General features: G+C 38.6%; 2 protein-coding genes and 1 pseudogene across 2 annotated transcripts; 2 read left to right on the forward strand and 1 right to left on the reverse strand.

Annotated features, from left to right (window-relative positions):
• The first annotated feature begins 33,398 nt into the window (after positions 1-33,398).
• On the forward strand, positions 33,399-37,267 carry LOC141633714 (nucleosome assembly protein 1;4-like). Its single transcript, XM_074446143.1, has 10 exons — positions 33,399-33,544; positions 33,636-33,679; positions 33,790-33,888; positions 35,609-35,701; positions 35,831-35,918; positions 36,053-36,114; positions 36,211-36,395; positions 36,475-36,652; positions 36,727-36,770; positions 36,863-37,267. Exons 1-10 carry the CDS (start codon positions 33,520-33,522, stop codon positions 37,071-37,073), a joined length of 1,029 nt encoding a protein of 342 aa, XP_074302244.1. The 5' UTR covers positions 33,399-33,519; the 3' UTR covers positions 37,074-37,267.
• Positions 37,268-37,680: 413 nt separating this feature from the next.
• LOC141627470 (beta-fructofuranosidase, insoluble isoenzyme CWINV1-like) lies at positions 37,681-46,870 on the reverse strand (annotated as a pseudogene).
• Positions 46,871-48,938: 2,068 nt separating this feature from the next.
• LOC141631224 (uncharacterized) lies at positions 48,939-59,812 on the forward strand. Its single transcript, XM_074443924.1, has 5 exons — positions 48,939-49,042; positions 49,134-49,232; positions 49,318-49,549; positions 50,576-50,788; positions 59,779-59,812. The coding sequence occupies exons 1-5, from the start codon at positions 48,979-48,981 to the stop codon at positions 59,810-59,812; spliced, it is 642 nt and encodes a 213-aa protein (XP_074300025.1). The 5' UTR covers positions 48,939-48,978.
• Positions 59,813-72,089: the final 12,277 nt, after the last annotated feature.

Raw genomic sequence — 72,089 nt, forward strand, 5'->3', positions numbered from 1 at the left:
TTTTGTTTTGTTGATGATGGTGTTTTTGTTTTTTTTTCCTTTTTTTTTTCTGTGTTTTGTTTTTAGTTTCAAATATCGTCTTTTTTTTTTTTAAATCCCGTCTTGTTTAGATTCTTTATGTTCTCGATTTTTTTTAGATCTCGTTTTTATGTATAGTATTATTTTTTTTCAGATTTTCTTTACAAATTTCGTTTTTTTAAAAGGTACTTTTATTTTAATGTTAGATCTATAAGTTACACTTTTTATCTATTATTAAAATTATACTTTTTACCATTAAAATTACACTTTTCGCTATTAAAGTTACACTTTTTCTCTATTATTAAAATTACACTTTTTTCCATTAAAATTACACTTTTTTCTATTAAAATTACACTTTTTTTCAGTTAAAATTACACTTATTTCCATTAAAATTACACTTTTTTCTGTTAAAATTACACTTTTTGTTGTTGTTAGAATTACACTTTTTTCTGTTAAAATTACACTTTTCTCCATTAAAATTACACTTTTTTCTGTTAAAATTACACTTTTTGTTGTTGTTAGAATTACACTTTTTTCTGTTAAAATTACACTTTTTTCTGTTAAAATTACACTTTTTTCAGTTAAAATTACACTTTTCTCCATTAAAATTACAATTTTTCTATTAAAATTATACTTTTTTCTGCTAGAATAACACTTTTTTCGGCTAAAATTACACTTTTTCTGCTAAAATTACACTTTTTTGTTAAAATTACACTTTTCTCCGCTAGAATAACACTTTTTTCGGCTAAAATTACATTTTTTCTGCTAGAATTACACTTACTTCTATTTGACTAATGTTACACTCTCAATGGACTTGGCCATATTCTCATATTCTCATTGGATTAATGTTACACTCTCAATTGACTAAAATTACATTCTCAATGGACTGAAATTATACTTTTCTGGACTAAAATTACACTTTTTTGGACTAAAATTACATTCTCCTCGACTAAAAATAACAATCTCATTGGACTGAAATTACACTTACCTGGACTAAAATAACACTTTTTGTCATTAAAATAACACTCGTAAAATGCTAAAATTACAAAAATTCAAAATATTATTTGTCATAACTTGTGATAAAATTACAAAAATTTAAAATATTATTCGTTAAAATCACTCGGAAAATATTGAAGTTAAACTTGTAAAACGCAAAATTCTCGAAAATATTCCTTAAAATTACACTTTTTGTTGTTAGAATTACACTCGTAAAATCCTAAAATGTCGAAAACTTGTCTCGAAAAAAAAATGAAAAAACCGAACCAGGAAAAATGTTAACAAAATTTTCACAAACTTTGAAGTATAAGACAAAAGATGGTGTTAATTGTGTATGATAATGAATTAGTGAATGTATTACTAAAACTAGAGAGAGAAGTAAATTAATTAGTGTTAAGTGTGTTTCTTGCTTTCAATCTCAACCTTCCACCATGCATGATCCAAGGGTTGTGGGAGGGGCTTATGGATTCAAAAGATATAAGGGACTCATTTGAACTTGACACTATATATATATATATATATATATATATATATATATATATATATATATATATATATATATATATATATATATATATATAGAATTGGGATCCTATGAGAACCACCAACATAATGAGAACCGTGAGAACTCCACCTTACGGATTTTTTTTTCTTAAAAATAACGACATATTTGGATTTGGCATAGAATTTTATGCATAGATAACATAACTCTTGGTCCAAAAGTATAAATTATTGACCGGAATCGATACGAGAAACATTTTATTAATTTTCATGCGCCTACTAGTCATTTTTCATGTATTTAACAATTTTCACGCACCTAGAACTCGTTTTCGTGCACCTAGAGCTTGATATTTTCATGCACCTAGTAATCATTTTCATGCACGTAACAATTTTCATGCACCTAGTATTCGTTTCAGTGCAACAATAGCCATTTTAGTATACCTAATTGTATTTTTGTACATTAAGTTTATATTTTGTTAATAAAATCAAAAAATTTTGTTTAGCTATACTAAAAATGTGTTGGAATAAACTAAACTAAGGGTAAATGATCCATCAAAACTTTCGGAATAAGATTTGAGGATGATTTAGTAAGGGTTCTCACGGTTCTCATTATATTAGTGGTTCTCACCGGATCCCGACCCTATATATATATATATATATATATATATATATATATATATATATATATATATATATATATATATATATATATATATATATATATATATATATATATATATATATATATATATATATATATATATATATATATATATATATATATATAGTATTGGGTTCACCTAAGTCCACCCACAAACCTTGAGTCCATAAGTCCTCATCCAAGCCCTTGGATGAGGAAGATGGGTGGCTTAGATGAAACCTCCTAAATGAAGATTAATTAGCTAATCTAACTCTCTCTCTCTACTCTTTTTAATTAATCACTAACTCATCTCAATTAACCACTAATTAAATATATATACCTTTTCACTCATCCATTTCTCTCACCTCTCACACAATTTCATTCCTCCAATCTCTCTAAAATCTAAATAAATCAAAAACTTCCAAAAATCACCCAAAAAAAAACTCAATAAAATCACCCCAAATAATTCACCCTCTCTCCCACTAATCACCACCCCAACCCATTACACCCCACCCCACCCAACACCCCACCCGCACACCCACCACAATCGTCACCAACCATCCCGCCACCGCGCCGCCGCCACCTTCCTCCTTTCTTCTTTTTTTTTTTTTTTTTTCCGGTCAGATCTGAAGTTCCTGTTTTTTTTTTTCGAGTAAATTTGTGTGTGGTGTTGTTGTGATGGTGGAGATGCGAGTTTTTTCTAACAACCGTCACCAACCACACGCCGTCACCTTCCTTTTCGTTTTTTTTTTTTTTTCCGGTCAGATCTGAAATTTCTGGGTTTTTTTTTTTTCGTAAAGTTGTGTATGGTGTTATTGTGATGGTGAAGATGTGAGTCTTTTTTAAAAACAAATACCAAATGTGGTTTTTTTTATAAAACAATTACTATATTTTAGTCATATAGTATGTGACTTTTTTTTTGGAAATCTTTTTTAGTGTTATTGTGTATATTATTTACATTAGCATATTTTAGATCTATTTTTTTTAAAAGAAATTGTGATTTTTGTTATAGATTTAGTTTTTGAAAGAAAATTATGATTTGTTTAATTTTAGATCTAAAAAAGATCTCAATAAGTTGTTTAATTTTAGATGTTGTTTAATTTTGTGAGATCTTTGTATTAAAATTACATTTTTCTCTATTAGAATTACACTTATTAAAATTACACTTTTCTCTATTAAAATTACACTTTTTTCTATTAAAGTTACATTTTTCTCTATTATTAAAGTTACACTTTCCTCCATTAAAATTACACTTTTGTTGCTTAAAATTACACTTTTGTCTGTTAAAATTACACTTTTTCCGGTGAAAATTACACTTATTAAAATTTCACTTTTCTCCATTAAAATTACACTTTTTTCTATTAAAGTTACATTTTTCTCTATTATTAAAGTTACACTTTTCTCCATTAAAATTACACTTTTGTTGCTTAAAATTACACTTTTGTCTGTTAAAATTACACTTTTTTCGGTTAAAATTACATTTTTTTTCTGTTAGAATTACACTTCTTCTGCTAAAATTATACTTTTTATCCTTGGAATTACACTTTTTTCTGCTAGAATTACACATTTTTCGATTAAAATTACACTTATATCTATTAAAGTTAAAGTTACACTTATTTCTATTAGAATTACACTTATTTCTATTAGAATTACACATTTTTCGATTAAAGTTAAAGTTACACTTATTTCTATTAGAATTACACTTTTTTCTACTAAAATTACAGATTTCTCTATTAAAGTTACAACTATCTCTATTAAAGTTATATTTTTCTCTACTAAAGTTACACTTATATCTATTAAAGTTACACTCTTAAGGACTACAGTTTTACTCTCAATGGACTCATGTTATATGTTTAATATGGACAAAAGTTACACTCTCAATGGACTAAAGTTACACTCTCAATGAACTGAAATTATACTTTAATGGACTAAAGTTACACTTTCAATATGGACTAAAGATACACTCTCAATGGACTAAAAATACACTTTAATGGACTAAAATTACACTTTAATGGATTAAAATTACACTTTAATGGACTAAAATTACACTTTTAAAAGACTAAAGTTACACTTATAAGTCACTCAATTCACAATGAGTTGTGTTAAAATTGGAAAAATTCAAAATAATATTTGTCGAAAAACTGAGTTACACTCGTAAAACGCAAAATATATTGTAAATTTGCTCCAAATTTTCAAATTTCAAAATAAAATCCGTCAAACCGCAATTTTTTCCGTTGAAATTACACTTTTTTCCGTTGAAATTACACTTTTAAAACAGTGAAAGTGTAGTAACATTTGTATAAAAGTTTCAGTCCAAAAAAAAAAATTATGCTCAAATTTTTTTTTTTTTTGTATAATTAATCCATTAGTGAATGTATAATTAAAGCTAGAGAGATAAAGTGGATTAATTAGTGTATAGGAAACTCATTAGTGTTAAGTATGTTTTTTTACTTTCAATCTCAACCATCCTTAGTGGGATATCTAAGGGATGTAGTGAGGACTTAGGGACTCAAAATATATGGTGGACTCATTAGAACTTTTCTCTCTCTCTCTCTCTCTCTCTCTATATATATATATATATATATATATATATATATATATATATATATATATATATATATATATATATATATATATACATATATATATATATATACATATATATATATATACATGTATATATATATACATGTATATATATATATATATATAGAGAGAGAGAGAGAGAGAGAGAAAAAAGTTCTAATGAGTCCACCATATATATATATATATATATATATATATATATATATATATATATATATATATATATATATATATATATATATGTATATAGAGTCGGGATCCGGTGAGAACTCCTAAATATTTGAGGATTGAGGATTAGTGAATACAATATCACATGTTCTTCAATACAATATCACGAAAAATTTGACCTTTGCCAAAAAAAAAAGTTTTTTTTTTTAAAAAAAAATTATAATTTTTTTTTTTTTTGCACAGGTGTTTTTTTTAGTGTGATATTGTATTGAATAACCTGTGATATTGTATTGAACAACCTGTGATATTGTAACAAAATCCTCAATCCTCAAAAATATAGTCTATCCTCACATGATCCCATTCCTATGTATATATATATATATATATATATATATATATATATATATATATATATATATATATATATATATATATATATATATATATATATATATATATAGAGTCGGGATCCTGTGAGAACTCCTAAATATTTGAGGATTGAGTAACGAATGAAATATCACTTGTTCTTCTAAACAATATCAGTCGCTGTTAAAGGTAAAAAAACAAACACTCAGCCTTGATAAATAAAAACGCGTAAGATTATATTTTAAATCTACACTTTCTCTCTCTAAAACTGAATAAAAAACGAAGGGAACGAGGGATTAGATTGGCGAATCAATCAAAGTTACGAAGCAATACCGATCATTCTTCATGATAATTGCGTTTTGAGCGGAATTCAGGTACAATTTTTGCCTTAATGCTCTTAGATTTTTGAATTTAGGTATATTTTAGTGAAATAATTGTTAAAATAGAGTAATTATTCAATAAATGTTGTATTATTGTTTTGAATTTGTGATATAATCAAAAACTAGGTATAATTATGGGAAATTGTGCAATTATTTTCAGATTTTGATTCGTTTTTGCTGAAATTAGGTACACAAATTATTACTAAAATTTATTGATTTTCATTTATTTTCATATAATTGAACCAAGTACTATCATCAATTGCAGTTATAGTTGTTAATTAGATGTTTTTTGTTTCAATCCCGAAAATTAGGGTTTAATATTGTTCGATTATGAAATTTAAGGTTCAACAGTGAATCTACTTTGTGCAAACTTAAGTGTACTTATCTTATCTTTGTTTCTGGATTTCTATTCAAATTCGCCTCGAGTTATAGATGATTATGAATAATTTACTTAGAGTTTTTGTTTTATATTATTGGATTAAGATTTTTGAAGTGCAACAAGGTGAACGGTTTTGTTATATCGATGGAATATACGGATGTAAACAGCGATTCAACATATCATGTGAGATGATTGTGTGCATACAGCCAAACCATTAGTCTTGATATCATGTGCATACAGGCCAAACAATTAGTTTGACTATGTTGATTGAGTATATGGATTCAAATTATTGTAGTGATTGTGGTAGTGAACTAGTGATGGTTTAGCAAGTTATGGATTCTATTGATTTAGCTTGAAAGTTTTACTGAAAGAAAGTTCAATTTCGCTTATAAATGGAATGGCGTAAACTGAAGCAACTTTTGATCATTTATGGCTAGCGTTGTCTCTACAAGTGTAATAATACTAGTAATTACGCAGCATCACAATAACTTTGCTTTTGGTGAAATAATGATGCCTTATGGGAGTCTTTGTAGGTTTGTTTTTGTTTTTGTTTCTGGATTTCGTTTACAGGATGACTCAGGATGAGAGTGATTCCCAGTTCAGGTCTCCACCAATCTCCGCCTTTCACTTTAAGCTTACTACTGTTATTAGGCCCCTTTTTTTCAAGTTCACAAATTCTTGTAAAAGACAGACGGACATATTTGTTACTTATATTTTACTTTTGTGATATTGTGAAACAATATCACACCTTATACAAAACAATATCACTATTTCACAAGTTCTTTAAATGACTCTCCAATTTTTTAATACTGTAAAACAGTATCAGAACCATTAAAATAAAATACCACAAGTCTTTAGAAACAATATCACAGATTTGTTATTAATGTGTTAAACTTATTCCCGACATTATGTTTTTGTTATTTTTTTTTTTTTTTATTTTCTTTTTTTTTTTTTGCAGATTTCTTCACTTGCAGATGCTGATTAAGAGCTTGTCTGCATGCCGAGAAAGTCTATATTACATCATCAACTTAGCAAAATCGTCTTTTTTTACTAATTTTTACTCACATGTACAAATTCTTTTATGCTTAGATGTAATTCCAAATGACAGAAATTTTGTATTCTTTCTCCATTTTTGGTTAACAATATCATAAAACCTCAGAATCAATAATATAGTGTTACCAAGATTTGCCTTTTGTATTTTACAATATCACAAGTTATTGTAAATAATATCACACTTCATTTGAAACAATATCACCATTCTTCTGAAATAATATCATCACATCGCACTTAATTGTAGACAATACCCTTTGATTGATATTGTTATACAATATCACATGTACTTATAAACAATATCATTTTGTATACAAAACAATATCACGCTTAAAAGTATTTTAAAAGGATTCTCCAATTTTATGCTACTGTGAAACAATATCACAACCAGTAAAATAAAATACCACACTGTATCTAAAACAATATCACACTATATACAAAACAATATTGAAGTAAAAAGGATTTTTAAATCTCTATCCGCTTTTGCTACATGAGAAACAATATCACAACCATTAAAGTAAAATATCACATGATATTTGAAACAATATCACACTTTACCAAGAATTATATCAGAGGCAAAAGAAATTGTTTAGCCATAAGTACTTTTGTAATCTTGAGATACATTAATATTCACCTACACCGAAAATAATTGAGGATTGAGAAACGAATGAAATAAGTTCTACCATAATTACATCCATGTACTTCTGATTACATTTATGGCCAACATATCTAGTTGTCTTTCTAACCGCTTCTTCTACCTCTACCTCTATTCTTATGATTTGCAACGGTCTTGTATCGTCTTTGGTCTTATTTCGATCTGTTGTCCATGATCTTGACATCTTCTCTATAATTAGGTCCTCTGTACATTAAATGCATAATCAAATAACCACAACAGGCGTGACATTCACCAAAGATAAATGAATTCCAATCACATGTTGATTCATTAGTAATTACCAGCCTTTGCAAAGACACAATGAAGTACACAAGTCAAAATTGTTAACAGATCAAGATCAACAACTATCCCAAAACTATTTGTAAAGAAGGTCCTCTATCCAAAAACATTAGGACTTTCATGATGGAAAGAAAATGAAGGCATATTCCTTAGAGGATGGCCAAGAATCAATACCAACATCTTGTTTATTGTCAAGAACCTTGATCAACAAGGCTTTATGAGCACATTCAGCCACCATTCTATAACCTGGACAACAAAAGAAATAGGTAGTCAGTGAGAAAGAAGACATGTAAGTAGTGCATCATATAACAAAGCCTTGGGCACAATGACATTTGTAGCACAATACCATTTGTATACAACTTCCAACTAATCAAAACATTGTAACATGCGAGATCAAGATACTACACATGTAAAAGAATGCCAACAATGTAAAACATATGTAAATCAATCTGACACAAATTTAAAAAGTTTTGAAACAAAATACTACACATGTAAATTAGGTTTGCATGACAACAAAACTCGAACAAAGCGCAATAAATTAAAATCATAATCAAATAACAAGACAGTATGAATCAATCTCATCAAAATTACGAATCGAGAACAAAAAGTTAGAACACAAGGTGAATTGAACATAGATCGGGAAAAATTACTAAATATATAATAAATTGTCAATATCATTGAAAAATAACATGTATTTGAACCAATATATTCATTGAAAACTCAAATCCACAAAATTGTTAATATCACACAGTCTGTAAAACAATATCACACAGTCTGTAAAACAATATCACCTAGTCTTTAAAACAATATCACACAGTCTGTATATATATATATCAGAACCATCTTCTGCTGCTATATTTGATAATTCATATCACAACAATCATCTTTTGTAAAAAAATCGGAAAACATCAAATAAAGCTGAAATAACAATAAAAGTAGATGAAAATAAGAATAAAAATACAAATAAATTAAAATTAGGGCAAACAAAATCGTAAAAGATCAAATAAAGCTGAAATAACAATAAAACTAGATGAAATTGAAAATCTAGACAGAAAATTACTACAAACGCAGTAAGATGACTACGGATTCGAAATATATGTACGAAAAAACAAAAATAACATGTGATTTAAAGCTGAAATTACAAATTAAAGAGATAATAAATCTGAAATTAACAACAATAACGTACCTCACATCGCGATTATGATTGAAATAGTATGATAATTGATCAGAAATAGAAGAATGGGTTGAGATTGACTGAAAACCTAGAAATAATGAAAGAAAGCGCATAAAATTTGGGGAATCCAAGGAAGAAAGAGTAAGAGAAGAGAGAAGGTAGAGGGAGAAGTGATTTCTGCAAGAATGAAAGGAGTTTACTGAGGAAAGGAGTATATATATATGCATGCGCGAAATGACAATTTTGCCCTTAATGATCCGCGCACAGTAATGGACGTTGGATCTCTTAGATCTGACGGCTTGTATTAATCCTCAATCCTCAAATATATGAGCCATACTTACATGATCTCATTCCTATATATATATATATATATATATATATATATATATATATATATATATATATATATATATATATATATATATATATATATATATATATATATATATATGTATATATATATATATACATACATACATATATATATATATATACATACATACATATATATATATATATATATATATATATATATATATATATATATATAACATTCATTATGATTAAGAATTCAAGAGTAAGATTAAAGGTTGAAATTAGGTTACGAACTTACAATGAATGGGAGAAGAGGAAAAATAAAAGTGGAGTAAATGCATAATAAAACATATTGAACGTGTTATTATTATTATTATTATTATTATTATTTTTTTTTTTTTTTTTTTTTATAGAAGGATGCGCGCAACTTTCATTAAAAGAAAAATAAAAGTTTACAATGAAATTGGTGGGGAGCCGAGAGACAATCTGGGCTCTCACACCCTTAGCAATAGCAAAGCTAAGTCTAGTAAAAATGTAAGCGGCCGCCCGAGCCCCCGCATCCTGAGATACCGAGAATTTCTGGATCCGCTTGAGCAAGGCAACAACATCCGAACCCAGCTCCCCAAATGAAAAGAAGGAGAAAGCAAGGAAACCATAACCCGCTACCGCGCACAAATCCCCATACTTAGCACATTTTCGCTGAGCAGCATCAGAGACAACCCGGCTAGGCACAAAATCCGTCATCTCAGTCTGACTCAAAGGAGAAGAACTTGTCAAGTCAACGCACACATCACGCCCTTTGTCCCAAGAATAAAGCAATAAATCCGCAGGACGAAGAGAGCCACCATGTCCATCAACCAAACCGATATCAACCTCCTTTCCCGCAGTAATACCATATCTATAGCAGATGTCGAAAAGAGTGTCCCGGACAAGGTTATGCCGATGTTTAACGCCCACAGTACCAGTACAAGAAACTGCATGGTCCCCAAAAACATCCTCAGCAAAAACCCGAGAGCAAGCCGGACAGGGCCTAGATACCGTGAATAACGGAACACCCAGACGATACCCCAGCACACTACGATAAGTCCTCCCGTTCATAGTCTGACCCAACCCCGAGATAGAGACCGCACGTAACCAATCAGATGAGTGAAAACCTTGCTGAAACTGCCATAAAGCAAGTTGGCGTGGTGTCAAAGAGAAAACAGACTCTGAGGCAGCAGCAACCATCGCGAAATAAATATCTGCCAATTTCTTCATAAGTTTGGGGGCAGCAATTTCACTAGGGTTACCTAAAATACCAGATCCTGTAGTCGCAGTAAACACCTGCGCGGCATCATCAAAAGCAGGGCTGCGGCTACAATACCGTAAGGGCCGAGGAGCTTAGCCTCGCAAAACCAAGAGATCTAAAACGGACGCAATAAAGCATAAAATAAAACATCTCCCGCCGCATAGACACCAAGACCACCAAGCTGAAAAGGGAATTTAGCAAGGCGCCACTGCCAATCCCCAAAACCCGGCCCTGACGCGGTGGCAATACGTTCCAAGCTAGAACGAAGAGCGACATCAAAAGGAAGATGGACAGACCCAAAAACACTAGGGGAGCAAGTACGAAGTGAAAAGTAGAGCTTGGAAATACCAGTACAAGCTCGAAGAAGAAGCAACTCACATTGCGGGTCCTCAATCCTCGCAACCAAATCCATTAGCTCAATGGTCTTGGTTACTCTCTTCGCCACAATCCCACTGCTAAAATCAGAACAAGCACTGACAGGTCCACCCAAAACTGTAACACCACGCAATGGCCGAGAAATAGAAGGGGGGGAAACCCCAGGAAGTCGACTCCGAGGATCCTCAACAGGCCAAAAGACCTCCGTCTTGGTGACATTAAGATGCAATCCAAAACGAGGGTCATCCACCATAATCAAATCCAAGACCTTCCCCACCTCCAAAGTATCACCCACGATGGTGCCATCATCTAAGTACCACGCCTGCAAAGTGAGGTCAAAAGTGTCCCGGATCTTGCAAACTAATGGATGCAAAACCAAAGCGAAAAGCAAAGGGCCCAACGGATCACCCTGCTGAACACCCTGACAAGACCATAAGCAGTGCTCCCCATAAAAAAGGTGGGCCGGGCTGGAATAACAAAACTCCACCCAACGGGAGAGAGCCGGGCAACGATGGCAGACCTCCTGAAGCATGGTCGAACGATCAACAAGGTTGAACGCATTCTGGAAATCAACCGGCAACATAGAAAGCCCCACCTGAGCCCCTCGAGCCTCAAGGAGCCGGTTCAAGGCATGCAAGATAGCCTCTCCTCCACCGGACACACCCACCCCGAACTGAAGCCCATCAAAATAACATAGAAGCACCAACCTTAGAGACAAGCCGTCTCCAGACCGTACCAACAGCAATAGGACGAACCCCACCACCCGGTTTAACGAGTGGCGTGAGAGGGGCGCTGGTAATGTACTCACCCAGAGGAAGAGGACACCGGCCCTCAAGAAAAAGATTAACCACCCTAGTAATAGAAGTGATCAAATCATCGGAGATAACCACAACAGCGCCACTCAAACAATCCATAAGGTGCTGGGCACGAAAACCATCCCTCCCACAGGAAGTACCACGTGGGAAGCTCTGAATCATATCCAAGACCACAGTCGAAGAAGCGACCAGAGGATGATGATCCCCAGACAGAGAAGGCAATGAAGGAGGCGGGGCGACAGGATGCTTCTCACGCAGGGCCACAAGAGTGGCATCGGAGTAGAGGGCGACCCCAAAGGAAGAAAGCACCCGGACAGCAGCAGTATAATGGCCATCAGAAATCTTCCACCGACATTGGCGGAGGTTAAGCTCACTCAAATCCAGATCCTCATCCACAGTAAATGTAGAAGGATCCTCATCAAAACTGTAACACCCCGATTTATGAAGGAGCCTTTAGCAAGACATTCCCTAATAAACCGGACTGTTACCATCTCGGTTTCCCGAGGTAGTGAATAACAAATTAAACTCCAAGGCAAAATATATAATTACTTTAACTTAATTATTACAAAACCTCTTTTACATCAAATTAAAGGGAACTAACATAAATGAAAGTGAAAGTCTTCTAAATGATGATCTAGCTACTAAGTCTTCTGATCCAGTGTCTCACGCCCATCAAGCTCCCACCTATCTCATAAACCCTGTCAAGCTGCTCCCCAATATTTGGATCGTCACAGGTGTTCACGAATACACAGGTCAACCACGAGGTTGAGTAGGGAATACAATGAAACAACAAAATATGATATGCATGCTCCTCCGTCACCTCCATCTCCATCTCAACTCATATCTCATAACCCGAACACCCACCATACCGATCCCCCTAGACTATATATCGACCGTAGCCGATCCGCCACTCGTTGAGGACACCAGGGCAAGTCTGCAGAACCCGCCCTGGGCCTTATCACAACATCATCTTCACCACACCACATCACCACAACATCCTCCATCTCCAATGCATATGAATGCTCAAAAGAAATTAATGCAACACAATATATATCTTTGAACTGATCAATCATAAAATCATCATGCTTGCAAATGTTGTGATAACATACTCAATACGATCAATTCAAATCAATCACCTTCCAAAGATATGAATCATAACGTAAATCAACAGCCACGAAGCAAGTCAACGTTCACCGTTTGGTCATACGAAACACAAACAAGTCAACACAATTCAACATCAACGATAATAAGTCAAGTGTATTTCCCTACCTTTTCGCAATCCAAGCACACACAAGCAATCACTTATGATCCTTCACTTATCCATCACCTACATAACATAATTATGTATAATTACCATCTACTCAGTCAATTAATCATGCACATAACCTAGACTCATCATAACTTAATAGGAATATCAATTTAAAGAACAAACACGACTTTTCTTGATTTTCCTGCTCATGGCAGACTCGGTATAAAATGAATAACTAATTCCAGAAAATTCGAATTGATGCAAGGCCAATTGAATTGGAACCCCATGAGTCTTAGCTACAATTTATATCTAACGTGTTTTTCTCAAATTCCAAACTTATCAAGAGTTTTCAGACTGATTTCCAAAAACTGACAGAAACCGTCGCATAAAAAGTATTGATTCATAAAACGAGTTTGACAAATGATTCTTAAGTAAAACCAACGCTTAACTCATCTAAACTCTTTAAATTAAATATATGAAAAAGACCCAGCACCAATTCAATATCTAAATTATGTTTTGCGGACTGATTTGCGGACTTTTTAGATAGACGTTCACAAATAATTTCTTCAGGAAAAACTACACGGTGAAATACTACTAATTTTTACAGGCATAAACTAGGCTTGGAATAAACATGAGTCTCTTTTTTAACTTTTTGCATCCCACGGCTTTAAGATAGGTAAAACACTCAAATAACACAGACAACGAATCAGAAATTGCTTTGTAACTATTCCATTCATTTATCTCATACAATTTATAATCAAAAACCCCCAAACCAATTCTAGGGTTACGAAAATTATCCCAATACTACTATAATTATGCTAATAATTGAATAAAGAGGTAATAGGATAGTCTACTTACGAAATAGGATGAGAATAGGCTGAGAAATCGCCTCGCAATTCCTCACGCGGCTCCCTTCACACACGGCTCCCTCTTCTCTCTTTTCTCTCTTTTCTCATGGTTAAAATGAATATGGTGATAGGGAGATTAGGGTTTGGTTAGATGGGTTATACATATAGGATAGGTGCTATTAAGACGATACGGGCCTAGCCTAGTTAGATTAATTAAAACCCGAGTCACATAATTACCCGAGTCACAAATACACTACACGACCCAAATAACTCGGCCTAATATAATATCATATTAAAATACCGGGTATTACAGTCTACCCTCCTTAAAAGAAACTTCGTCTCGAAGTTTAACCATAACAAACACATCATGTAACACTCCAACATAACCCACACAACGCATAACCAATATAGCCAAACTGAGAAATCACACATGAAAGTATAAAGATTTTACAATCCTACCCTCCTTAAACATGGTTACGTCCCCGTAACCTTCATTATTATAACAAAATTTCTCAAACTACTGCTAACAACTGAAAGAGGATAAAAGATTCACAACTCACGTTCAAGTTAACTAATCCCTACTAAAGACAATCAATATACAAGCTCTCTCAAGGAAGCTACGATTCTTTTGCTTTGCTACAAAGACATCGCCACGGATCGGAGCAAAAGCCACGTTGAATAACTTAAGACATTTCAAAGATTAATCTAAACACTCTTCATATCAATCAATACATGCAATAACATTCACAGGATTCGCTTGTCAATCTAATTTATACATTACTACTCAGGTTACAAAGATGAAGATGCTTAGGTGCTCACATATGGTTCATGTCAAATAGCATATTTTCCAAGAAATATTGGTCGAATGACGAATGACGAATGCACATTGATTGGCAAATTTTACAAGCTTATTGGTCGAGTCAGTCAAGCGAGTAAACAACGATATTGGAAAGTTAACATACAATACTATCATACATAAAATTTCATTCTTGGTGCTAAATATATTTAAACCGCACCCAACACCATGACATAAAAGATTAAATGTATTTAACTACACCAATTTTACAAATATTCATTATATATCATGCTAATATCAAAATACCATGTTAACACACAACTCACTTAAATCACCACATTACATTTCCCGTTTTGACATTCGTAACTAACCACAACCCACTAATTCACTACATGAACGAACAACATGACTAAATTAACCCACTATTTGTGACTCCGTTCTAGCTTCATTCCCCAGGACTAGCAAATATCATGAAACCATACAACTGATTAATCGGCCGGAAATCTCATTCCGAATTTATACTCACACGACAAAATTTAACTTCATTTCCAAAACTTTTACTTTCATACTTTGACGGTGAATAACTTTCTTAACATAAATCTTATAACAGAGTCGTCCATAGAATCCATTTAACTCAAAATCAGATAAACTTAACTCAATTCCTTCAAACAATACAAGCTTAGATGTCGACTCATATTTCGTAATTTACGGGTTCATCTTATTCATTTCAGTCCTATCTTTACTAATGAACGACTATTACCTCAACATCGGGATTTTAGTTGCACTTCTTTACTCGATTATATTCACGGCTAACACGACTACAGACATTTAATCGAGACCTTTTAGATAGTACACATTCCCTGGTGACGTCTCATCAAAGCATACGATTCGTACCATGATGTAAAGCAAGTAACTACAAATTAACTGTGTTCAATCAAAATTTTACCTCTTTATTACAGATCTATTTATCACGGGTTGCATGGTCACACAAAAGTATAAGTACCAACTCAATCACATGTTAAATTTTAAAACGATTTATCACGTCATAAGAACTAGACAAGAGTCTAACCATATAGTCAATATAAGAAGATTATTAGTTTAGATCGGAGGCACATTATAAAATTCCCTGTTAAACTCCTTACAGAACAATCGACTGTGCGTCATGAGTAATTAACTTAATAATGTAGAAGTCAAACGACTGAAATTACAATTGAGTATTAATGGTTATATGATTCACAATAACAACAAAATTACGTCCATATCACACATATGTTTAACATTTTAGCAACCATACCATTCAATTGTATCCATCAACTCAGTATAATTCATTTTCAGCAAAATAAAAGATATCGCATAAACAACTTAAACATGTACATATACCATCATATAACTTGTAAAACATTATCTATGACAAAAGATTAGCAAGGTGAACAAGTTCTCTGGTTTGCACGGTTTGAACAAATAGGCAACTCGCGACTCAATTAAACATAACTATAACGACTATCATTTAAACATACGCATAACATGTGAATCATCAAAGGGTTATCTCATTATAATTCATAGCGACGGTTCGAGAATATATTTCAAATATCGTAACTATATCGTAACTATATCAAACTATATTTCAAATATCGTGAAAATTGCAACAATCACCTTAGCATTTCATGACAATACAACTATGAACATATCCAATAAGGAGGAACAACACTATTTTATTATCATATCATAAGTTTAGGTTCAATCAAATAAATTAATGCAATGAAAGTAATAAGTATAACTATAGGCACACAGACTCACATAAAAGACATTAGAACTCAGATGACATCCTACATGTGTGAATATTTAGACATACTCATTACTACCATCCATGTGTAAACATTTAAACATAATTATTATAAATATTCATGCGAGTATATTAGAACAATCAAGTTAACATTTAACGCCACCAACTTTACCAAGATATAACAATATAGTTTTATATTTATATATATCCGACCACTATACAAATATGATGAACACACCAGAGATATTATAACATGCCAAGCATAAAATATGCAAACAACTGGACTCGTATAAAATATTTCACCCTCGATTAAGAATCAAATTAAGCTATTCAATTTCACTCATACTATCATGCCAACAATGTTATAAACTAAACTTTATTTTTTTTTATCACTAGTTAAGATACAAAACCAATGAATATGTGTGCTACTATCATCATATAAGGACAATATAATTTCACATTAATAAGGCTCATGAAATAATCGAACAACTGCATGAAAACTCAACATAGCATTCACATTTTAAAAGTTATGATTCACGTTGTAACTTCCAAAAAAAATCACGAATAAATAACCGTTCAACGAAAACTTGAGTTATATTACTTTTTATAACATACAGAGAGTTAATAATTCGTGAGAAAAAGAATGAGGTCCAAAGCTCAAGAATTCAATTTTTAAAGGATTTTACAACTCAGTTGGTCCAAACAAGTATGTGACAGCAATTGGTCCGAAACTTGGGTCAGTTTGCAAAACTTACCATTTAATATAGAGACATCAATAATTTTCGTGGCTTATCAATTTGAAAACATATGCGAATCTTCTGATCGATGGAGTTGGAATTATGCAAAAATTATTAATACAATTTAAATGAGGATTTTTACAAAATCATTGGTCGAAACATCACTGCACAGGAACTTCCTGACCACCGCCCACTAAAATATTTATTACTCCTAATCTGTATATCCTATAAGCATGAAACCAACGCCAAATGAACACTAACTCACGAGGCTATCTCTCATAAAATTTTCATCCATAGTAAATAAACAGAAAACAAATGGCAGTAAGGTCAATTAAAGAGTAAAATCAAACAACACGAGTTTCAGCACTAGGTCATTCTTTACTATGTTACAAGCTCTTATGAACATACTATGTATACTAACCCATCCCAACTTAAATCTCACACTTTGTACTTACGTAAACATCTATCCCATAGAATCTCTTCGCATCTCGATCTACTCCTTACATCTAAATCACGATTGCTATGACTAGAAACAAGCAATTCAATAGTGTTTCTGATTACTATCACAATACTATACTAGCATGGCTTCGGGATCACATAACCGCATATCACTAGACATAATAGCACTATCAACACGTCATTTACATCCATCCAGATAAATATCATCAATTCGCAATTATTTTCACGCTCACGATTACCACAATCCAACACTTCATTGATTATCAATCTGAACACGAAAATTTATTTCTCATCTCCACAACATCATATGATCACGTCATCATTCATACAAAATACTTACCGTAACGTTGTCATGCAGAATGGTTAGAATATATGGGTCTCAAGGTATACATCAACTCGATTATATCCAAGGTTTTCCTTCTAACTACCCCATTCACTCAATTTTCTCTCGGGTTACCCGTTCAAAATCGAGAGGGCAAAAGAGCACGTATTAAGGGCGCCTTCTTAACCGCACTGTGAGCTCCTAACAGTTTATTCCCAGGGGTTCATTTTATTTAGACACATCCTACGTTCATTGGGTTCATTGGTTTAAGCCTGAGGATCGTTCGCTCTGATACCACTTTGTAACACCCCGATTTATGAAGGAGCCTTTAGCAAGACATTCCCTAATAAACCGGATCATTACCATCTCGGTTTCCCGAGGTAGTGAATAACAAATTAAACTCCAAGGCAAAATATATAATTACTTTAACTTAATTATTACAAAACCTCTTTTACATCAAATTAAAGGGAACTAACATAAATGAAAGTGAAAGTCTTCTAAATGATGATCTAGCTACTAAGTCTTCTGATCCAGTGTCTCACGCCCATCAAGCTCCCAGCCTATCTCATAAACCTGTCAAGCCTGCTCCCCAATATTTGGATCGTCACAGGTGTTCACGAATACACAGGGTCAACCACGAGGTTGAGTAGGGAATACAATGAAACAACAAAATATGATATGCATGCTCCTCCGTCACCTCCATCTCCATCTCAACTCATATCTCATAACCCGGAACACCCAGCCATACCGATCCCCAGAGACTATATATCGACCGTAGCCGATCCGCCATTTCCTTGTTGAGGACACCAGGGCAAGTCTGCGCAAACCCGCCTGGGCCTTATCACAACATCATCTTCACCACACCACATCACCACAACATCCTCCATCTCCAATGCATATGAATGCTCAAAAGAAATTAATGCAACACAATATATATATCTTTGAACTGATCAATCATAAAATCATGCCGGTTACCAAATGTTGTGATAACATACTCAATACGATCAATTCAGTCAATCACCTTCCAGTATATGAATCATAACGTAAATCAACAGCCACGAAGCAAGTCAACGCGTTCACGGTTTGGTCATACGAAACACAAACAAGTCAACACAATTCAACATCAACGATAATAAGTCAAGTGTATTTCCCTACCTTTTCGCAATCCAAGCACACACAAGCAATCACTTATGATCCTTCACTTATCCATCACCTACATAACATAATTATGTATAATTACCATCTACTCAGTCAATTAATCATGCACATAACCTAGACTCATCATAACTTAATAGGAATATCAATTTAAAGAACAAACACGACTTTTCTTGATTTTCCCGCTCATGGCACTTCGGTATAAAATGAATAACTAATTCCAGAAAATTCGAATTGATGCAAGGCCAATTGAATTGGAACCCCATGAGTCTTAGCTACAATTTATATCTAACCTGTTTTTCTCAAATTCCAAACTTATCAAGAGTTTTCAGACTGATTTCCAAAACCGACGATAAACCGTCGCATAAAAAGTATTGATTCATAAAACGAGTTTGACAAATGATTCTTAAGTAAAACCAACGCCTAACTCATCTAAACTCTTTAAATTAAATATATGAAAAAGACCCAGCACCAATTCAATATCTAAATTATGTTTTGCGGACTGATTTGCGGACTTTTTAGATAGACGTTCACAAATAATTTCTTCAGGAAAAACTACACGGTGAAATACTACTAATTTTTACAGGCATAAACTAGGCTTGGAATAAACATGAGTCTCTTTTTTAACTTTTTGCATCCCACGGCTTTAAGATAGGTAAAACACTCAAATAACACAGACCAACGAATCAGAAATTGTCAGTAACTATTCCATTCATTTATCTCATACAATTTATAATCAAAAACCCCCAAACCAATTCTAGGGTTACGAAAATTATCCCAATACTACTATAATTATGCTAATAATTGAATAAAGAGGTAATAGGATAGTCTACTTACGAAATAGGATGAGAATAGGCTGAGAAATCGCCTCGCAATTCCTCACGCGGCTCCCTTCACACACGGCTCCCTCTTCTCTCTTTTCTCTCTTTTCTCATGGTTAAAATGAATATGGTGATAGGGAGATTAGGGTTTGGTTAGATGGGTTATACATATAGGATAGGTGCTATTAAGACGATACGGGCCTAGCCTAGTTAGATTAATTAAAACCCGAGTCACATAATTACCCGAGTCACAAATACACTACACGACCCAGCTGGTAACTCGGCCTAATATAATATCATATTAAAATACCGGGTATTACAAAAACACTCCTGCAACAACTGCACCCCCCCCCCCCCCAGGTGCCCCCCAAGCAAGGATAGCCATGGCAATACTCTCCTCCTGATGCTGACGCCGAATAGCAGTCCGACACTCATGATTACTCTGAGGAGCGAAAGTCCTAAGCAAACAAAGTGGAAGAACAAGCGAACGAACCCAGCGGGAGAGATCACTAGGGGAATCAAACACCTCATCTAAGGCTCCTTTCAAAGTCCGAGCAAACCCAAGACGGCACTTAGGAGGATTAGATTTCACGGTGCGAAGGCCTAAAGACAATAAACGATCCAGCGAAGATATAGACCACTGAACGAGCTCTACAATATCATTAGAAGAAACCGAAGTAGAAGGAGCCAAAGGTCTCGGAATACCATGAATATGGAAGGTGTAGAGGCCATCAACACACTCAGGATGCATCACAATATCACCCCGACTATGCCGACATCTTGCTCTAATAGTACGGGTTTTAAAACACACCCCACACAACCAGAGCCCCATCCGTCTCAAATAAATCTCGGCATTGGAATAAACAGTCAAACTATCAGTAAGAGTCTGACGCGTAAGTTCCAACGCACCATCCCGGCAATGTCGGTCCCAGTAAATGTTTACTCGCTAAGTCGCCTTAGTAAGGCCCTTACCAAAACCATCCCGACAAGCATGAAGACTCGAAAAGGACAATGGTACCGCACAAGCTCGGGGCATGAAGGAACACACCACCAACCTGCGCACGAAAAACTATAGAGCCACCAACAAACACCACCTGAGCGGAAACCACCACGCACAAGCAGCTAAGAGCTCAAAATGTACCCGCTACTAGCAACCAAAAGGGCAGCCCAGCTGACCACCAACGCACCACCCACTCCGGTGGTGATCAGTAATCAACGTAACAAAAACCAAAACGGCCACAAAGGCGGCCGAGAAGGAACACACACCCCACAACAGCCTTAGCCCGTATGTAACACCCCGCACTTTCCTTATATTTTTAAATAAACTTTTAAGCGATTTTTATTAAATAATTATTATTTAAAGCTTATTTTCATAAAATATAGCCGTAGCCGTGTGACGGTGATAATAGTGTAGATTTTAATAATATTATTCTCCGACTCGAGTTATAGTAGACTTGGGACGAAAATTCTAGTGGATACCGACTCATTTTGAGTTATTGGGCTTAACTTGACTCATGGGCCTTTTTCCCCTCTTTTCTCTACACTAACCCTCAACTAAACCCTCACAACTTCATCTCCCTCATTCTAAATTTCTGAAATTTCCCCAACAACCTCATCACCATTGTTAAACCCTTGCTCTCAACCCTAAAATCACCATATCTCACTCAATTCTTCACCAATCTCGTTCCTTTTCGCGCCATTCTCTTCCTTTTCTCATTTCCCTTCTTTCTAAGTAAGAAAGTTGTCATCTTTCTCTCTATTTCGAAATTATCATCTTTCAAGGATGTGAATTCTTGACTTAATATCTTTATTTTTGTGTTTAGGGAGAACTTGGACAACCCGGAGGAGGATAGCTACATCATTGACGAGTCTTTGGAAGATTGAAGTGCAAAAAGGTAACGGTGATGGGTTACTCGACTTTTATGTTAAAATTGTGTGGTTTTATGTAGTTATAATCCCATATGAATGTTAAAAGTTGTATCTTTCATGATTGGTGCTAATTTGGATGTTGAATATCATGCTTTGTTTGCAATTCTCACATGTTGGGTTGAAAATCTCATACTACCCCCCCTTGAATCCGAAAATCCCCCATTCACATGCTTAAAGATGTAGTTTTTCCGAGTTAGAATCATGCTAGGATACGTAAACAATTGAAAGGAAATGATGTTTGTTGGTTTCAAATGGTTTGGGAATGTCTTTGCATTGAATCCGTGTAGTCAGTAGTCCCAGTAGGTGGGCCGATCGCCACGGTCTCACGACCTACTGGGAGATTCCTGTAAGTTTTGACACATTTTCATAAGCATGTAGTCCCACCGGTGATCGCGCCGTCAACCGACCATTTGGGAGTTCCCTGTAAGTTTTGGACAATTTTTAGTATGGTCGTATTCCCAGTGACTGTGGCAATGGGTGACCTACTGGGAGTACACTTTAGGCTTTTTTTGTGTTTTTGGATATTGGTCTGTATTCAGTGGGTGACCTGGAATGGTGACCTACTGGGAGTACATCAAGCCCTTTTTGTGTTTTGGAAACTTGGTCGTATTCAGTAGGGTGGACCAGGCAATGGTGACCGTGTGGGAGTGCACTTCTTTTTTTGAGTGTTTTGAAAATTGGTCAGTAGTCCCAGGGTGACCGGGCGGCCGGTCTACTGGCCGGCTGGGAGTACACTGTAAGTTTTATCGAATTTCTGACTTTGGCATGTTGTCCCAGCCGGTGGCCCGGCGGCCGGTGCACCCCCCGGCTGGGAGTCCCCTGTTTGTTCTATTTCACTTACGACTTCTAATAATGATTGAGCTATGCATGCATCTTCTTTCCTATCGATAATTGGTTACTTTAAGACTCATTAATGTTATGATCATGCATAATGGTTATGGTTCTTATTCGGACCCGAATGTGACGTTTTACATTGTGAGACTACTCGACTTTCCCTATTTATTTGCCCTCGGACATTGGGTCACGGTTAGGTGCCATTGTTTCCGAGTTGGGCTATTCTTTTCCTTCCGCCTCTTTCCGGACCGGGGTCACGGTTAGGTGACAAGGTTCCGTTTGAGGTTACTCGAGTTTCGGGCACGGTTAGGTGTACCATATTTCGAGTCTTGGATACGATTTGGTATCGTTTGTCGAATCGGGTGTCGTCCATCCCGAGAGTCCGCCAGGTTTAGACTAGGACCGTATTATGATCGTCGTCCTACCAAGAGGTTGGAGTCTAGAGGGTTGTCTTGTTTGAGTCTATACTTTGTAAATTGTCTTACATTTGAGTCGGGTTGACATGTGACAGTTTGATCTAATAATTCCTCTCTCTTTTATGCGTAACAACTCTTATTGCATTTTGTATACTAATCATGATCCTTCCGTCACCGTAAGTATTTTACTCTCTTGCTTGTTTATTTAATTGAATTCTTAATTACTTGTATTTTGACATATTGTGGCTGGGAGAACCCTGAGTTACTCCCCACTGACTGTGGCTTTCATATTTATTATGAATGACAGGTTGGTGATGAAGCTTAAGTGGGCAAGACCGTGTGAGCTAGCGAGTTCTTACCTTGGACCTTATTAGTTATCACATAATAGACTCACCTACTCTTGAACTTATGTTAATTCGTGGGATATCTTTTCCCCAATAAATAGACTTGTATTGTAAACTTAAACTTAACTATCTAGACTTGTTTATCGTATTGGTGATACCTCGCGTTGGACTTCATTAGAAGTCTTAAAGGTTTTAAAAATCTCGTGTTTCCGCCACGATTTACTAGTCACTTTTAGTTACCTCAACGAGGGGTGTCACAGATTGGTATCGAGCATATATTGCTCCCGACGCACACACGTGTACCCCAACTTAAAATTCTCACTTGACCTTAAATAATGAATGAGAGATGGGTAGAATTAAGGACCTAAGTTGGTAGCCTTTTTGTGTATGTTTTGTGATAGGTTCTAACTTGTTTGCTCTTGTGCAAAAAGATGGTGCGAGCGACCAATGTGGAAAATGCTATCATGCAAGCCCTCACTCAAGTACTTGCTAATCAACAAAATGCTCAACCCGCTCCCCTTGCACCCGAAGCTAACCGTCAAGGAAGTTATGCTTGGATTGCAAGTCAACTAGCAAGGAACAAGGCTAAGACCTATGGTGGTGAAGTGGATCCCGTTGCTCTCTCGGAGTGGTTTCGTGATATGGAGAAGAACTTCTCTCTTTTTGATGCCCGAGAGGAGGACAAGGTGAGATTAGCATCTCACTTTCTTGTGAAGGAAGCCGATAGGTGGTGGACTTTGACCGGTCCTACCGCTACTCAAGACCCCAACTTTGATTGGAACCGCTTCAAGTCACTTGTGGAGACTCGCTTCTACCCTAAGGAGCTCAAGCAACAAAGATTGAAGGAATTCATGGAGTTCAAGCAAGGGAAGCTATCAATTCAAGCCTACACCGACAAGTTTAATGAACTTGCTCATTATGCCTCCAAGTTCGTGAAAGATGAAGAGGATCGTGTCTACTTCTACAAGAACAAGTTGAACCCTAAGGTGGAAAGTATGGTGAGAAGAAGCTCAACTACCTTCGTGGAAGTTTATGATGATGCTATTTGGGCCGAAAGCTCTTTGAAGGCCATTGAAGAAGATTCCAAAGTCCACTCCTCTTCTCATTCTTACCGTCCTAACTTTCATGGCAAGAGACCATTTGTGCCTTCTACTTCCAACTATGCCAACAAGAGAAGGTTTGTGCCAAGGATGCAAGACCATGGAGGACAAGGACCAAGAGTTCAAGAACCTAGAGGACAAGTTCCCACACCAACTAATGAACTTGAGAAGGACCGTAAGTGCTACCATTGTAGACAAGCTCTACACCCCGGAGTTGGATGCTATGGCAAGCCCTTGACTTGCTTTCATTGTAAGAAGCCCGGACATCGTGTTGCCGATTGCCCCGAGAAGAAGAATGCCCCTACTCCAAATGCTAGGCCAAGAGGAACCATCTTTGTCATGAGTCGAGCCGAAGCCGCCGCTCATCCCGATATCATTACGGGTATGTTCTCAATTTTTGATCAACCTTGCCTCATTTTATTTGATACCGGCGCATCTTTATCTTTTATATCTTCCAAATTCTCCGAAAAGCTAGCCATTGAGCCTATTCCTAGTGAGGAAACTTCTATATCCTTACCTTCCGGAGAAATGTTCTCTTGTTCCCTCACTTTCTCCGACATTCCTATCTCTATTTCGGGAACCTTGTTCCCCGCTAACCTACTTCGTTTTCCCCTTGAGGAATTCGATGTAATTTTGGGTATGGATTGGTTGTCAAAGTATGATGCAAGATTCGAGTGTAGAGACCAAAAGATTCGCCTCAAGAGTCCGTTAGGCACTCGTGTGTCCTATAGAGGAGTCCGTTCCCAAGAAGGTGTGAAGTTGATTTCCGCTTTGAAGTTGATGAGTATGAGGAGGAAAGGTTACCAAATCTTTCTTTGTGTGGTGACTTCTACCTCCCCTTCCTTACCAAAGATCGAAGAAGTGCCCGTGGTTTGTGAGTTCCCCGATGTCTTTCCCAAGAATTGCCCTAATCCCTCCCGAGCGTGATGTTGAGTTTTCTATCGACCTTGTACCCGGAACCGGACCGATTGCTAAAGCCCCGTACCGTATGGCGCCAACCGAGTTGAAGGAGTTGAGAAAGCAACTTGATGAGATGATTGAGAAAGGATTCATTAGACCTAGTGCCTCGCCTTGGGGTGCTCCCGTTCTCTTTGTGAAGAAGAAAGATGGATCCATGAGACTTTGCATTGACTATCGTGAGCTTAACCGTGTTACCATCAAGAACAAGTATCCTCTACCAAGAATTGAAGATTTGTTTGATCAACTCAAAGGTGCTTCTACTTTCTCCAAGATTGATTTGAGATCCGGTTATCACCAAATCCCCGTTCGTGAGTCCGATATCCCTAAGACCGCCTTTAGCACGAGATATGGACATTTCGAGTTTAAGGTGATGCCCTTTGGTTTAACCAATGCCCCTTCTATCTTCATGGACCAAATGAACCGGACTTTCTGTGAGTTCTTAGACAAGTGTGTTGTGGTCTTCATCGACGATATCCTCATCTTTTCCAAGTCCGAAGAAGAGCATGCCGATCATCTCCGTATCATTTTGGGAATCCTCCGTCGTCAAAAGTGGTTTGCCAAATTCTCCAAGTGCGAATTTTGGTTGTCTAAGGTGTCTTTTCTAGGCCATGTGATATCTAAGGATGGTGTCATGGTAGACCCTTCGAAGATTGAAGCCGTGATTGAGTGGAAGAGTCCAACCGATGTTGGTGAGATCCGTAGTTTCTTGGGTTTGGCGGGTTACTACCGTCGCTTTGTGAAAGATTTTTCCAAGCTCGCTAGACCGATGACTCAACTTTTGAAGAAAGAGACCAAGTTTGTATGGACCGAAGCTTGTGAAGATGCATTCCAAGAGTTGAAGAAGAGGTTGACTACCGCCCCCGTATTGACCTTGCCCGAGGATGGAGTTGATTTTGATGTGTTTTGTGATGCTTCTAAGATGGGTTTGGGTTGTGTTCTTATGCAAAATAGAAGAGTTGTTGCCTATGCTTCGCGACAATTGAGAGTTCATGAGGTGAACTATCCCACTCATGATTTGGAGTTAGCCGCCATTGTTCATGCTTTGAAGATGTGGAGACACTACCTCATTGGAGTCCATTGCCGTATCTACTCCGACCATAAGAGTTTGAGGTACATCTTCACCCAAAAGGATTTGAATATGAGACAACGACGATGGTTGGAATTGGTGAATGATTACGACATGGAGTTGTTGTATCATGAAGGAAAGGCAAATGTGGTTGCCGATGCCCTTAGTAGGAAGTCTACTCATTCCTTGAGTGTTATTCGTGTGCTCCCCGACGACCTTTGTGCCGAGTTTCGTAAGTTAGGTTTGCAACTTGTAGAGAGTGGTTTTGATTATCTTGGTGCTATGGTTGCCGAGCCCGTTCTTCACCGTGAGATTCTAGATAGCCTTGTGGACGATGCTACCTTTAAAAGTTTTCAAGCCAAGCTTCTTGAAGGGAAAGCAAAGGATTGTGAGATTGATGCTAGAGGTTACCTTCGTTACCGAGGACGCATGTTTGTGCCCGATGCCGTTGACTTGAGGAAGAGAGTTCTAGATGAAGCTCATCTATCCCCTTATTCGATTCACCCCGGAGGAGACAAGATGTATAAAGATTTGAAGCTTCAGTTTTGGTGGCCTAACATGAAGAATGACATTGTGTCATATGTTGGAAGATGTCTTACTTGTCAACAAGTGAAGATTGAGCATAAGAGACCCGGTGGTTTGCTGCAACCATTGGATGTTCCTTTATGGAAGTGGGAGTCCATTTCCATGGATTTTGTGATGGCTTTGCCTAAGACCGTTGGTGGAAAGGATGCCGTATGGGTTGTTGTGGATAGGTTGACCAAGTGTGCTAGGTTCATTCCTATCAAAGAGACTTGGAGTTTAGACCGTCTTGCTAGTGCTTATGTTGAAGAGATCGTTCGTTACCATGGTGTTCCTAAGGAGATCGTTTCGGATCGTGACCCGAGGTTTTGTTCAAGATTTTGGAAAGCTTTGCAAGATGCTATGGGTAGTAAGTTGTTGATGAGTACCGCTTTTCATGCCGCTACCGATGGACAATCCGAGAGGACAATTCAAACTCTAGAAGACTTGTTGCGTGCTTGTGCCCTTGATTTTCATTCTAGTTGGGAGAAGAGCTTACCTTTGGTGGAATTTTCTTACAACAATAGTTATCATGCTTCTATCAAGATGGCCCCTTTTGAAGCCCTTTATGGAAGGAAATGCCGTAGTCCAATTTGTTGGGACCAAGCAAGTGATGTTCGTGATCTAGGACCCGACAAGTTAGCCGAGACGATTGATCAAGTGAAGCTCATCCGTGAAAGAATGAAAGCCGCCCAAGATCGCCGTAAAATCCTATGCCGATGTTCGCCGTCGACCCTTGGAATTTGAAGTTGGAGATAAAGTGTTCTTGAAAGTGTCCCCGATGAAAGGAGTAAAGAGATTTGGAGTCAAAGGGAAGTTGAGTCCAAAGTACATTGGGCCTTATGAAGTGATCAAGAGGATTGGTGCCGTGGCTTATAAGTTGGATTTGCCCCCAAGTTTGGGTAAAGTTCATGATGTCTTTCATGTTTCTCAACTTAGGAAATACATTAGCGACCCTAGTCATGTGTTGCAAAATGAGATTCCCGAGCTTGAGCCTAGTCTTTCTTTCGAGGAGAGACCGATTCGTATCTTGGATAAGAAGGAGAAGAAGCTAAGGAGCAAAGTGGTGCCCTTGGTGAAGGTTTTGTGGAAGTGTGGTGATGTAGAAGAAGAGACTTGGGAGCCGGAAGCTTCCATGCGTGTCAAGTACCCTAGTTTGTTTTCTTAAGGTAATACCTTTTCGTCTCAAGTTTCGAGGGCGAAACTTTTTAAAAGGTGGGATGATTGTAACACCCCGCACTTTCCTTATATTTTTAAATAAACTTTTAAGCGATTTTTATTAAATAATTATTATTTAAAGCTTATTTTCATAAAATATAGCCGTAGCCGTGTGACGGTGATAATAGTGTAGATTTTAATAATATTATTCTCCGACTCGAGTTATAGTAGACTTGGGACGAAAATTCTAGTGGATACCGACTCATTTTGAGTTATTGGGCTTAACTTGACTCATGGGCCTTTTTCCCCTCTTTTCTCTACACTAACCCTCAACTAAACCCTCACAACTTCATCTCCCTCATTCTAAATTTCTGAAATTTCCCCAACAACCTCATCACCATTGTTAAACCCTTGCTCTCAACCCTAAAATCACCATATCTCACTCAATTCTTCACCAATCTCGTTCCTTTTCGCGCCATTCTCTTCCTTTTCTCATTTCCCTTCTTTCTAAGTAAGAAAGTTGTCATCTTTCTCTCTATTTCGAAATTATCATCTTTCAAGGATGTGAATTCTTGACTTAATATCTCTATTTTTGTGTTTAGGGGAGAACTTGGACAACCCGGAGGAGGATAGCTACATCATTGACGAGTCTTTGGAAGATTGAAGTGCAAAAAGGTAACGGTGATGGGTTACTCGACTTTTATGTTAAAATTGTGTGGTTTTATGTAGTTATAATCCCATATGAATGTTAAAAGTTGTATCTTTCATGATTGGTGCTAATTTGGATGTTGAATATCATGCTTTGTTTGCAATTCTCACATGTTGGGTTGAAAATCTCATACTACCCCCCCTTGAATCCGAAAATCCCCCATTCACATGCTTAAAGATGTAGTTTTTCCGAGTTAGAATCATGCTAGGATACGTAAACAATTGAAAGGAAATGATGTTTGTTGGTTTCAAATGGTTTGGGAATGTCTTTGCATTGAATCCGTGTAGCTGTAGTCCCAGCAGGTGGATCGAATCACGCCGGTCCGCCGACCGGCTGGGAGATTCTGTAAGTTTTGACACATTTTCATAAGCATGTAGTCCCAGTAGGGTGATCGGCGGCCAAACCAACCACCGGGAGTTCCCCGTAAGTTTTGGACAATTTTTAGTATGGCTGTATTCCCAGCCGGGTGACCGGCAGCCGGGTGACCGGCTGGGAGTACACTTTAGGCTTTTTTTGTGTTTTTGGATATTGGCTGTATTCCCAGCCGGGTGACCGGCAGCCGGGTGACCGGCTGGGAGTACACTGAAGCCCTTTTTGTGTTTTGGAAACTTGGCTGTATTCCCAGTAGGACCGGCAATGGGTGACCTACTGGGAGTGCACTGAAGTTCTTTTTTGAGTGTTTTGAAAATTGGCTGTAGTCCCAGCCGGGTGACCGGCGGCCGGTCTACTGGCCGGCTGGGAGTACACTGTAAGTTTTATCGAATTTCTGACTTTGGCATGTTGTCCCAGCCGGTGGCCCGGCGGCCGGTGCACCCCCCGGCTGGGAGTCCCCTGTTTGTTCTATTTCACTTACGACTTCTAATAATGATTGAGCTATGCATGCATCTTCTTTCCTATCGATAATTGGTTACTTTAAGACTCATTAATGTTATGATCATGCATAATGGTTATGGTTCTTATTCGGACCCGAATGTGACGTTTTACATTGTGAGACTACTCGACTTTCCCTATTTATTTGCCCTCGGACATTGGGTCACGGTTAGGTGCCATTGTTTCCGAGTTGGGCTATTCTTTTCCTTCCGCCTCTTTCGGACCGGGGGTCACGGTTAGGTGACAAGGTTCCGTTTGAGGTTACTCGAGTTTCGGCACGTTAGGTGTACCATATTTCGAGTCTTGGATACGATTTGGTATCGTTTGTCGAATCGGGTGTCGTCCATCCCGAGAGTCTGGCCAGGTTTAGACTAGGACCGTATTATGATCGTCGTCCTACCAAGAGGTTGGAGTCTAGAGGGTTGTCTTGTTTGAGTCTATACTTTGTAAATTGTCTTACATTTGAGTCGGGTTGACATGTGACAGTTTGATCTAATAATTCCTCTCTCTTTTATGCGTAACAACTCTTATTGCATTTTGTATACTAATCATGATCCTTCCGTCACCGTAAGTATTTTACTCTCTTGCTTGTTTATTTAATTGAATTCTTAATTACTTGTATTTTGACATATTGTGGCTGGGAGAACCCTGAGTTACTCCCCACTGACTGTGGCTTTCATATTTATTATGAATGACAGGTTGGTGATGAAGCTTAAGTGGGCAAGACCGTGTGAGCTAGCGAGTTCTTACCTTGGACCTTATTAGTTATCACATAATAGACTCACCTACTCTTGAACTTATGTTAATTCGTGGGATATCTTTTCCCCAATAAATAGACTTGTATTGTAAACTTAAACTTAACTATCTAGACTTGTTTATCGTATTGGTGATACCTCGCGTTGGACTTCATTAGAAGTCTTAAAGGTTTTAAAAATCTCGTGTTTCCGCCACGATTTACTAGTCACTTTTAGTTACCTCAACGAGGGGTGTCACACCGTAACACCCACACAACAACCCAACAACAGCGGCAGAGGTGGCCGGACAACGGAGGACAAGGAGGAGCAGCAACCAACAGTACGAGAAAAAGAAAAGAAAAACGCAAAAAAGAACCTACGGTAAAAACAGTTGGAAACTCACCGGTGATAGGAAGTGAACAGTGCAGGCAGTCGTCGGCCACCACGTCAAGGACCGGCGACGTGAGGTCTGATGGCCCAGCAGTGGTGGCGCAGGTGTACCGGTCGCAGACAGGCGACAAGGCTCCCTGAGAAAGACGACTTACTGCACGCGAAACACCCTCCTAACAGAAGACCCTCGCCGGAAAACGACCAACAAAACCTTCCCTTGACCGGCGACGTAAGGTCTAAAGGTCGACGTGGGGTGGATGTTGGTAGCCAACGACGGCAACTCAACGGAAAAAGAAGCCCTAAATCGCAGAACCTTTCTGCCCTAATTCGCGAAACCAACACCCCAACCGACAACCAAACACCGATGATCAAACGCCGACGGTGTGAAGGTGCTGATGGTGGCGGCAGTAGGCGGTAGAGGCAGCAGCGAACGACACTAGGGTACGATCGCCTGAGTCGCACTTCCCTCTCCTCTCTCCTCTCTTATTATTATTATTATTATTATTATTATTATTATTATTATTATTATTATTATTATTATTATTATTATTATTATTATTATTATTAGAACATAATTAGACATAAAATATTATAGCATATTAGGAGGTTTTTGAGAGTTGTCACATGACAATTAATTACTACTCAAGTTAGTCTTTTAATGGTATTTTATTAGATGATTTAGCTAGTCATTTAACTATATTGTATAGATAAAAATATATTTCAACGCGGGCATCGGCAATCCAAAGGCATTTTGGCAAAAAAATTGGGAAAGATGATATTTTGAAAATTGTATATGTAGTTGATTCATATGTGGGTGGGGTAAAATAACAGGGATTACTAATCCGATTTTGGTTTTTTTAAAGAAGGAAAAGAGAGTGGATTAAAAAATAATTTATTGCTAGGTGGCTTTTAGTCGATGTCTACGTGACATTTATAATCCTAGGTGGCTTTTAGTCGATGTCTACGTGACATTTAATAGGTGTTTCAAGCAGCCTTTTAATAAAACTTTATAGATTAGAGTGACACACGGATTAAGATGTGACATTGCAAATGCACACGTGGCTTTTTCTTATCCTACGTGGCATTGTCCGCGTGACCTTTTGAGACTAGCCTTTTAATAAGATTTTATAGATAAGATGGAAATTGTGATAATATGCAGATTTGGAAAACAATTTACATTTTCGTAAATTTCTAGCTAATTTATCTGTTAATATTTGTTATATTCTTTTGAGCTCTCATATTTTGTTTGCTCTATTAATTTACCGGTCATATTTTTTTCGTTTATTTAGATAAGATGCTTTCTTTTTAAGATTACTTTTTTAGTGTATCTCAAGTTTCACAAACTCCAATACGATTGAAGTATCTTGCCGATGTTACTACATTTTCTTACTTTTTCGAGGGCTGAGGTATTTGTATCATGCACTTCCATCTATGAGATACCTGAAGTTGAAGTTATAAACCTACATATCTATCATTTGATCAATTCATGATTAAAATTTTTATTAAAACCACGAAGAATCATATAGTAAAAATATAAACCTAAAAAAGACCCTTAAAAATCCCGTGATTTTCACGGGATACAAAACTAGTTGAACACTTATAAAACAAAGCCAAAATCTTCTCAATTTGGAAAAAAAATCAAAACTTTGATCCAGTATCCAATAGTAGTGACTGGGTATCCAATAGTTGTGACTGGGTATAAGTAATTCTTTTACTGTGTCATATGAATCGCAATGTCAATACAATATATGGCGAGGGAGATTCACAATATCTCGATCTTAACCGTTTAGGCTAAGGTCTCTTCAATAACCCATTGAAACCTTTTAGAGGCCGTTTGGTTCAAGACGGTGGAATGGAATGGATTAGAATCTCATACCATAGAGGTATGGATTGAGATCCCCATACCACTCTAAACTTGTTTGGTATGTTTATTTTTTACACTATGAAGGAATGGAGTTGGAAACTTGAGTGAAGACTTAGGTATGAGATTCTAGGGGGATGAAATGGAGTTAGAATCCATCCGGTATCTAACTCCATGCCAAAACAAGCCAACCAAACACTAGATTTGCCCAAATCCATTCCTATCCATTCCAAACCCCTCAACCAAACACCCCATTAATTTACGCTACTTTTAAAAAATCCGACAAATCAAATTTAATAGACGAGACGATCACAAACGGTGAATATCGTGGCAACATATATAGAGTGAAACCGCTCAACCTCAACTCCACCCCTCCATATATCCTCTTCTCTCAACAAAACACACAACAAAAACATGAACAACGATCTTCCAACCGCTGGTAATTTTCATTTTTACTGTTTTTTTTAACCTTTTAGTTTTCACTTTCGCCCCCTTAATTACCTATTTCAATTTAATTCGTAATTTTGTAGGTATGAGTGCAGAAGATAAAGCTACACTTGTTGATGCACTTAAGGTTTACTGATTTTCCCTCTCTTTCTATTTATAGTAACTAAAATTAAAATTAGGATTTATAAAATGTTAATTTAGATTGTTTTTATGATTTTTGTTTGAAATGTTTTGCAGAATAAATTGCAGAATTTGGCAGTTGAAGGTGATTCGGATTTTATTGAATCGTTGACGCCTATTGTTAGAAAGCGTGTCGAAGCGCTTCGTGTTCTCCAGGTTTTATTTTCGATTTTGATTTTCATCTGAATTTGACTTGACTGTGTTTGTTGATTAATGCGTTATTTTGACTTAATTTGATTAGGTTAATTTTAGTGTATGGTAGATTGTTAGGGTTTATTGTTTTCCCCCAAAAAGTTACGATTGCATTCCTTATTGGTTTTAAACTTTTAATAGGATGTAGTATTCGGAATATTACGAGGATATTGATAGTTAAGTATAGTGTATTACTCCCTGCATCATCATTTGTTTGCCTTTTTTTTTCTCCTTATTACCGTCGAGGAGTAATTAATCAAAGGTAAACAAATGATTGAGGCAGTGAAAGTATTATGATCTCGTTTCCGAACATATGAGCTTAAAGTTGTACTACTACATATTGAGACTTTGACATTGGTTAAGATACAATCGAAAGCTTTTGCTAAACCATTTCTATTATATTGTTATTTACAAGTTTGTCCTAAATAAATGATTAATTAATCCGGTCATTTCAATTGTTTGTTTAACTTTGATTGAAATACCAATCTATTGGAGTCGTTTATGTTTATCGTTTTATTGGAGTATATTCCTTATTAGGAAGACTCGTTTAAGATATTTGTAGTCTTCACGTGTCCGATTTCTCTACAAATGAATTTTCAATCGATAGTGATCAATCATTTTGAATCAAAGTGGGTGCTTTACTTTAGTGTATTGTAGTATTTTCTCAATATTTTGCATTATTTTGAATTGATTTGATTGAAAAATTATGATTGCATTCCTTTTTGGTTTATTCTATACAATTGATTGCCCCGTCCGTTCCAAATATTTACTTACTTCGTAGTGAGTATTATCTATGTTTAGAGATATGTTGGAGTAGGGAATACTTGTTTAAGATAATTCTGGCCTTAATACTAGGGAGCTTTTTTTTTGGTAATATTGTGATTGTAGTATAGATTTTAGTGATTTTGATCCATTATACGTTTAACTGTGTTAGCTTACGGAGTAGGGCCTTAGGCATCAAGTAGGGTTGTCCGGATTGTCACGCTTGTAGGGATTTAGAGCCGGTGTTGGCAATGGTGTTGATTGGTAGTTGGGGTTTTTGGTATGATAACAGTGTGTTTATGTGAAATGATGGTACACAAAGTAAGGGTAGGAGTTGTAGTACAGAGAAAAAAAAAGGATCAGATCAGAGCTGAATGCATTTGTTGCCAGATGTTTGGATTGGCAGTATCGGCCACTCTTTTCTTTTTAATGCTAGGTTTGCTTGAATTAGCGGCTCGACGTTGGCAGTAGCACATTAGGCTTCTTCTCATAGGAAACAGATATACATCAATAATGTGGTCCTGACTTTGGCGTGTCATTTGTCATCTTACCTTGCTTTGGTGGTCATAAATTTGCACTATGTTTCAGTTGTCGTGTGTGGTAATCTCTTTTTTTTTGCTTGAAATCGTAGTTGTATAGTTGGTGTTGACTTATTTCTTCTACTTTAAAGCACTCTGCTTTGTTTTTCAATGCCTACTTTTTTAATGCATGGACATTTTTAAAGCCGTCACTGGTTTTTGTTCTGTGGCAGTAGAATTCTCTACCTGCATTCATTCTATTGTTTCTCGTGGCTTAAGTTTTCGTTTTTAATAATTCTGCAACGATCCTTTCAGCATGTTCGGCTGGCCATTGAGCATCAAATTCTCTCCTCTCATGTTGTGTAGCACTCTCATCTGTCTGCTTTCCTTTAATTCTCATTTAGGGAGAACATGATGAGCTAGAGTCCAAATTCTTTGAGGAGCGAGCGGCTCTAGAAGCTAAATATCAAAAGCTCTATAAACCACTTTACACAAAGGTATCTTTCTGATGATTGCTAGCAAATTACGCTTTGGTTTCCTTGTTCCTGAGAGCAGGGTGCATGTGATAGTGTGGGCTCTGTAATGTTTGTCTAATTAATTTCTGTTTCCGTTCCCATCATCTATAGAGGTACGAAATTGTGAATGGTGTAGTTGAGGTTGACGGAGTTGCAAATGAAGCCACACAGGAGCAGGGAGAGGAAAAAGCATCCGAAGGTAGCAGTTCTCACTTCTTCGAGCTTAATTTTGCTACGGAACACTTTGAAACAGTCTCACAAGGGCTAGCAATCTAAATTTTAAATGTTTTTTGCTAACTGAATTGCACATGGTTTTTTCTATGCTTCTTTCAGAGAAAGGCGTACCTAACTTTTGGCTCACCGCAATGCAGACCAATGAAATTTTATCTGAGGAGGTGATTGTCTGCCGATTTAGACATTTATTTAGCAGTCCGTTTTATTTGATGTTTATCATTATAACTTGAAAAATATTGCCTATCTCTTGGTTTCAGATCACTGAGCGTGATGAAGAAGCTCTTAAGTATCTTAAAGATATTAAGTGGGCTAGGAATGACGATCCAAAGGGCTTCAAGCTTGAGTTCTTTTTTGATGAAAACCCGTATTTTAAAAATGCAGTTCTTAGTAAGATTTATCATATGGTTGATGAGGATGAACCTATTCTAGAGAAGGCAATAGGGTAAGCTGCTTATCACTTTGGTCTGTAACTTTTAGTACCCATGTCACTTGATTTATCTTACTGTTTCGCTAATTTGTAGGACGGAGATCGAATGGCTTCCTGGGAAGTGTTTGACTCAAAAGATCCTAAAGAAAAAGCCTAAAAAGGGGTCCAAGAATACCAAACCTATTACTAAGATTGAAAAATGTGAGAGTTTTTTCAACTTTTTTAACCCTCCACATGTTCCGGAGGATGAAGATGATATTGATGATGATGCAGTAAGTGTGTTGTTTGAAAGTTTTTTAATTATCTACGTTCGTAACTTAAGAATTACTAATTCAAAACTTGACAGGCTGAGGAGCTTCAAAATTTAATGGAGCAAGACTATGAGATAGGGTGAGTCGGCCACATAAGCATACGACGATTTCTTCTGCTGCCATACTTTTATGTTGCCTTATTACTCCTGATGATATGATTTGTTCATGCAGCTCTACCATTCGAGACAAGATTATTCCCCATGCTGTATCATGGTTCACAGGGGAGGCTGTTCAGGGAGATGAGTTTGAGGATATAGATGATGATGAGGATGATGGTGATGATGATGCAGACGATGATGATGAAGAAGAGAGTGGTGATGACGATGATGATGATGATGACGACGATGGAGAGGAACCAAAGAGATCGATACCAGTTTCTTGATCACTCATATTGCAAGTACTATTTTTCACCCTTCCCTTTCTACCTCATACCAAGTTTATGGTAGTTGCAAATCCTTCTATCATTATTACTTAATTAATTCGTTTGGTTTCTTTGCTTTTCCTCTTTCGTGAAGGATTTGTAATATGGTTGCTCGAAACATAAAATGAAATTATATACATGGTTTTGTTTCTTAAGTACCCTTTGAGTTCGACTCAGCCTTCATGGTACAATGGTTGATTTTGTCGATCCCTGCTCATTTATTACCCATGCTGTCTCTACATGGAGAAATTCTTCCTCTACGTGATATTGTGTAGAGTTTGAGTGGGATATTGGCCGGAAATACTTGTGTCTGATGATTTTACCTAAAGTGTAATTGTAAAGTTGTATTTTCTCCATCTCAGTCATTTTTTTTACCTTTTTTATTCGCGGTGAAAGGTATTTTAATCACAGTAAAACGAATGAATGGATCTGAAAAAGTACGTCAGTTCCTTAATACCCAGAAAAAAAGGCTATTTCTACCATAGTACCATTGTACCGTGACTCCGAATCGTTCTCTCTGTTATTAAAGAGGTCAAAAATTACATTTTCACATAAATGTTTGCCCTCATCAAAACACACTTAACGTTTAACAAATAAAATACAATGCATAATCAAATAGTGTAATTAAGACAAAAGAAATCTCTTTTAGAACTCTAAATCTAAGCTATGCGAGCTTTCTTCACGCTCCATGCCTTCAACTCGCTAACTTCAACAGTCGATGAGCCATAGTTGAAGGCGTACAAGTGAAAGTTCTTCAATGTCGCCAATGTCGGGTATGCTCTTGCTGTTATTACGTTCTTTCCTTTCGCTCCATAACTCTACCACGGAATGATCAATCTGCCATATATATAACCCGAGGAGTTTCATATTCAAGTAACCAAAAAACATACTCCGTATGTAAATCTTGTAATTTAACTTACCAATGTTCTTAAGGACAACCCCTCAGCAATCGGATCTACATCCACGAAAGTTCCATATGTCGTTTTGTCAATAGTCGGGTTTTTAGACGACCTATATACAAAAACATTAGCATTTTAATTGAGTCAGTCAAAAATCTACGTTACTCCACATTCTAAATATAGACGTTGAAAAATACGGCTTAAATCGAATTTACCTGCTTTGATCACTACACATTAGAACCACAAATTTTTCGTGATCTTTGAAAACTCTGAAGAAAACAGCAGTGTACTCTTCTAAGCCCTTGGACGCCAATGTTAATAGCCCAAATGGTCCGAGCCCACCTTTGACGGACACACCCTTTCGGCTACATAGCAATTGTGGGTCGGTCCAACTCGGGTTACATTTCTCAATTTTGCTCAAATCCTTGATCTTAAATGTTATTGACGCATCTGCCTGAAAATTTGCATAAAATTGCACAAGTTAAAACTGTATGAGTAAACAGTCTCATAGTATTAGACCGTCTTATTTTATAAAAAAATGTAACTAGTTGTGTAAAATTGTATTTCATGTAATACTTCGTATTTATGAGTCTCTGGGTACTCTATCGAGTAGGCCTTACTCTGTCGAGTGAGGGTGAGTTGCGTTTTAAAATAGTTTCTGACCTGTTGGGTACTCGATCGAGTAAGGGGGCACTCGATCGAGTACCTTAGCTACTCGATCGAGTAGCCGGTTTACGGGGAGTTATTTCTCGGGTTTTGTTAATTATGCGATTAAAGTATTTAAACTTTTCCGTCATTGTTCTTAAACACTTTTCAAAACCTAAATTACTGTCAAGAGAGAAAGCAAATTACGTTCTTCACTTTAATCGCATTGTTAGCAAATCCCGGAGTTTGGAAGGTCGGATTTCACAGTTCGTTATACCGTTGAGATCCTTGCGTCGAGGGTAAGACCTATGTACCATTTGTATAGTATTTCCTTTAAGTTGTTTAAACCCTAATATGGGGATTTGGGGGTTTTGTGTAGATTGTGATTTGGTAGTGTTATATGTTTGTATGATAGGAGGAGGTTTTGTAGAAGAGACTTTTTGATACAGCTGTAGAGACCGTCTGATTGTTGTGCTTTCCAGGTAGGATTTCCTACTCAGTATTAGTCCCATAATGAGATGATTGCAGATGTGTTGAGATTTATTGTTTGATTAATATCGTAATTGTATTGTGACGGTTGTGATTGTGATTGTTTGTCTATGGTTCTCGAGATGCGTTCTCGGCTGAGTGGAGTCACTTGCGGGAGTGGCTTCACGCCCTAGTTTCGCCCTTCGTGGAACCCGCCACGGAAGGGGATGTGCACATTAATGGATAGGGTTATCGCTCAATATGAGGAGCGGGGATTAGGTGGGTACGGCTGCGGTCCCCCACTGGCGGTAGGTCCAAAGGGATGTCGGTGATTGAGATTGATGGGACCGGTGTGATTGTGTGTGTGTGTGACGGTGTAAGTTTGCTGTTTGTCTTATTGTTGATATATATATAAGTTGTGTGATTAGTACTCGACCCGGTTGTTGTTTTGTAAAACTGCGGTGATCCATTCGGGGATGGTGAGCGATAATTGAAAGCGAGTTTGAGTTGACTCACGATAATCGGGATGTGCCACCGTCTGACGATAGAAGTCTTCCGCTGTAGCTTCGTAGTTTTATAAACTTTACTTTTAGTTGATTATACAGTTGGTTTAAGGACTTGTACCCGTATTTTGGGATTTGGCTTCAGTTGTACTTTTCACTAAAGTTATATCATTTAAAGTTGTTTCGTTATTGTCTTATGAATATCATGCCTCGGGTAACCGAGATGGTGACATCCTTATACCTGAGTGGTCCTGGTAAGGCACTTGGAGTATGGGGGTGTTACAAATGGTATCAGAGCGACGATCCTGAAACCTGTAACCAATGAATTTAATGAATATAGGGAGTCAATTAAAATGAACCCGGGATAAAGGTTGTAGGAGCTAATGCAAAGGCTTGAGAGACGTCCTAAAGTCGCGAACTTGCCCTACAATTTTGAACCGGTCACCATGGGATATGAGTCGGGATCGCTATGTGTTTATCTTGTGAATTGTGTACTTATATGGTGATGTGTGGCATGAATCAGTGGATGTATGTATGTGGAGAATGGGGAATGTGTAGAAAAGATGGTGATGATGTGATTTCGTAAGCTATTGATTGAAAGCATGATAGTTGGTTTACAATGTTGTTTTGAATCGTAGGAAAAGTATATGAGAATGATGAATGATGTGGTAGAAAAAGGAAGTAGTTCATATGTGATGAGTAATGATGTTGCAGGATGGATGATTCATAATGTGACATAATAATAACATGTGAATAGAATGTTGTGTTGTATACGTATATTTTGTTTGCATAGAGTTGTATGATAAGTTTATGTACTTGTCCACGATTGTTCATGTGTATATGTTGTAAGAAGTGTGTAGCTGTAATGGATGAATTGGTTGGAAGAGATTAAGTAAGTAATTGCATAAGAATATGAAATTCATGTGTGTGGAGCATGTTTATGTGGGTAATGGATTGTATAATGTTGCAATGTTAGTAACATGTGAATAGGAGATTTTATGTCGTATATTATGTTATTGTGTACGTAAAGTTATAAAATAAAAGCATGTGGGTAAATCGTGATTGACAAGTTAAATAATCTATGTGCATGATGAATGTTGTTGCTTGACTTTTGAAAATAGTAACATATGATTATGAATACTGGTTTTATGAGTTTTGGACTGGTTTTGTTTGCTTGGTTGTTGTTTAAGCTGTTTGGAAGTAAAAATCAAATAGTTATGTCGTCTGATTACAGCAAAGTTGTCTTTAAACTGTTATAACTTGAGATGCATAAATGATTTTTATGTGATTCCAATTGGAGGTGATAGTTTGTTCTTTTACGATTCCAACGATAGGTCACACGCCCAAAACGACCAAGAAATGAGTGAGTTATGACTGTTTTACGAAAACTGGACAGTGCTGAGAAATGCGTAGGTACTCGATCGAGTAGCCTTGGTACTCGATCGAGTAGGGGGGAACTCGATCGAGTACGTCAGTTACTCGATCGAGTGGCCCTGGTAATTTGTTTTTCGTGCTTCTGATCTTCACCTACTCGATCAAGTAAGTCACTTACTCGATCGAGTGGCCTGTACTCGATCTAGTGACCCCTATTTTGGGTCATATGCTTATCTTTTGACTTCGTTGCATATTATGTTTAATTCAAAGATGTTATTTTACTTATTTATGCATTGTTTTACATGTATGTTGATCCTGATGCGTAAGTTACCCAATCTTATGGTGTAGTGAGTGACACCTGTGGTAAGTAGGAGTTCGGTGGGAGGACATGAGTTCTATGTGTTGTGATAGATAGTGGAAAAAGAAAAGGGAGATTGGTATGGCTTAATTGAGGCATAGAGCATGTTTTGTGAGACGGGATGAGTGATATGATTGTGTGTTGAGTAATGTAAGAGTAAGTGAATGTGGGCAAAGAGTGATGTAAGTTTAAGGAACGTGAGAATGAAAAGATTGAAAGAAAGGATGTGGATAGTAGCAACCTGAGATGTATAACGAATTATGGAAGGAGATGGTTAGAAATAGTGTTGAGTAAGAATATATGTAATGAAAGGTCGTTTTAGAGGAATTGAGAAGAGTGGTATATAGTGAACTTAATGGAGACATGTCGCGACGTGGATTTGCAGATAGTGACTGAGTTTGGAAATTTGTGTTATCGAGAGACGAAACTAATGTGTGATTTCCTTGGGCAATTAACGGTAAAAAAAAAAATGATTTCTAGAGATGTAATTGTTTGAACTTTAAATGTTGATTTTTATGGACAAATTAACGACAAGTGTGAGTGAGTGGAGTGATGAGAGGGGACACATGGTAAGGAAAAGTGAGATAATATCGATAAGAAATAATGGGATTGGAATTTTGGAGCAATGAGAAGGTGATCGGAGCACTAAAAAGTTAGGAAGAAGTAATAAGGAGTTGAATGGTCAATTGCTTTAGTCGAGTGTAAAAAGAAAAGCATGAGGGGAGTAAAACTAAGAAAATGTTCACCGGAGTTATGTGATATAAAAGTAAGGAATCGTCAAGATGCATGATAATATCATGAGGAATTGAATTAATGATTATACAGGAGCTTCGGAACAACAAGATTAGTCTTGAGTTTTGAGGAATTAAGGAAAGTAAGAAGTTGGTAGAATATCTGCAGGATATGAGATTTTGGTGGAGAGTTAGATGATGATACAATTAAGGATAGTATTGGAAATAATGTTGAGGTAATTTTGTTGATGGATTTGATGCTCGTTATTGGGGATGATAACCAAAGATAGGGAAGAAACGGTGATGTTTAGAGATGAGTGTAAAAAGTTTGATGTACGAACGGTAGTTGTGTGGAGGTGTTGTCGCTAGTGGTTAAGGTTAATGATAAATAGGAAAGATGGCAATTCTACAGAGGCTGATTTTGTAGAGATTGAATTGATAGGTATGGTTGTGAGGAAGTATAAGACATAGTCTTAGGAGGCGGTTTCTTATAGTGAGTGTTAGCTGTATAGTTATGTGTGGCAGAAGGTACTGGTTATGCGAATGGAAGAATGTGATGAGGGGCATGCGAGTTAAGCTCAGGCGATAGGTAACCTTTGTTGAGTGGTAACTTACGTGATCAGGATTGATTGGTTGGATGTGATTACGGGTCTGTGATATATAAATGTTTGTGTGAGGTTTTGACCTCACAAGACGTGGTATGGTGTGATTATCATAAAGTTGTTATTTGAATGTTCTGTAATGCATGTTGAGTACGCTGATCTAATTGAATGATATTCAAAAAGGTAATAATTTGAGTGATCTGGCATGACTGGCTATACTTGTATGTATTCATGATACATGTCAATCTGTGATATGGTAAGGGGATGATATTCACGAGGTTATTATCTGTTTAATTCATAAAATATGTTGTGTTATGATTTAGTAAAGTGGATTTGAGTAAGTTTTTCTTGTCGAGAAGTTATTCTAGTCGGTATTTATGGGAGTTGTATGCAGTTGTGATGACTATCGATGTGGTTGTGGTGCCTCGGGTGGTGATCCGGGCACGATATTTAGTGTTGTGATGCGGGTATTTTCGCACTGCGGTGTGGCTGTTGGTGGCGGTGTTGTGATGCCGTCACCGGTTGTGGTGGAGTAGGCGGGATGATTATGATTCGAGTTTCAAAGTACATACCATCATACATAGATTGTTGTTTTGTTTGATGTTGCTTCTGTGAGTTTCGGTTTGTACGAGATAGACGATTGTTTTTGTTATCGATGTTTCTTACCAGTTAAGTTTTGAAATGAGGGCAGAGTATGATATGAAAGAGAGTTGTATATGTTTTCGTTGTTGGCATGTTATAGTGACATTCTGTTGATGGGACACAGTTGTCATAAGTTGTTACGGTACTTTTGGACCTTGTTTTAAGATGAGGCGTTAGACATAGTCATGGTAAGTGATTAGTGGAACATGTGTTATACTAATCTAGAAGCTGCACGTGGTTCATAATCAGTTTTTGGGACAGTGAGTGTAGGGTGTTGGGTATTAGTGTCATGTTAAGTTGTGTATGAGTTTTGCGGTAATGAAGGAAAGAACTTGAGGATCTAGTGTGAGTGTACGTAACGAGTGTGGATCGTGAGTTATACTTTTGGGAGATAGGTGCTTTACATAGAGAGGTATGTTGTTTTGCAGTAATAATGGAGAATTAGTATGGTGTTTTTGCTACGAGTTTTATGGTATAGGTTAGGTGGTGTGCCGAATGAGCTGAGGTATGAGGAATGTTTAAGTAAGAGAGCCTTGGATATATGCATGGCGAGTGTTTAGATTATAGGTGGTTATCTTTGACATACGGTGGTGATGAGGATAATGAGACGATATAGCTAGGATTTAGTATTAGTGAGTTACGAGGACGTAACATTTATCTTAAGAGGAGTAGGATGCAATAAAAGAAAGTTTCATGGTGGTGCATGTTGTAATATAATTGGAAGTAGAGTGTTAGCGTAGCGTAAAGGAGGGATTTGTTTTGTGGATGATACTTATAAAAGGCCATGGCAGTGCTTGTAGTAGTGTGATGCTTCGGAGTGTGAGAATATTTTATATAGTGTTGACAGTTGGAGGATGATATTATGAGTCTGAGTAAACTTCGAGGACGAAGTTCCTTTTAAGGGTGGTAGAATGTAACATTCCGTTTGATGTTATGGGTATTTTTATATTGGATTGGCTCTGGATGATATATTACGGAGCTAGTTAGTAGTGTATGGAGTTAGTGTTGAGAGAGATATAATGGAGTTGATACGATATCGTGAGCCATGTTGCGGAGGTAGGAATAGTTAGCGGAGTTGGTGTTACGAGTTCATGTTTGGAGTAGGCCTTACTCTGTCGAGTAAGGGTGAGTTGCGTTTTCAAATAATTTCTGACCTGTTGGGTACTCGATCGAGTAACTAGGATACTCGATCGAGTAAGGGGGCACTCGATCGAGTACCTTAGCTACTCGATCGAGTAGCCGGTTTACGGGGAGTTATTTCTCGGGTTTTGTTAATTATGCGATTAAAGTATTTAAGCTTTTCCGTCATTGTTCTTAAACACTTTTCAAAACCTAAATTACTGTCAAGAGAGAAAGCAAATTACGTTCTTCACTTTAATCGCATTGTTAGCAAATCCCGGAGTTTGGAAGGTCGGATTTCACCGTTCGTTATACCGTTGAGATCCTTGCGTCGAGGGTAAGACCTATGTACCATTTGTATAGTATTTCCTTTAAGTTGTTTAAACCCTAATATGGGGATTTGGGAGTTTTGTGTAGATTGTGATTTGGTAGTGTTATATGTTTGTATGATAGGAGGAGGTTTTGTAGAAGAGGCTTTTTGATACAGCTGTAGAGAACGTCTGATTGTTGTGCTTTCCAGGTAGGATTTCCTACTCAGTATTAGTCCCATAATGAGATGATTGTTGATGTGTTGAGATTTATTGTTTGATTAATATCGTAATTGTATTGTGACTGTTGTGATTGTGATTGTTTGTCTATGGTTCTCGAGATGCGTTCTCGGCTGAGTGGAGTCACTTGCGGGAGTGGCTTCACGCCCTAGTTTCGCCCTTCGTGGAACCCGCTACGGAAGGGGATGTGCACATTAATGGACAGGGTTATCGCTCAATATGAGGAGCGGGGATTAGGTGGGTACGGCTGTGGTCCCCACTGGCAGGGCTGGTCCAGTGGACAGTCGGCGATTGAGATTGATGGGACTGGTGTGATTGTGTGTGTGTGTGACGGTGTAAGCTGCCTGTTTGTCTTATTGTTGATATATATATAAGTTGTGTGATTAGTACTGACCCCGGTTGTTGTTTTGTAAAACCTGCGGTGATCCATTCGGGGATGGTGAGCAGAATTGAGCGAGGTTTGAGTTGAGTCTTGGGATAGGCCGGATGTGCCACCGTCCGACGATAGAAGTCTTCCGCTGTAGCTTCATAGTTTTATAAACTTTACTTTTAGTTGATTATACAGTTGGTTTGAGGACTTGTACCCGTATTTTGGGATTTGGTTCAGTTGTACTTTTCACTAAAGTTATATCATTTAAAGTTGTTTCGTTATTGTCTTATGAATATCATGTCTCGGGTAACCAAGATGGTGGCATCCTTATACCTGAGTGGTCCTGGTAAGACACTTGGAGTATGGGGGTGTTACATTTCACCTGTACAGCAGTAACACCTTTAACTTCAACAGACGACCCTCCTTTGAGTGCTCTGATGTTAAAATTAACCGGTCTTCGTCTCAACGTCTCAATATCCGCAATCGGCCATTGGATCAACTGCTTCTTAGATTTGTCTAGCCAAATTTGTCTTGGAATCGTCTGCATTTAAAATCGAAAAAAAATCTTCTAACAATAAGTTTTCAACAATCACTAAGACGACTCATGAACAAATCTACTATTTAACGAAACTTACATGAATCCCGGACCATCCTTTCTTAACATCGTCTTCGACAGAAGACGACTCATTAGCCCAACCGAGCAAAATCCTCCTTTTCTTCGACCCATCAAAAAACGTCTTAGACGCATAATATTTCCCATAATCGTACCTCAAACTAGAAGCGTTCATAAACCCGACATCAGGGGTAAAACCGTCTTTCTTCACGTTGTAATTCCCGACAGTATAAACATCATGCTTCGTATCGTCCAAACTAACCTTAAGTACATGCTTAACTCCTCTCCCAAAAATCGAGTCCTCGACCCCGATTCTATTACCGTTTGCATAAACCGGAAAAAAATCGGGACATTCCCACATTCCACTTTTTTGGAAAGAATACAATGGACGTTTAGCCAAACTCCAACGAATAAAATCTTTACTTTTAAATAACAACGCGACGCATTCGGTTCCAATCTTGTTTCCTACAAGGACTCTCCATTTACCATCTGGGAGGATCCAGGCAGTTGTCGGGTCTCGAAACGAGCTGGCATTGATACCGTTTTGTGGTGTAGGGTACATGACCGGGTTATTAGCCTTAGGCACGTACCATTCCTTAACAAATGGATCGTTTGGGTCCTTAGGTAGGGCTATGTCTTGGACTTGACCGTTTTGTTGGTTGATGATTCCGGTGAATAAAATAACTGGGTAATTTCCGGGGAGAATTGTGGCCGAACCAGACCAACTTCCGTATTTGTTGGCTGGGATTTCGGGTTTTATGGTTAAGAGTTGAGGTGACCAGTTTATCATGTCTGTCGATGTTGAATGGCCCCACACTGGGGGACCCCATACTACTCCATTTGGGTTGTATTGGTAGAATAAGTGGTATATTCCTTTGTATAACATTGGTGCTGCACTATATTACCGTTCACCCAAATTAATGACAATTAAAATTGTTAAACATTTTTAATTAATAACAAAGTATGGAGTATAAAATATACGAAAATGTTCTACAAAATATACGACAATTAATATACGAACATTTTTAATTAATAACAAATTAAATAGCTGGGTATATGTTCTATAGTAATATGGTACGCTATACCAAGTGTAATCAAGAATTTTTCAGTAAAAAAATATGCGCCCAATCGTTGCAAGAAGGGTGTGTTAATGTCGAGTTAATGTCCGTCATACTTGTCAAAATGTTCATAAGAATTAGATCAGAACGTAAACATGATGAATGTTTATTTTGCTATGACTAATTTATTCAAAAAGACGTGTTTTGAATTATAAATAATGAAAGTAAGTCAGAAACCATTTCTTAATTTGCAATATTATATGTCAAATGGTCAATATAAAAATTAAACTTGGATAAATATTACTTTGAAAGAGTGAAAATTATTAATATATAGACCCTGTTTGGTAAACAGCGGATTAATTTCAACATAAGCAAATTGCAAAAACAGATATAAATGACAGATTTTATCAGAAGGGTTGACTAGCCTATTATAATTAGCAGAATTAATTTGAGTGTTTAGTAATTTGCAGATTACGATTAGTAGATTGTTAGTTTTCTTTGTAAAATGGAGAAAATTTTCCTATTTTACAATATGTTAACCAATATGTTGGGTAAGCAGCATATTGTAAAACAGCATATTGACCCCAAATATGTTGTTTCAATATGTTTTACCAAACACTAAAATTAGCATATTGATTGGTCAAACATGCTAAAACCCTTTAATATGCTAAAAATTGGCCAATATACCGTTTATCAAACAGCAACTAGTTTAAAAACTCAGAGTCAATCAAGATTTAATTAGAAGGTTTAGTATACGGTATACTCAACTGTACTCTAAAAGTAGCGGGTACGGTTTCGGTCACCAAAAAATAAAAAGACGATACGAATTGACTTTTTAAAAAATTGACGACGAGATCCAAAAAGAGAGCACTAAAATACAGCTTGTCATGACTCATTGTAAAGCAACTTATTGGGAGCTTGTGACTTACATTTAGTTGAGACGTGCGCATTCGTGCATGAGATATATATGTATATACGTATTATTCTAATTCTAATTTAATTAATTCTACTGTCCGAAATAATTATTCTCATCTATCATTATACTCGTATATAATATTATTCTTTTATAAATTACGTTTTTGGTTTTCCATCAACGTGATTTTAAATGAAGTAAATAGTACTTCAACGTAAAGTTATGAAATTTATATCTTATTTGTTCCGAAAAATGTTCTCATATGACTAGTATTCCGCAATTGCATACCATGTACTCCATGTTACTTTTTGCTAGTAACTTAGTACTCGTATATTTTGAGAAATATTGAGTTCGAAAAATAAAACATACGGAGTATAAATAAGATTACGGAGTAATATTGTTATTATGTCGTCGTTAGGACTTTACGAGCATCCCCTTAAACTAAAAGAACAAGAGATTTTCAAGTTTTTCCCGCCTAAATGAGTTGCTCTATATTGGGCTTTGGGCTTCATTATATCCTATCTTTGACAGGCCATGCTGATTTAAAAAGGGGATAATATTTTTTCAACTTGCATTTCCCTTTATTTATTTACTACTATGAGAATAAAAATTTTCAATAGTTTTTCCTCCAAAGGAAGTTGGCTAAATAAGGAAACAAAACTCTATTTTTATTAAATTATTATCTTTTAGTTAAGATATAATCTTTAACAATTAGTCTCTTGTATAACAGATATATCCGTTATTATAATGAAACGGGTCAGGTTGATATCATTTAGAAAGTATTTGGTTGTGGATAATTTTGAGAAATTAAATAATTTTAAAAAGGGTAACAAATTGTAACAAATAATCTTTTCAATATCGTTTCCTAAAATCGCGTTATTTTCCACCAAAAAATCCCACGACCGTTTCTACTCCTTTCTTCTTCACTTTTCTCCTGTCTCTTTCTATTCCCATAAACCCTAGATTTTTTTCTTCCCAAAAAAAATTGTTACAGATCCGAAAAATTGGGGCTACATTCTAGAGATGAAACGCGTGAAACAGGTAGCAAGAAAGGGCGTTGTTCAAGCAGTTTCTAGTGACGTTGAAGGTATGATTTAGTAATTTAATTGTACTAATTGATTTGGATGTAGATTCATAATCGTTAACATTGTTGGTCGTGTTTTTGCTTGTGTTTTAAGGAGTCGAAATTCCGACGACAGTAGCTACAAATAACAATAAGAGGAAGACTACTAGCAGATCTATTGATGGGGATGTTGCCGTGGAAGAACCACGGTCTGGTAAGTTTCTTATTCAATTTTGTCATTTCAATTTATTTTTGAATAATTTGTAGAAATGCATTTCAATGTTTGTTAACCCAATAAGGTAATCTCGGAAGTCCTATTTCGAAGAAAGGAAAAACCTTAGACACTGAAGTGGAGGCGGTAGAAGGCGGGACAGTCGAGCACGGGGGAGCCGTAGTAGAAGATACGGTACATGTGGAAAAAGACGCCGTTGTTCCTGAAGATGGGGTTCCTGCTCGAAAAGTTAGACAAGCTCCGGTAAATTGGAGACGGGATGGTAAGATGGTTGTATCTTCGGATGGAGCTCTGATCAAGTAAGTTGACTACTTAGTGCGTTTATTGTTTTTAATGTTGTGTTTTTTCTTGTACTGTGTTGGAATTATTAAGTTGTTTGTGACCATTCTGGTTGAGTTTGTAGGTATTTATTGGTTGTGTATAAAACCTAATGGAATGGTTGTTCAAGTAATCTTGTATAGACATTCAAAATAAGCTTGCCATTCATCCTCAGTAGTTGAACATTTGTTTAAAAGTAGTTGTTTGGATTATCTCTGTGACCATTATTTTTTTGACCAATATGTTTGGATTTACTGTTTGTACGGTATTAAGAGAAGGTTGTGACCATTCTGATTCAACTTGTAGCCAGTTTTCAAATGGGAATAAAATGTGACCTATTTTAAGCTTTGTATAGTTTTTGATTAATTACCAATAGGTTAAGTTGCTTGTGACCATTCTGGTTGAGTTTGTAGGTATTTATTGGTTATGTATTCTATCTACTAGTATAGATGAATCATAAGGTGACCAATATGTTGAGTTGTTTGTGACCAGTTTTGAAGTATTTGTAGCTCTAAATTAATTAACATAGATTTGAGTTATTTTTTGTTGTTTTGACCATTATAGGTTAATTAGTGGCCAGTTCTTATTTTTTGTTTGGATTTCTATTTGTACGGTATTAAGAGAAGGTTGTGACCATTCTGATTCAACTTGTAGCCATTTTTTGAATGGGAATAAAATGTGACCTATTTTAAGCTTTGTATAGTTTTTGATTAATTACCAATAGGTTAAGTTGCTTGTGACCATTCTGGTTGAGTTTGTAGTTATTTATTGGTTATGTATTTTATCTACTAGTATAGATGAATTATAAGGTGACCAATATGTTGAGTTGTTTGTGACCAGTTTTGAAGTATTTGTAGCTCTAAATTAATTAACATAGATTTGTGTTATTTTTTGTTGTTTTGACCATTATAGGTTAATTAGTGGCCAGTTCTTATTTTACATAGTTTAACCTGTGATTGTCTTATAGTTTTTACTTGTTCAACTAATCTTGTATAAATATTATATAGGTCTGCTAAAAAGGTTGTTGATGCATATGGGTCCCCGGGCGGACTGTTTAAGCTGATTAAGAAGATGACGTTAGAGCAAAAGAGAAGTGTAGAAGAGATTGGTTTCGGGGGGCTGTTGGAGATCAGAGCTAGCGGTATGTATCACGTGATGATAGATTGGTTGATGAATTGTTATGACCCAGACTCCAGGATGTTCACAATTAGTGAGGGGCGGTACTTTATTTTGACGAGAGATGATGTGTATGACACATTTACGTGGATCGAACTTACCCAAATTGTTTTTACCATTGTTATGAACGAAACATTTGCTTCCAAAACATCTAAAATATGAAATGTTGGGTTTTCTTCCACGTAACGATTCATAGGGAGTTTTATTTAATATACTCCTTATCATGACACGATTATGAATGTAGCAAGCGGTATTTACCGCTTAAAAAAGTTCTTAGGCAACTTACTAGATAATAACATTGTTCTAGCCATTCCTTCAAGGGTTCTATTCATCCTTTCAACCACACCATTTTGTTGTGGGGTTCTAGGAGCCGAGAAGTTATGGTCTACACCATTGTCATCACAATAAGCACCAAATGATGAGTTTTCGAATTCGGTTCCATGATCGGTTCTCATTGAAACAAGTTTTAAACCAAGTTTGTTTTGAATCTTCTTTAACCAAATTAGAAACTCATCAAATGTCTCATCCTTAGAGCTTAGGAAGAGTGCCCAAACGAACCTAGAGTAATCATCAACAATGACACACACATAACGACTACCACCTCTACTTCTAGTTCTCATTGGTCCACATAAGTCGATATGTAAAAGTTGCAAAGGTTGAGATGTACTCATAATTCTTTTGGATTTGAAGGAACTTTTAACATGTTTACCTCTAGCACATTCATCACATACTTTATCAAAATCAAATTTTATATTAGGAATGCCTTCAACTAAGTCAAGTCTTTTAAGGGTATTAAGAGTTTTTGTACTAACATGACCGAACCTTTTATGCCATAACCAAGGATCATTGTTCATTACACTCATGCAAGACATGGTGTGACCGGATAGAGAGTTCAAATTAGTTAAATAAACATCTTTGACACGTCTTCCTTCGAGTATTAGTTCATTAGTAGTGGCATCAAATATTCGACACACATTAGCACTAAATTCACAAAATTACCCTTATCACAAAGTTGAGAGATGCTAAGGAGATTATGTTTCAAACCTTTGACAAGCCGCACATTGTCGACACAAAGTAAGGATGACTTACCAACTTTTCCAATGCCAATTACTTCACCTTTCTTGTTGTCGCCAAACCTTACCGTGCCACCATCAGATGCTTTAAGTGAGAGGAATTGGCTTCTATCACCCGTCATGTGATGAGAGCATCCACTATCCAAGTACCAATTGCGGCCGCCTCTCACCAAGCCCTACACAAAATTAGTTTTTGAGTTTAGGAACCCAAATGAATTTGGGTCCCTTTTTGTGATCAACATAACTTGTGGTGTCTTTCTTAATGCTCATTTGCTTTAATGTTTTGGTATTCTTGTCAATGTCATCAAACCGTTTTGTACATCCATTGAAAACATGACCATTGTCACCACAATAATTGCAAATGATGTATTCGGGAAGACCCACGTATTTCCTTCCTCTAAAATCGGTTTTAGGCTTCTGGATGCAACAGTCAGTCTGACTGTTCCATTTGAAGCCCAAACCAGCAACTTTATCACATTTCTCGGTTTGATTCGTGAGGAAGTTTAACACGGTTTGACTTCCTTCCCACTTTTCAGTGATGTTTTTAGCATTAACAAGTTCATTGGTCAAGTCATTGACACGTGAGAGGAGATGCAAATTCTTTTCTTTTTCTCTCTTGAGTTCATCATTGTTAATACTTTCTATGGACAATATTTTCTCAACAATGAAGTCATGGGTGTGGTTGTTGAGTTTAGACACGAGATATATGATTCTTTCTTTGGACTCTTCATATTTAGATGTCATCTCGTCAAGTCTTTTGTTTAGATCAACGATTTCATCGGATCTATGATGAGGAGAAGATCTAGAACTGCTACATTCGGGCATACCTTTTTGAAAGAAAGTAAGCCTATCATGGAGGACTTCTATTTCATTCTTGAGACAAACAACCTCACCCTTAAGACACGTGTTTTCATTTTCCAAACATTCAATCTTTTCTTTAGACTTGTCTAAATCCTTGTCAGAAGCAACAGTCTTAGACACTGTTTCTCTTAAGTCTACAACTTCAACTACAAGGTCATAGATCTCATTCTCAAGAGCATCTTTGTCCTTCAAAAGATCATCACGTTCCTTGGTTAGTGAGGAAACTTGCATCACCAAGGTAGTGTTGACATTTTCAAGGTCCGAGACGTCCGTGGGTGTCAACCTAAGACGCTCTAGTTCTTTAGTCAAATGTTTGTTTAACTTGTTGACTCTTTTAACTTCATCATATGTCTCAGAGGTGACAGTGACGCTGTCTGTTGCTTTCAGTTTATTTTTCAGATTAAAGTTCTCTTGAGCAATTTCCTCAATCTCATTTTGCATTACCTCGAGTTTATCATTTTGAAGCCGACACTTATCAAAAAGTTGGTCAAGAAGCTTACATACTTTCTCTTTGGAGTAAGTTCTAGCCTTGGCCTTTAGATGATTTACCTCGTTGTCAGAATCGGAGTCGGAATCGTCGGGGTTAGCCATGAGGCATCTTAAGTGTTCAAGTTTTGAGGTTTTTGAGACTTTTTCTTTACCATGATTTGCAAGACACATTTTAGCCTCAAGTTCCTCCTCGATGAGTTCCTCATCTTCCTCGGAGTCGGACATTCCCCAAATAGCACTCATGACTCTATGTTTATAATCCTTTTTAACCTTTTCTCTTCTTTCCTTTGATTTGATTTCTTCCCACTTGGGACATTCTTTAATTTGGTGAGTTTTATCACCACATTTAAAGTATCCCACGGTGGAGTTAGGTCGTTTCTTAGGAAAGCGTTTTTTCGAGTAATTATTAGTGAACCTTTTGTTTCCTTGTCCATTGACCAACCTGGCTAGATTCCTTGTAAACATAGCAAATTCGTCTTCCTCCTCATCTTCTCCATCACTTGGAGAGGATGTGAGGGCGAGACTCTTTCTCTTTGAGGACTCACTAGAATGCTTATCGAGGTTAAACTCGTGAGCCATTAGTGATCCCATTCGTTCATGAAGAGATAGGGTTGACAAGTCTTTAGCTTCCTCTATGGCGGTGACTTTAGGTTGCCATTTAGGGGTTAGACTACGAAGGATTTTTCGAATGATGTCCTCGGACTCGAAATTCCTTCCTAGACTTTTAAGCTCATTAATAATACAAGAAAAACGTGAAGAGAAACTATTTAAGGACTCGTCTTTAGACATTCTAAACATCTCATATTGTTGCATGAGAAGGTCAATACGGTGTTTTTTTACTTGGGACGTCCCTTCATAGGCAAGTACAAGGGAATCCCAAATAGATTTCGCCGTAGGACATCCGGAGATACAACTAACTTCCCCCTCACCAACACAACGTTGAAGAATCGACATTGCTTTGGAATTCTTTTCGGCAAGTTTGAAGTCGTTCTCATTGTAATTTCTTTCCTCTTTGGTCTTGGTGAAACCGTTTAAAATATCGGTTTCCTCAATGGCAAGAGGTCCATTTTGGATGATATTCCAACATTGATAATCAATACTTTTGATGTAATGTTCCATTTTGAGTTTTCACCATCCAAAATTCGAACCGGTAAAGACCGGGATCTTGGAGTGTTTCTCGGAATCCATTACCCACGAATCAAACTCTAAGGCGATTAGCCTCGATCAAGAGCACGAGGCTCTGATACCAATTGTTGAGTTTATGGATTCAAGTACCTAAGAGGGGGAGGGGGTGAATTAGGTACTATTTAAAAAATTTATAACTTCAACTTTATTGAATTAAAGTGAGCTACGAGGACAAAAGAGATGAGAAGATACTTTGAATAATATTGAAAGACTAAACAAGTATCACGATGAATGTTTGCTGAAGTATGAAAGTAACAATCGTTCTGACTGTAGCTATTTGTCTCAGTTTGTGGAATACGACTGCAGACCAAATGTGACAAAGATGATATGAGAACTATTACTTGAAGGTTTAAGCAAAGCACGACAAACAATAATAAAAGAGCAAATGGAAATAAAGTAAAACAATTGAACACGAGATTTTTGAATTGGTTCGGCAAGAAACTCAAGTGCCTACGTCCAATCTACCTTTTTATTGCTTTCTTTTAGTGATCTACTCCGACAACTAAAATACCCTTACAATAAAAGACACCAACCTACCCCGGTTGTAAAGCTAGTACAAGAACTACTCCGTTCTTATGACAAGTCAACTCGCAACCTACTCCGGTTGCCAAGAGTTAAAGACTACTCCGTCCTAAACTCTACTAACACACTTAGAATGTTATAGGATCAAGTTTCCACTAACATATTCTTAGCAAAGAATAGAGATGGACAACTTTTACAAGATCAACAATTCTTAAGCAAGAGAGTTTAGTATTATAAAGTAACAGTAGCCACGACTGTAACAACTTGAAGACTTTTAAAGGTTTTTGCAAAGACTCACGATTTTTAAGCTTTAAAAACAATTTGCAAAGTTGGAAGATTATTTCAGAAAAGTCTTGAGATTTTATGAGGAGGATGACTCGCCTTTTATAGAGGAAATGGGTGAGGAGGTTGCTAGGGTTTTGAAGGGTCAAAGACCACACATGTGAAGGACATTTGCAACCACCCAAAACTTGCACCAAAGAGGGCTCTTTTGCAAAGGCAAGAATAGAGAAAGAGTGTTTGAAAGATATCCTTAAAAACTCATACAAATTTAGAAAACAAAGAGAGAAAAGACAAGTCGCATGATGACAAGTTAACACTAATATGGCAAAAAGCAATTTTTGTTTTCCAAAAGACCAAAGGGTTGAATTTGCACAAAGAGGAAACATTTTGAAATTAATAATTATTCAAACCACTCTTTATTGAAGACCAACTCCTAATAAAATCTGAAGTTTTATCTTTGAAAAATAAGAGTCACGTGAAAGCTTTTTGAAAGATAAAACGGGCTTCAAGTTTTACGAATTGTGGCAACAATCCAAGCAGCTGTTTACTAATGAAAGCAACAGTCGACTTGACTGTTTCTATTACTCTATGATACTCTACTTTCTCACTTGTACATTAGATGACACTAAGACTCACTACAATGAGATGATTAACAACTTCAACACTTCTTAATCCATGCTTGATTACATCATTAATCCTGAAAAGGTAAACTAAGATAGCACAAATCAAATGGGCATGTCATCATCAACCATAAGGAACCCAACAAAACCCTTCTCTCATCTCTCTTAAACGACTCTTAATTCTCAAATCTCAATCGCATCACAATTTAGGGGTTTAGGGTTAGGGTTTTCTATAATCTCTCTTAAACGAATAGTCACCTTGCTCTTTTTTCCTAATTCTCATTCCAAAATAATGGTGAAACGGAAGCAATTGACATCAATATCAAGGAGGAAAAAGGCATCTAATAATATTTTAGTGAACGAGATGCAATTTACACCATCAAGACGGAAAAATGCATCAAACAGTAATTAATTTGAGGTAAATTTCTACACCAATCATACGAACTATTATTAAAAGAACACGAGCTAAAAAATATGAGCACATAAGAATACGAGTTATTAAGATAAGAATACGAGCTAATATATAAAAAAAATACGAGCTTAAATCACATAAGAATACGTGCTATTAAGATAAGAATACGAGCTAATATAAGCTATTAAGATAAGAATACGAGCTAATGAAAAAAAGAATACGAGCTTAAAAATACTAGCACATTAGAATACGAGCTATTAAGATAAGAATACGAGCTAATGTAAAAAGAATACGAGCTAATGTAAAAAAAATAAGAGCTTCAACTATTTTCATGCATTATAAATTTAACCACGTAATAATTCAATCGTATTTCCTCTTTTTTTTTTCAATTTATTTCTTTCTTTTTTCTTGATTGATACTCCATCTAACCACCTAAGTCAACGTTTAATTAAGTTTTTAAATTTACGCAATTGCTAAATCCCGCACAAAGTTTTACTAAATTCCGCACATTTTATCTTATTATTCCAACTTTACCCTTCCTCCTAAAACAAACCAAAAAAGTTTTCTCCCTTCTTTCCCTCTCAATACTAAACCAATTCGTTAATAATTCGTCAATTAGAGATCTTAATTCACACATATCCGAAGTAATTCCGTCGTTTTATCAATAATTTTATTAATACATGTCCTTTAATTGATTTAATGAATGTGTTCCGGGTGTAATTACGAAGCAGTTATTTGTTACCACTCGTGGCTTGTAGAATGACGTCCTTGGTTGAATCCTTCTTTCTCTCGGTCTCTCCTGAAACGATGAACAAACTGAGGGCTCGGCTTTGCACCAAGCGTACTCACTCCGACGCTCAAGTCAGTGAACTTAAAGGGGATTAAGTTGTGTGTTACTTGGCGAAGTATATATTGTAGAGAGATAAGGAAGATATTACCAGATTATGAGGTGTTTAGGTTAGATTGTGGATCCTTTCCTCAATGAGAGTTGAGGAGTATTTATAGACTTTCACCTTTTGTCACGTAGTGGCCAAGTGGCTAGCAGGTGGAAAGACTAATGTACCCTCGGCCGAGGGACCCATTGCAGGCCGGCGGGTCCTGTTGACTCCATGCCGAGGGGTCTTGGATATGAGTACGCGGATATGTGCCCCGGCTGGCTAGTTGTCCTAGCCGAGGCACAAGAGACAGCCGACAGCGCCAGGCGTCGGTTAAATTTGTCTAAGTCGTTGACTTGCTGTGGATATCTTTGACCTTGCTCAATATGTTGACTCGGTCAGCGGGTGCAGAATATGCCCCATCAATTTGCCCCCAGCGTAGTCTATGCCGTGGTATGGACCTTCGATGAGTGTTGAGCGTATTCTGCGCAAGTAAAAATTTTCTGCCCCGGCTTCTTCTACCTCGGCTTGGTTCTGCTTAGGTCGTATCATATCCCCCCTCCACATGGATGTGTAATGGACATCAGATGTGGAAAAGAAAGTGGCGCTGGCCGAGACCGAGGTTGTGAGTGCCGTGCGCTTTTGATTGCCCCCAGCCGGTGCTGCCAATCTTGGTTGAATCAGCGGTCCGTTTGGCAAGTAGATACCAAGGGGCGATGTTGAAGAAGATATGTCCATTGGCATTCTGTCAAGGAGCGTGTTGGAGAAGTTTTGTAACTGTTTGTCGATTGACATCCCATGGCTGCATGCTTGACATGTGTCTCGTTGTTGATTGGTTGACGCTTCATGGGCTTTGCCCTGATTGGTCCGTCTTCGTGGGCTTTGCTCTATAAATAGAGTAGTATGCCCCTTAATTTTCGCACAAAGTTCAACTTCTCAAAAAAATTTTCTTTCTTGGATTTTCAAGGGTTTCTTTCTCTTCTAATCTTCAGAATTGTTACTTCGGCGTAGCACTTTTTCTTCAAGGTAAACAAACAAATTTTCCAACTTTTAATTGTTAAGTTTTTGTTGTGAACATGTCTTCTGCTGATGCCGGACCTAGTAACCTTGCGCCGGGGGGTTCCCCGTCGCGCCTTGATGAGGAGGAGGCACTGGCCGCCATCCCGATAAGGTCTGGGGGCCCTAGGTCTCCTTCTCCTGAAGTTGATCCAAAAGCTCTGGAGGATTGGGAGGATGATGATGATGATGACGGTGATGATGTTGAAAGGACTCGTCCTAATGAGGAGAGGCCGTACATCATGGATCACGGCGACGCCTGTAAGGTCTGCCCTGACCGTGCTTGGACCCACAAGTTTGCCAGTTGTTCTGGTCCTGACTTTTTCGAACGTTACTTCTCCTTCGGCAGGGAGTATAGTATTGTTATTCCTGGGGAAGGTCAAGTGGTCTGTTGCCCTCCTCCGGGCTGTATCGGCGTGTACATCAGACACCTGGAGTATGGGCTCCGGTTTCCTCTGAATGAACATGTTATGGCCATAATTAAAGCCATGAACGTCGCCGTGGCCCAACTGCACCCGTTGGCCATTAGGACTATAGTCGGCTTTGTGTGGCTCTGCCTTTTCAAGGGGGAGGTCCCAACGGTTAACTTATTCCGCCGGCTTCATCACCTTCGGCCATCAGCCCCTGGTCGCGTTGGGTGGTACAGCGTGCAGACGGAGCTGGGTTACGTCTCCGTTGATAAGCTTTCTTCCTGCAAGGACTGGAAGGCGCGGTGGGTGTACGTTGAGGTTCCGGAGGATTATCCACTGCCCCGGTCCTTCCAGCACCAAGTCAATTTGCGGTGCGAGAGTAAGGTGGAGCATGACAAATGGGTCTCCCGGAGTAAGCTTAAGATGGACGCCAGCAGGGTCTCTCTTAATGCGGATGAGAAGCGAGCGATGAGGCTGTTTGAGGCTGAGAAGAATGGGATGCCGAAGGGATGGATGCCCCCGACGCAGATCATTCTTCAGGATGAGCTGCTCTGCCACGTTGGCCTCATACCGGCCCTCGAACGGGGTGAGTGGGGTCGGTGTGAGGCCCATCTCTGCTTTTAATGTTTCTGTTATTTGAACTTTGATTTATTTCTTCTACTTAACCCTTGCTTCGTTTCCTTTGCAGACCATTTCGGCCCGGATCTGTCTGAAGATATCCTTAGGAGAATGGGACTTGCCAAGGACAAGACAATTGTTAATTTGCATCCTAAGGCTCAGACCCGTGATCGCAGACCGCCGCCAAATGATCTCATGGATCAGCAGCTGAAGGCCCTAGATGTGAAGGCGGCCCAGGCGAAGGTTGCTGGTAACATGCCGCGCCGAACGCGGAAAACAAAGTCTTCGGCGGCGACGGCGTCGACATCAGTTCCACCTCCCATCCCTTCAGTCCAGAAAGAGACGGTGGAGGTCGTTGATATTACCGCCGAGGAGGTGGTCACATTGGCAGTGGAATCTCCTCTCTTCCGCAAGAGGAAAGAGCCTACTACTGCTGCTGATGCTTCTGCTTCTACTGCTGCTACTGCTGCCGAGGCCGGCAAAGAAATGCGTCCTCCGGCCAAGAAGGCCAAGCCCGGTACAGATCTATGCTGTGGCTCAGACTTAGCCGGTTCATTAGGCGTTCCTGATGACAGGCTCTCTGGTATGTCCATGAATGTTGACATGGATGCTTTGGTTGAATTTTTTGTAGATCCACCGCCGCCGTCTACCGGACACACTGTTGAACGGCGTGCTGAGAAGCAAACTGCGCAGGCAAGTGGTCAAGATGCCACCGTCGTCTCCTCCTTCCCGAAGCCTACCCCCGTCCAGATTAGGTCGGAGGGCCTGAGTTTGGCCAGGATGCTGTCGAAGTGGGCTGATACGGCCGGTGCTCTTATTGTGAAGCAAGAAAAGGCCATGGCTGAAGCTGCTCCACAGCTCGAGCGGCTCAGGCTTGAATTCGACGCTGCGAAGAAGGAAGCTAAGAGGGCCAAGGCTGAGGCTGAAGAGGCAGTCCGTGCTGAGAGAAAACTTAGGGAGGACGCTGAAAAGGCAGTCCTCGCTGAGAGAGCCAAGGCTGAGGCTGCGGAGGCTGATGCCGCTAAGCTGCTGGAGGGGCGTGACCACCTTCAGAAAGTCGCCGACTTTAATGCTAAGAAGAGGGACGAATGGAAGGCCATGTTTCAGGCCCAGGGGAAGGTGGTTCGGAATAAGGATGCTATCATCGCCCAGAGGGAGGAGGACATTGAGACGCTTCAAACCGTTATCCTCCCTAACATGTGCGCCCAATACCGGGACCTGGCCGAAGAAGCTGCCAGGGAAGTGATTGGGGAGCTCTTTCCTCTTGATGGCTCCTTTCCGTGGCAAAAATTTGACGAGCTGCTTGATGACAAGCTCGAAGCTAAGGAGAAGGCCGCGGAGGCGAAGGCCGCTGAGGAGGCGAGGGTGAAGAAGGAGGAAGAGGAGGCCGCGGAGAAGGCGGCCCTTGCTGAGAAGGCTAAGGCGGCCAAGGAGGAAGGCGAGAGAATGAGAGCAAACGAGGGTTCTTGAGGCCGAAGCCGCCAAGACAGACTTCGGGTCGCCTACCAAAGACGATCTTTGCTAACGTCGGCCGATGGCAAGCAAGAACATGCATAGGGAGACGGGCGGTCGTCACCAGGTTCACCCGGCATCTCGGATAGTTTCAGCTGTTCGGGGGCCAACTATTAAGCCTTTCCTCCCTGCCATCTTTTGGCGCTTCAAATGATATGTCTGTAACCTTTTGTTCTTCTTTTCCTTGTATTTTGTAAAACTTTGGTAGGTTGTGTTTTGGCTTATCCCTATGGGGACGGCCGTCGTCTGTATTCTCCTTGTAATCATTTTCACTAAAGTTTGATCACAATCCTTCACTTGTCTTCTTACGTTATTAATTGAGCACTTTTTCGTTTTTACCTTCGGCCTGGCCGAGGCAGTTAGAATGCGTATCTCAACTGTGTGTAACATTTTTTAAACATGTTGGCATGTTGGTCGCTTCCTCTTTCACTCTCGGTCTGGCCAAGGCGTCCGATTTGCGTTTTCCAACCGCCGCTGTGAACATGTTAGCGTATCGACCGTTGTGTCCCCTGCCAGGCCTTCGGTTGGCCGAGGCGGCTAGAGGTTACGGCTCGACAGCGTTCATATCTGTAGACATATTGATCGCTTCCTCTGCCATGCCTTCGGTTGGCCGAGGCGGCTAGAATTGCGTCTCAACTGTACTTATACGTTCCTAAGGCATGTTGGTCGCTTTCGCGAGTATCAACTGCGCTGGTAGTGACTGCCGTGGCGTCTACTTCTTGGGGTGACTGCCCGGCTTGGGCCGTGGCGTCTACCTCGATATGACTACGGAGGGGATAAACACTTTGATGGAAAACTTGGATGATTCTTTATTAGATATAAACACGCGTCGGGGTGCCAACAATTGTCTTGGACACCTCCGCCGCTATACAAAGTATTTCCTGAGATTGTCAGTGTTCCAATGTCTCATCAAAGGCACACCCTCCATGTCTGTCAGCCGGTATGTACCCGGCCTCATTTCTTCAACCACTTTGTAGGGACCTTCCCAGTTAGCCGTCAATTTACCATGAATGTTCCCTTTGTTGGTGGCGGTCGACTTTCTTAGGACTAGATCTCCTACTTTTAAGTCCCTGTTGTGGACTCTTCGGTTGTAGGCTCTTCTCATTCGGTTTTGGTATACTTTGCCAAGTTGAGGTGTCTTTGTATCTCGGCTTTCTTCGACCAGTGTCTAGGAGGCTTTCGGACCTTCCTCATTTTCAACCGGGTTAAAGGTGGCCGTTCGAATGTCGACACCGCTTTCAATTAGCGGGATCGCCGGATCCGTAGACTAAGTGGAATGGACTGCACCCGTTGCTTCTTTCTCCGTGGTCCGGAGGGACCACAGGATGCCGGGTAGTTCATCGGCCCATCTTCCCTTTAGGTCTTCAACTGTCTTCTTCAAACCGTTGAGGATTGTTTTATCGGCCTCACTTTGTCCGTTGCTACGTGGGTGGCGGACGGAGGAGTATGCAAATTTGATACCAAGTTCCTCCAACCAGTTCATTATTGTGTCACTCCAAAACTCTCGGCCGTGGTCAAATACCATGACTTGGGGTAACCCAAAACGAGTTATGACATTTTCCCAGATTACCTTTCTTACGGCCGCCGTGGTCTTGACAGTACCGCTACGCTTCAACCCATTTGGTGAAGTAGTCAACGGCGACAATCAAGTACTTTCTTCCTCCGGATGCCGTTGGAAATGACCCTAGTAGATCCATCCCCCACTGTGCAAAAGGAAGGGGACTAAGTACCGAGGCTGCGAGTCTCGGGAAGGTGCATGTATCACCGAGCATGCATTTGACAGATTGTTGCACTTTTTGGTTTTGGCTCGGAATCCTCAAGCATAGTGGGCCGTAAGTAGTAGCCGGCTCGGAGAGCTTTGTGGGCTAGTGTTCTTGCCCCCATGTGATGACCACGAGATGCCTTCGTGAATTTCTGTCGATATTAGCTCCGCGTCGGCCGGGCCGACACATTTCAAGAGTGGCCTTATTACGGACCTCCTGTATAATTCTCCTTCAAACACCAAGTACCTTGCTGCGATCCTCTTTATCTTCTGTGAGAGACTGCGGTCCTCCGGTAATTCATTCATCAGTTTGTACTTCATTATCGGAGTCATCTACGTCGTCTCGGCCTCTATGTCGCCTACCATGCCGACGGTCTCAGTGATGCTTTTGACATTCCTGATGTCCACCAAAGACGGTTCGACCGACATTCTTGATGGTTGGTGACAAGCTTTGAGAGAGCGTCGGCTCGGTTGTTCTCGACACACAGGAATGCATTGTATCTGAAAAGATTTCAATTTTGAAGTGTCAGCTTTTACCCTTTCCAGGTATCTTACCATCCCGTCGTCTCGAGTCTCGTACTCTCCTCTAATTTGATTAGCCACTAAAAGTGAATCTGTTTTCAAAATGATGTGTTCCGCCCCGGCAGCTCTAGCTAGCTCGACCCCGGTTATCACCGCCTCGTATTCGGATTCGTTGTTTGAGGCCGAGAAGGTAAATTTCAAGGCGTACTCAAACTCGTCCCCGTTTGGGCTGATGATAAGTATGCCGGCTCCTGAGCTGTTCGCCGTGGAGGACCCGTCGGTGTATACTTCCCATACTCCGGGGTTTTGCTCTTCTTGATATGTGCACTCGGCCAGGAAATCTGCAAGTGCCTGTCCCTTTATCGAGGGCCTCGGCTTGTATTAAATGCCGAAGCCGGATAGCTCTACTGCCCATTTGATGAGCCTGCCGGATTGCTGAAATTTTTCCAATGCTTTCTCCAATGGTTGGTCGGTTAAGACCGTCACGGGATGTGCGTCGAAGTAAGGCTTCAGTTTCCTTGCGGCAACGACGACAACAAAAGCTGCTTTCTTAATCAGTGGGTAATTTCTTTGGGCGGGCAACAATGTATGGCTGACAAAGTAGATTGGGTGTTGCTGTTTGTCTTCTTCTCTGATGATCACGGCACTGACCGTGGCCGAGGTAATCGCTATCTTATGTATAGATATAGCGTCTCCCCCAGCATCGGCCTGGACAGGGTTGGGAGAGTTTGAAGATGAGCTTTCAGTTGTTTGAAAGCTGTGCTCTGTTCCTCCCCCCAGCTGAAGTCTTTATTTCCCTTCAACACTTTGAAGAATGGGGTGCTCTTGTCGGCTGACCGAGAGATAAAACGGGCTAGAGCCGCCATCCTTCCGGTCAACATCATAACCTCTTTTCGATTCCTCGGCTCCGGCAGGTCCAGTATTGCTTGGACTTTTTCTGGATTGGCATCAATTCCCCTGGCGCTGACAAGTACGCCGAGGAACTTACCCGATCGGACACCGAAGTTGCATTTCATTGGGTTAAGTTTCATCTTGTATTTCCTTAGTGAACAAAATGTCTCGTGTAAATCGGCTAAGTGCTCGCTGTCAGACTTGCTTTTTACAATAGCATCGTCGACGTAAGCCTCAATGTTTCGCCCTTTTTGATTCTGGAACACTTTGTCCACTAGTCTTGTGTAAGTTGCGTCGGCGTTCTTCAAACCGAACGGCATCATTTTATACATGTATGTGCCGTTACCGGTGATGAATGCGTATTTAGGCATGTCTTCTTCGGCCATGAATACCTGATGATACCCTGAGAAGGCGTCCGGCAGGCTCAGCATAGTGTAGCCTGCCGTGGCGTCGATTAAAATATCTATTCGAGGTAAGGGATAGCAATCTTTGGGGCACGCTTTATTAAGATTGGTAAAATCTACACACATCCTCCACGCCCCCGATGATTTCTTCACCATTACAACATTAGCTAACCACCCAGGATAAGTACAAGGCATGATAAAGCCCGCCGCTAGTAATTTATCTACCTCGGCTTTGATGGCCTCATCTTTCTCGGCTGAGGAGTTCCTCATTTTCTCGCTTGACAGGCGGCGGTGGAGAGTACGTTCAGCTTGTGAACAATTACCTCCCGGCTCACACCTGGCATCTCGACTGCTGAGTAAGCGAAGACGTCTTTGTTCTTCCTCAGCAGGTCTAGGAGAGCGGCCCTGAATTTTGGCTCCAGGTTGACACCGACAGTTATGGTGCGCCCTGGGTCAATTTTACTTCTTTGGTCTCGGCTCCTTCGACCATGCCGACGGTTGCATCCATGAGATCGCCCTTCTGTTGTAGGGATGGGCTCTTCCCCTTCTCTGACTTCTTCGCCGCTTTGAGGGATTGCATGTTGCACCCTCTGGCAGATATCTGGACGTTGACTACTTCGTCTTTTTCGTCCTTTGAGACGAGCTTATGCGCTTCCCCCCGGTCCGAGACATACATCAGTGTCAGGGTCCGGATGAACATTACTGCATCGGCCTCGCTCAGAGTGACTCGGCCTATGAGAACGTTGTAGGCGGACGAGCTGTCAATGACCACGAACTCAGACAGGACGTTTTTAGCCGCATTCCCCTCGCCGAACATCACCGGCAGCCTGATTGACCCCAGGGGTACCAGGCCGGCCCCGGAAAAACTGTACAACGGATTGGTGCAGGGGCTCAAGTCCTCAACCTTCAGACCGAGGTTGAGAAAGCACTCCCTGAACATGATGTTCGTGTAGGCGCCTGTGTCAATCAGGCACCTCTTGACCAGGTGGTTGGCTATGTCCAAGTGGACTACGAGTGGGTCGCTGTGCGGGGCGATGACTCCCTCGTAGTCCTTCTTCCCAATAGTCATATCGGGGATGTTGGAAGCGGGGATCGCTGTTTTGGGCACAAAATTGATGGCCTGATATAGCTCGTTCAGGTGCCGTTTGTGCCCATGAGCGGATCCACCGTTCTCATTGCCCCCGATGACAACATGAATTACTCTTATCCGTTCAAAGACGGATTTTTTATTTGAGCCGCCGGTATTAGTCTTTTGACCTCCGGCAACATATTTGCTGAGGCTCCCCTTCCGGATCAGCTCTTCAATGGCATTATTCAGATGCCGGCGGTTGTCGATTAAGTGGCGGTGTGGCCGTGGTACTCACAAGATCGGCTCGTGTCACCGTCCCCCTCGCCTTGGAAGGCCTTTCCCACTTCGACCCTCGTTCTTGCTCGGGGCAAAGACCTCGGCAGCGAGATACGACCAAGGGGTGTGACCATTGAACCGCTTTTGGTAGTACGGTCCGAACTCCCCGGCGCCCGCCGAGTTCTCATTTCTGGCGGACTTGTCAGACCGTGACCTATTATTGTCACGGCGTCCTTCATCCGGTTGTCCTCCCGGCGGCTCTTTCTCTCTCGAGTGCCCGGCCTCGCTGGGCCTACCCGAGTTTTGTGGTAGTCCTCCACCTTTATGGCTTGGTCGGCCATCTTCCCGGCGGAGTCTAGGTTCGAGCCTCCGCACTTGATGAGCTCGTTTTTAAGTCTCCTCTCGGGAGGCCCTTCATCGATGCGAAGGCCGCCGCTTCATTGTTCAGCTCACGAATCTGCTGAACCTTGGCGTCGAACCTCTTCACATAACTTCGGAGAGACTCGCCTCCCTCCCCGTCCGATAGTCGGGAGATCCGATGTCTCGACGGCCCTCCTCTTATTGCAAGAATATTTGGGCCAAAAATGTGTCCCTTAGGTCGGCATATACAAAGATACCGACCCATCGGGTAGCCCCTTATACCAACTTTGTGCCATCCCATGCAGAGTCGTTGGGAAGACTCGGCACCAAACCTCATCGGGTTGCTCCCATACCGACATGTAAGACTCGAAAGCCTCGGCGTGGTCGGTTGGGTCGCCTTCTCCTTTGTATGATATGGGTGGCAACTTTAGCTTAGTCGGCACCGGGACCTCTAGGACATAGGCATCGAGGGGTCTGTCGACCACGTGTCGAATGACACGCGGCGATCGGCTCCTCGCATCCTTAGTCCGGCTCCTCTCCCCGTGGCGGGAAGGGCTTCTTCTCCGACTCGGTGAGTCGGACTCCTTCTCCGACTCGGTGAGTCGGACTTCTTCTCCGACTCGGTGAGTCGTACTGTCACTCCTCCTCTAGGGCAGGCCTCGTCGGTGCTGCGGCAACACTGTCCTCCCGCGAGTGCGGGAAGGACTCAGGTCTACCACTTGCACTCTGGGCTCCCCCGGCGTCTTGACATGGTCAGCTTCCTCCAATGCTTCGTTCAAGTTTCTCGAGTCACTTTTTGGACTCGATCTCCTGTGGGGTGCCGCCGCTCTTGTCGTTGTGACAAGCAGTGAGTCGGCGTGCTACCCATTAGTTCCGAGGAGTAGCTTGTTTAGTTGCATCAACCACATGTCCCATGATAGTGACTTGGTCGGCGGGCAGCGGTGTATCTTGTTCCTTCGGCATCCCGTTCGTCGTATCAGTGATACGGCCGGTGGGGGACTGCCCGATTTCAGAGTTGTGGAATGTGTCATCTTGGTAGAATTCAGTTTCCACATGCACCGTTTCTGGTTGTTTCGACATCTTCTTAGCTCGTTGGGTGGGTTTTGTTTTGTGTTGTTTTTTTTTTGTAAGGGATTTGACTAGCTTCTAGTATCTGACTCCCCACAGACGGCGCCAATTGTTCCGGGTGTAATTCCGAAGCAGTTATTTGTTACCACTCGTGGCTTGTAGAATGACGTCCTTGGTTGAATCTTTCTTTCTCTCGGTCTCTCCTGAAACGATGAACAAACTGAGGGCTCGGCTTTGCACCGAGCGTACTCACTCCGACGCTCAAGTCAATGAACTTAAAGGGGATTAAGTTGTGTGTTACTTGGCGAAGTATATATTGTAGAGAGATAAGGAAGATATTACCAGATTATGAGGTGTTTAGGTTAGATTGTGGATCCTTTCCTCAATGAGAGTTGAGGAGTATTTATAGACTTTCACCTTTTGTCACGTAGTGGCCAAGTGGCCAAGTGGCTAGCAGGTGGAAAGACTGATGTACCCTCGGCCGAGGGACCCATGGCAGGCCGGCGGGCCCTGTTGACTCCATGCCGAGGGGTCTTGGATATGAGTACGCGGATATGTGCCCCGGCTGGCTAGTTGTCCTAGCCGAGGCACAAGAGACAGGCCGACAGGCTGCGTCGGTTAGGCTGTCTAAGTCGTTGACTTGCTGTGGATATCTTTGACCTTGCTCAATATGTTGACTTGGTCAGCGGGTGCAGAATATGCCCCATCAGAATGTTTTGTCAAAGAAAAAAGAATTTTACAGTTAGGGTTTTAATTTTTTATTGTTAAAGAGGTTGGTTGTTGTCGGTAGTAGGGTTGGCTGGAATATGCCTCAGTGGATGTTGCGGTTTGGCCGGAGTATGGTGTAGTTTGTTGTTTGTAGTGGTCGTCGGTGTACGATGGTGGTGGTTGCAGGGTACTACTTCGGATCGTGCGTGACTCTTAATTTTCAATCTCCCTTATTAATTGAGATTCAATACCATCAATGAATCCATTTTGCTATCACTTTGTACATAACAGACAAATTAATAAGATCATATAACAAAACTTTCATCAACATAGTCACATCATTGCAGCATCAAATGATAAATTTTGGGACTTTTTAGGTTTTTGCCGGTCTTTTTTGATGGAGTAAAAAATGAGAGGGGTAAATTTGAAATAAAGTGAAAAAATGTGCGAAAATTAGCAAAATTGTGTGCGGGATTTAGCATGTCCCTAAATTTAAAACTAACGTACAAGTAATGAGTCAACTTCCACGTAATTTGGAGGTGTATTTGTAATCACTTTAGTTTGTTACCGTTTGGTCCAACTTTACCTTAATTATTAGGTGGAGGCTCTTATCTTTTGCGTCCCATATTTGGTCATCATCATTCTACATTTCTACCTCTCGATTTCGTGTCTCATCTCATCAGTTTTCTTATAGACACATAAACACTTTAATATATATTATTAAGTTAACATTTTTAACCAAATGGATGACTACTTTGATCACAAATATCCCATATTCAAAAAATTCTTAAATCCTCCAGGATGATCATTAATGTGTCCTCCCTAACCATTGTAAAGGACCGATATCGCCACACAACCCGATTTACTAGTAATTAATGTTATGGATACCTAAGTACTTCATAATATACCAAGTTAGATAAACGATGCATTAAAATGGTAAGCTAATTACAAGATCACTCCAGAGTTTATCACAAGGTCATTAAATTACGTAATTTATTTTCGCAGTACAATTTTTACTAATCGCAGTACTTTTTACACCAAACTTTTCATTTGTTTACCCTTCACTAAAAAAACATTAACCTACTTCTCTCTCTCAATCCCTCCTCCCTAATATTAAAACTTTAACATTCTTCAGCCACATCAAAATTCTTCAATTAAGAACAATTTTTCATATGACGAACAAATATTTAATTTTTTAATCCTATATTAATTATTAATTTCACTATTTCTTATAATTTTGTTTTTTTTTTTTCTTTAATTAGGGTTTATGGTTTAAATTAATTAAGATGTAGTATGGTTGGTATGTTGGTGTTGGTTGTTGAGGCCACTAGTCGTCGGTGGTTCACCAGCGGTGGTCCACGATTCGACAGCGAGTGTGGGCTGGTGGTTTGGAACTGTTAGTTATATGCGGGGGAGGGAGTTTGGTTCGCAACGGGTTTATGGTGGTGGTTAGGTTCGCCGGTCATGTGGGCCTCCGGCGAGTGTGGGACGGCTGGGTTGGACAGGGGTGGCCGGTGGGGTGGACGTCAGGGGTGGCCGGCGGTTTTGGTGGTGGTTTGGTTTTTTTTCCTGTGTAGTACATAAGTTGTTGTTTTTGGCTTTTTTTTTTTAATTTAAAAAATCAATGTACTAAGACGTACATCAATGCAGTCATACAAATAATTTTTTGACATAACTTGCTAAGTGTAGGCTTTGTGAAATTTTGGATGAATTCATGAATGGATGTGTGGATATTAGAAAGAATAATGAGAGAGAGAGATTATAGAGGGAAATGAGAGGGAGAATGAAAGGGGTATAATTGTCAATAGTGTACTGCGATGAGTAAAATGTATACTGCGAAAATTAGGACCCTTAAATTATTGTAACAACATATAACTTTTGAGATTATTGACCATTATTAGATTTTGACAAAATATTGAAAGAACCAATTCAACCAAAATAGTGAAATACTTTCATTAATAATTCAAGCAATTATATGCATGCTTGAGTGTTATCCTTTTCTTCCTAAACATTATTTATTTCTTTGTCTCTTTAGACAAAAAACTTATCATAGGTCGGTGAAGTATTAACTAAAATAACTGATAAATGATATGTGTTTAATTATATTTAGCAAAAACGTTTGTCATGGATGCATGGTAAATATTTAAATATTCAATATGCTAGATATGTGTGAATATGTGATGTTGAATGAGCTAATATGTGACGTAAAAAGAACCTAATAGGGCAATATAATTAAATAAAGGGTTTTTTGATAACTGCTACCACAAGTAACCCATTTTTTACCAACTGCTACCAACATAATTTTTTTTAAAAACTGCTACCAACATTGTTGGTTCGGTTTAAAACTAACTACCCAATGAGGTTAGGACGCAAATAGAGAGAATCTCAGCCGTCCATCTCAAAATCTTATCTTAAGTTCTATTTTTCTTCCTTTAATGCCCTTACCCCCTCCCTTGTGTTTCTAGTTCATCCATTCATCACACATCTCATTCATTTTCAATTTTCACCAATTTCAATTCTCATTCTCACTCACTCTCTCTTTATTCCATTAATTTGATTTTCATTCGTATCTCATTTTTTCATCATCAATTTCTGGTAATTTTTCCTTCATTATTCCCAGCTGGCTCATTAGTCCACACACTTTTTATTAAACTAAAAATCCCTAATTTTCATCCCTTAATTTTTTCTATATACCCTTTTGATTTTCCTCCTCTTACATCATTTCACTTGTTTTTACTCTACAGTCGACAATCGATTATTTCCCTAAAAATCCCTAAAAATTGGTACTAAAAACCCTAATTTTGAAAGCTATTAGCTCTTGAAATTCTCCCTTATTGATCGATTTTTTTTTGAGGGTTCAATTTAATTAGAGTTTAATTTTGATTTCAAGTAAATATTTTGGATCAAATTTCAATCTTGGGTGAGCTTTGTTAGTTGGGTGGATGAATTGGGGAGTACATAAACCTAGACTTTCCAACATCTTCAACAACCCAAATCCATAAATAAATATCTTAAACAAGAAACACAAGAAAGATGTGAATGAACTAACCAATATGTAAAGGAGGGATGCGGCTATAACAAGATGCAAAGATTTCCCCAAATAAGAATCAAGAATGACAACCCCCCAAAAATAAGCAACACCACCCAAGCATTAAGATTCGCTATTTGTCACAATTGACTCCCCTAACTCCCCCGTTAAAAAGTTGATCAAGTCCGGTAGCAGTTTGAAACATATATACAGTAACATATTGGTAAATGGTGTAACAAAGTCCGGGTAAAAAGTAGATTGACGAATCAACATGTAATTCTAATCTATTTGGTAAATCGGACGATTTAGCTGATTTCTAAAAACCCCAATTTAATTGGGAAGTAAAATGAGAAGTTAATTAGGTTGAAATTAGTGATGAGTGAAATTAATTATTTTGAATAATAATAGGTTAAAAGGGGGATAAGTTTGGGTAATTGGCTCATATGGGAAAGGAGGGTAAAATAGGGGTATTACTGTCTTTTCACGCGCAAATAGGAGGCTCGTGCTCATTTGGTAGTTAGTTTTAAACCGAACCAACAATATTGGTAGCAGTTTTTAAACAAATTTTACTTTGATAGCAGTTGGTAAAATTTGAATTACATGTGGTAGCAGTTATCAAAAAACCCTTAAATAAAATTAACAAGCTAGCTCATGGAAAGATCTTGGCTTGTTTGACAAACTGTGGAAGCAGATTCATAGTAGCCGATAATGTTAGTAGAATACGCTGTAATAGGATTTAGTAGTAGGTTTAATTATCATATTAAAGTAGCAAGATTAGGAATATTATGAGTGCTTGATTTAGCAGATTATAAAAATAAATTATAGTGCTTTCATGTATAAGTCGAATATTCTGATATAATATGTTGTTATTAGTTTCATACTGAAAAATAGTACTCCCTTCTTTATCAAAAAAAAAAAAAATTGTACTCCCTCTGTCTCTCGCTAAATTGTTTACCCGTTTCATGTTGAAGTGTCATAGTCAATTGTTTACCATTCTATTTTAAGAATGTCTTTAATGAGTAACTTTATTCTCCACACACTCAATTTGGCTCACTTGTCATTCAATAATTGGTCCACTCCGCTTTCTTTTGTCTTTATGCCAAAATCAAAGGTAAATAAATGGCCGAAACGGAGATAGTAGATTTCGATCAATATGCTCTATTTGAATATGCAGTTTACTAAATACTTGAAAATAGTAGATTGATTGGTCAATAAAACACATTAAATAATTTTGTATGAATAGTAAAAAAAAAAAACTAATAATGCAGTATAATTAAATAAAAATAATATGCACATCGAATAATTTTGTATGGATTTTGTAAGTTATCATATCTACATTTGA

Source organism: Silene latifolia, chromosome Y (genome assembly GCF_048544455.1).
Source record: "Silene latifolia isolate original U9 population chromosome Y, ASM4854445v1, whole genome shotgun sequence".
In the NCBI taxonomy this organism is placed as follows: Eukaryota; Viridiplantae; Streptophyta; class Magnoliopsida; order Caryophyllales; family Caryophyllaceae; genus Silene; species Silene latifolia.

Bases quoted from the DNA above. Each gene is read 5' to 3' on its own strand.
- LOC141633714 (XM_074446143.1), top strand. From the start codon at position 33,520: ATGAACAACGATCTTCCAACCGCTG. The intron at 36,115-36,210 runs GTGATTGTCTGC...TCTTGGTTTCAG, and splicing joins ATGAAATTTTATCTGAGGAG to ATCACTGAGCGTGATGAAGA. The intron at 36,396-36,474 runs GTAAGCTGCTTA...GCTAATTTGTAG, and splicing joins ATTCTAGAGAAGGCAATAGG to GACGGAGATCGAATGGCTTC.
- LOC141631224 (XM_074443924.1), top strand. From the start codon at position 48,979: ATGAAACGCGTGAAACAGGTAGCAAGAAAGGGCGTTGTTCAAGCAGTT. The intron at 49,043-49,133 runs GTATGATTTAGT...TTGTGTTTTAAG, and splicing joins AGTTTCTAGTGACGTTGAAG to GAGTCGAAATTCCGACGACA. The intron at 50,789-59,778 runs GTACTTTATTTT...AATTTTTTGTAG, and splicing joins TTCACAATTAGTGAGGGGCG to ATCCACCGCCGCCGTCTACC.